Raw genomic sequence first — 65,282 nt, 5'->3', positions numbered from 1 at the left:
GGGGCTTGGGTATGTGGGAGTGGTGGCAGAGTGAGCGTGTGTGTGTGTGTGTCTGTGTGTGTGTCAGAGTGTGTGCATATCTGTGTGTGTGTGTGTGTGCGTGAGCGTGCGTGTGTGTGTCTGTGTGTGTGTCAGAGTGTGTGCGTATCTATGTGTGTGTGTGTGCGTGCGTGAGCGTGCGTGTGTGTGTCTGTGTGTGTGTCAGAGTGTGTGCGTATCTATGTGTGTGTGTGTGCGTGCGTGAGCGTGTGTGTGTCTGTGTGTGTGTCAGAGTGTGTGCGTATCTATGTGTGTGTGTGTGTGTGTGTGCGTGCGTGAGCGTGTGTGTCTGTGTGTGTGTCAGAGTGTGTGCATATCTGTGTGTGTGTGTGTGTGTGTGTGCGTGAGCGCGTGTGTGTGTGTGTCTGCATGTTTGGATGAGGGTGTGTATGTGTACGCGAGTGTATGCAAGTGTGCGTGTATGTGTATGTTTTTGTGTGTATACGCGTGTGTGCGACTGTACACGTGTGTGTGTGTGTACATAGAACATAGAACAGTACAGCACAGAACAGGCCCTTCGGCCCACGATGTTGTGCCGAGCTTTGTCTGAAACCAAGATCAAGCTATCCCACTCCCTATCATCCTGGTGTGCTCCATGTGCCTATCCAATAACCGCTTAAATGTTCCTAAAGTGTCTGACTCCACTATCACTGCAGGCAGTCCATTCCACACCCCAACCACTCTCTGAGTCAAGAACCTACCTCGGACATCCTTCCTATATCTCCCACCATGAACTCTATAGTTATGCCCCCTAGTTACCACTCCATTCACCCGAGGAAATAGTCTTTGAACGTTCACTCTATCTATCCCCCTCATCATCTTATAAACCTCTATCAAGTCTCCTCTCAACCTCCTCCGCACGTGTATATGTGTGTTTGTGTGTGTCCATGTGTGTGTGCAAGTATCTGCGTGTGTGTGTTTGTGCGTGTGTGTAATTGTCCGTAAGTGTGTGCGTGCACATGTTAAAGTTCATTTATTAGTGTCACAAATAGGTTTACGTTAACACTGCAATGAAGTTACTGTGAAAATCCCCGAGTCTCCACACTCCGGTGCCTGTTTGGGTTACACTGAGGGAGAATTTAACACGGCCAATCCACCTAACCAGCGTGTCTTTGGACACTAAGGGACAATTTAGCATGGCCAATCCACCCAACCTGCACATCTTTGGACACTAAGGGGCAATTTAGCATGGCCAATCCACCTAACCTGCACATCTTTAGACACTAAGGGACAATTTAGCATGGCTAATCCACCTAACCTGCACATCTTTGGACACTAAGGGGCAATTTAGCATGGCCAATCCACCTAACCTGCACATCTTTGAACACTAAGGGGCAATTTAGCATGGCCAATCCACCTAACCTGCACATCTTTGGACACTAAGGGACAATTTAGCATGGCCAATCCACCTCACCTGCACATCTTTGAACACTAAGGGGCAATTTAGCACGGCCAATCCACCTCACCTGCACATCTTTGGACACTAAGGGACAATTTAGCATGGCCAATCCGCCTAACCTGCACATCCATCGGACTGTGTGAGGAAACCGGAGCACCCGGAGGAAACCCACGCAGAGACGGGGAGAATGTGCAAACTCCACACAGACAGCGACCCGAGTCCGGGAATCAAACCCACGTCCCTGGCGCTGTGAAGCAGCAGTGCTAACCACTGTGCCAGCGTGACACCCCGTGTGTATTTTTGCGTGTGTGCAAGTGTGTGTGTATATCTGTGTGTGGGCTCCATGGTGTGGGGCATGGGGAGCTGGGTGGTTGGTTCAATGGGTGGTACACCGACCTTTCATCGTTCTTGAGACTTTGGGGAGGAGGCAGGAATCGTGGGGGTCACGACCCAGAGGAGCCATTGAAGTGAGTGCGCGTTTGGGCGGTGGGGGGAGGGGGAGGGGGAAGGGGGGGGGGTTTCTGGCTGGAGGTCCTGATGCGCGTTATCACACACGAGGCTTGATGCTCAGGAAATAAAGGCTTTTATTTGCTGTAACAAGGCAGCTACTAATTATATACACGATCCCAGACTGAGGGGTCCCAGACAGAGCAGTGACCTTTATACCTCTCCCAGGAGGCGGAGCCCGACTGGGATGTACCATAATAACTATAATACAAGGTGTAACAGCCCAACCCTAACCCCAACAGCAACAAGTAGAACAACCCATCCCTAACCCCAACAGCAACAAGTAGAACAACCCATCCCTAACCCCAACAGCAACAAGTAGAACAACCCATCCCTAACCCCAACAGCAACAAGTAGAACAACCCATCCCTAACCCCAACAGCAACAAGTAGAACAACCCATCCCTAACCCCAACAGCAACAAGTAGAACAACCCATCCCTAACCCCAACAGCAACAAGTAGAACAACCCATCCCTAACCCCAACAGCAACAAGTAGAACAACCCATCCCTAACCCCAACAGCAACAAGTAGAACAACCCATCCCTAACCCCAACAGCAACAAGTAGAACAACCCATCCCTAACCCCAACAGCAACATATATACATACTCGTAGTACTGGCCAGACCCTGGCTCAGTACTATCTAGTGGGAACCAACGATGGTTCACCACAGGTCCGTGACTACTGGTGTTCCACAGGGGATCCGTACTGGGATCTCTGCTGTTTGTGATACATATCAATGATTTAGGTGGACGGGTGGGCTCGTAAGTATGCAGACAACACAGAGGTGGAGTTGTGGAGAGTGTAGAAGGTTGTCAAAGGATACAGCGGGATATAGATCAGTTGCAGATATGGGCAGAGAAATGGCCGATGGAGTTTAATCCAGTCAAGTGTGAGGTGCTGCGTTTTGGGAGATCAAATGTTAAGGGTAAGTGTACAGTTAATGCCAGGACACTGAACAGCACTGACGTACAGAGGGATCTTGGGGTTCAAGTCCATAGTTCCCTGAAAGTGGTCACACCAGTAGATAGGGTGGTAAAGAAGGCCTATGGCACGCTTGCCTTTATTGGTTGGGGCATTGAGTACAAGAGTCAGGATGTCATGTTGCAGCTTTATAAAACTTTGGTTAGGCCGCACTTGTGGAGTATTGTGTTCAATTCTGGTCGCCACATTACAGTAAGGATGTGGGGGCTTTGGAGAGGGTGCGGGAGAGGTTTACCAGGATGCTGCCTGGATTAGAGGGTACGAGCTATAAGGAGCGGCTGGACAAACTGGGATTGTTTTCTCTGGAGCGCCGGAGGCTGAGGGGAGACCCGATAGAAGTCTATAAAATTATGATAGGGTTGAGAGTCAGAATCTTTTTCCCCAGAGTTGAAATGTCTAATACTGGGGGGGGCCTGCACTTAAGGTGAGAGGGGGGGAAAGTTCAAAGGAGATGTGAGGGGCAAGTTTTTTTTACACAGAGAGTGGTAGGTGTCTGGAACATGCTGCCCGGGATGGTGGTGGAGGCAGATACGGTAGGGGGGCTTAAGGGGCTTTTAGATAAGCACATGGATATACAAGGAAGAGAGGAATAGAGACTACAAGGTGGCACGGTGGTTAGCACTGCTGCCTCACAGCGCCAGGGATCCAGGTTCGATTCCCGGCTCGGGTCACTGTCTGTGTGGAGTTTGCACATTCTCCTCGTGTCTGCGTCGGTTTCTTCCGGGTGCTCCGGTTTCCTCCCACAGTCCAAAGATGTGCAGGTTAGGTGGATTGGCCATGCTAAATTGTCCCTTAGTGTCCAAAGATGTGTAGGTTAGGTGGATTGGCCGTGCTAAATTGTCCCTTAGTGTCCAAAGATGTGCAGGGTAGCACAGTGGTTAGCACTGCTGCTTCATAGCTCCAGGGACCCGGGTTCGATTCCCGGCTTGGGTCACTGTCTGTGTGGAGTTTGCACATTCTCCTCGTGTCTGCGTGGGTTTCCTCCGGGTGCTCCGGTTTCCTCCCACAGTCCAAAGATGTGCGGGTTAGGTTAATTGGCCATGCTAAATTGCCCCTTAGTGTCCCGGGATGCGTATGTTAGAGGGATTAGCGGGTAAATATGTAGGGATATGGGGATAAGGCCTGGGTGGGATTGTGGTCGGTGCAGACTCGATGGGCCGAATGGCCTCTTTCTGCACTGTGGGGATTCTATGATGATGAGGTTAGGTGAATTGGCCATGCTAAATTGTCCCTTAGTGTCCAAAGATGTGCAGGTTAGGTGGATTGGCCATGCTAAATTGTCCCTTAGTGTCCAAAGATGTGCAGGTTAGGTGCATTGGACATGCTAAATTGTCCCTTAGTGTCCAAAGATGCGCAGGTTAGGTGGATTGGCCATGCTAAATTGTCCCTTAGTGTCCAAAGATGCGCAGGTTAGGTGGATTGGCCATGCTAAATTGTCCCTTAGTGTCCAAAGATGCGCAGGTTAGGTGGATTGGCCGTGCTAAATTGTCCCTTAGTGTCCAAAGATGTGCAGGTTAGGTGGATTGGCCGTGCTAAATTGTCCCTTAGTGTCCAAAGATGTGCAGGTTAGGTGAATTGGCCATGCTAAATTGTCCCTTAGAGTCCAAAGATGTGTAGGTTAGGTGGATTAGCAGTGCTAAATTGTCCCTTAGTGTCCAAAGATGTGTAGGTTTGGTGGATTGGCCATGCTAAATTGTCTCTTAGTGTCCAAAGATGTGCGGGTTAGGTGGATTGGCCAAGCTAAATTGTCCCTTAGTGTCCAAAGATGTGCAGGTTAGGAGGATTGGCCATGCTAAATTGTCCCTTAGTGTCCAAAGATGTGTAGGTTAGGAGGATTGGCCATGCTAAATTGTCCCTTAGTGTCCAAAGATGCGCAGGTTAGGTGGATTGGCCATGCTAAATTGTCCCTTAGTGTCCAAAGATGTGCAGGTTAGGTGGATTGGCCATGCTAAATTGTCCCTTAGTGTCCAAAGATGTGTAGGTTAGGAGGATTGGCCGTGCTAAATTGTCCCTTAGTGTCAGGGGGACTAGCTGGGGTAAATGTGTGGGGTTAGGGGGATAGGATGTGGGTGGGATTGTGGTTGGTGTGGACTCGATGGGCTGTACGGCCTCCTTCTGCACCGTCGGGATTCGATGATTCCATGACCAAGGGCAGGCAGGAGTGATTGGTTCAATTTGGCGTCCTGTTCGGCACGACACAGTGGGCCGAGGGACCTCTTCCTGTGCTGTGCTGCTCTATGTTCTGTGATCCATCGTTTTCTCTCTCTCTCTCTCCTTTATCAGAAATGCACCCAGAAAGGCCCCACGGGCCTGCAATGGATCTCCTCCATCTCAGCATCCGTCAGCAACAAGCCATGGCTGAGGGTCGCACTGGCAGTCGTCACCATCCTGCTTGTGCTCATCATGGCTCTCCTCAACTTTGTGAGTTGTTGGTACCGGCAGTGGGCGGAAGAGCGAGCGAGCGAGCGAGAGTGCACATACGATACAGCCCGGCAACACAACGGGCCCCTCTTGTCCACTTGACAAATTCCCCCCCCCCACCGAGGTGGCCCGCTCATCGATCTCCAGTGTCGGTAGCCCTGAACCGTCGGGCCTTCAAGCAGGCTTCTGGGTGGCAGAGTGGTTAGCACTGCTGCCTCACAGCGCCAGAACCCCGGGTTCGATTCCCGGCTTGGGTCACTGTCTGTGTGGGAGTTTGCACATTCTCCCCGTGTCTGCGTGGGTTTCCTCCGGGTGCTCCGGTTTCCTCCCACAGTCTGAAAGACGTGCTGGTTAGGGTGCATTGGGCCGTGCTAAATTCTCCCTCAGCGTAACCCGAACAGGCGCCGGAGTGTGGCGACTAGGGGGATTTTCACAGTAACTTCACTGCAGTGTTAATGTACAACTACTTGTGACGCTAATAAATAAACTTCTTCCAATAAACCCGGCAGCGTTGTGACAGAGAGAGGGAGTATCCTTGCTATGGAGGGAACACAGCGAAGGTTTACCAGACTATTTCCTGGGATGGCAGGTCTGTCAGAGAATCCCTACAGTGCAGAATGAGGCCATTCGGCCCATTGAGTCTGCACTGACAACAATCCCACCCAGGCCCTATCCCCTTAACCCCACATATTAACCCTGCTAATCCCCCTGACACTAAGGGACAATTTAGCATGGCCAATCCGCCCAACCTGCACATCTTTGGACACTAAGGGGCAATTTAGCATGGCCAATCCACCTAACCTGCACATCTTTGGACACTAAGGAACAATTTAGCATGGCCAATCCACCTAACCCGCACATCTTTAGACACTAAGGAACAATTTAGCATGGCCAATCCACCTAACCCGCACATCTTTGGACACTAAGGGACAATTTAGCATGGCCAATCCACCTAACCTGCACATCTTTGGACACTAAGGAACAATTTAGCATGGCCAATCCACCTAACCCGCACATCTTTGGACACTAAGGAACAATTTAGCATGGCCAATCCACCGAACCTGCACATTATGGGCGGCACGGTAGCACAGTGGTTAGCACTGCTGCTTCACAGCTCCAGGGACCTGGGTTCGATTCCCAGCTCGGGTCACTGTCTGTGTGGAGTTTGCACATTCTCCTCGTGTCTGCGTGGGTTTCCTCCGGGTGCTCCGGTTTCCTCCCACAGTCCAAAGATGTGCGGGTTAGGTTGATTGGCCAGGTTAAAAATTGCCCCTTCGAGTCCTGGAATGCGTAGGTTGGAGGGATTAGCGGGTAGGTATGTGGGGGTAGGGCCTGGGTGGGATTGTGGTCGGTGCAGACTCGATGGGCCGAATGGCCTCCTTCTGCACTGTAGGGTTTCTATGATTTCTATGATCTTTGGACACTAAGGAACAATTTAGCATGGCCAATCCACCTAACCTGCACATCTTTGGACACTAAGGGACAATTTAGCATGGCCAATCCACCTAACTTACACATCTTTGGACACTAAGGAACAATTTAGCATGGCCAATCCACCTAACCTACACATCTTTGGACACTAAGGAACAATTTGCATGGCCAATCCACCTAACCTGCACATCTTTGGACACTCAGGGACAATTTAGCATGGCCAATCCACCTAACCTACACATCTTTGGACACTAAGGAACAATTTAGCATGGCCAATCCACCTAACCTACACATCTTTGGACACTAAGGAACAATTTAGCATGGCCAATCCACCTAACCTACACATCTTTGGACACTAAGGGACAATTTAGCATGGCCAATCCACCTAACCTACACATCTTCGGACACTAAGGGACAATTTAGCATGGCCAATCCACCTAACCTGCACATCTTTGGACACTAAGGAACAATTTAGCATGGCCAATCCACCCAACCTGCACATCTTTGGACACTAAGGAACAATTTAGCATGGCCAATCCACCTAACCTGCACATCTTTGGACACTAAGGGACAATTTAGCATGGTCAATCCACCTAACCTGCACATCTTTGGACACTAAGGAACAATTTAGCATGGCCAATCTACCTAACCCGCACATCTTTGGACTGTGGGAGGAAACCGGAGCACCCGGAGGAAACCCACGCAGACACGAGGAGAATGTGCAAACTCCACACAGACAGTGACCCGAGTCGGGAATCGAACCCGGTTCCCTGGCGCTGTGACGCAGCAGTGCTAACCCACTGTGCCACCGTATCGTCCTCTGAAGAGAGACTAAGTTTTACATACACGCCCGCACTCACAAACAAAGGACAGATAAGAGTATCTCTGCAGTTGGCCGATGTAGGGTGTGCAGGAGATATTATAAGATAAGGGATCAAGCTCGCAGGGTCTAGAATCTGTCAATCTGGAAGTTCCCTTGTGCAATGTCGGTCCAACCAACTGACCGTAGCTTTGCAGGCCTGAAAGCAGACCTTTTAGACTCAGACTGGGGTTCTCTGGCTACAGGTTAGCAGCCGCACAAAGTTTTAGGTCAGGTACAGACAAAGACAAGAGAGACAGAGAGAGAGAGAGATAGAGGCAGTGAGGGTAGCTTCATTCATGGGCAGCACGGTAGCACAGTGGTTAGCACTGCTGCTTCACAGCTCCAGAGACCCGGGTTCGATTCCCGGCTCGGGTCACTGTCTGTGTGGAGTCTGCACATTCTCCCCGTGTCTGCGTGGGTTTCCTCCGGGTGCTCCGGTTTCCTCCCACAGTCCAAAGATGTGCGGGTTAGGTTGATTGGCCATGCTAAAATTGCCCTTAGTGTCTTGGAATGCGTAGGTTAAAGGGATTAGTGGGTAAAATATATGGGGGTAGGGCCTGGGTGGGATTGTGGTCGGTGCAGACTCGATGGGCCGAATGGCCTCTTTCTGTGCTGTAGGGTTTCTATGATTTCTCAACCTGTATCCTTCAACAAGGCTGACTTCAGAAAAACCACAACAATTTAAGCTTCCTTTTCTCTCTCTCTCTCTCCCATTAGGTTTCCGGGAAGCTACCAACTTTTACCTTTTTAATGTTTCATTTTGCCCCGTTAAAGTGTTCGAAGTTCAAAACAAATGCCCAGATCTTGGGCGGCACGGTGGCACAGTGGGTTAGCACTGCCGCCTCACAGCGCCAGGGACCCGGGTTCGATTCCCGGCTCGGGTCACTGTCTGTGTGGAGTCTGCACGTTCTCCCCGTGTCTGCGTGGGTTTCCTCCGGGTGCTCCGGTTTCCTCCCACAGTCCAAAGGGTGAGGCGGATTGGCCATGCTAAATGTGTGGGATCGCAGGGCTAGGGTGGACTTCTGACCTTATTAAAAAAAAGAATATCCCCACTTTAGCGACCAAATGTGCGGATAGTTCCATCTTGTAGGCGAAAAATTCAGTGTTGCGGGATATGATTCCAACAGAGTATCATCTTGACAAGAACACAGAGAGACAGAATCAGAGAGAGAGACAGAATCGCAGAGAGACAGAATCGCAGAGAGACAGAGTGAGACAGAGAGAGTGACAGAGAGAGAGACAGAGAGAGTGACAGAGAGAGAGACAGAGAGAGAGACAGAGAGAGGGACAGAGAGAGAGACAGAGAGAGAGACAGAGAGAGGGACAGAGAGAGAGACAGAGAGAGAGACAGACAGAGTGAGACAGAGATAGACAGAGAGAGTGAGACAGAGAGAGTGAGAGAGAGAGACAGAGAGAGAGAGAGAGAGAGAGAGACTCAGAGAGAGACACTCAGAGAGAGAGACAGAGAGAGAGAGAGACAGAGAGAGAGAGTCAGAGAGAGAGAGAGACAGAGAGAGGGAGACAGAGAGAGAGACAGAGTGAGACACAGAGAGAGTGACAGAGAGAGAGGATTCTCTCTGCTGGCAAGTCCCAGATTTGCTGCGACACCCCCCATGGCTGAACATACAGTCGGTCGGCGGAGAGCGGTCATGTTGCAGTGGTGATAAACCGGGAAGGTCCTCAGATTGGGCGGTCCAGTCTGTAACACCGCTCTCTCGGGCGGTAGACAAGCTAGGGGGCTGTAATTCCGGTCGGTTTGACTGGCCGATCCAAATCCAACTCAGCCATCTGTTTGGTTTTTTTCTCTCTATTTCTCGTTGCCAGTTTTTCCTACCGGAACTGACAGAACCCATTCCATGCGACGACCGGAATCGCTCTCTGACGCTCAACGGGGACCAGGGGACCTTTGACGCCCAGTTTCTCTTCGTCGTTCCTGTGAGTGTTGACGCCGAGTTTGACTAGGCCCCTTGCATGACACTCTCTCACTCCCACACCGCCCCCTCTGTTTCCCGGCCGCCCCCACCGTGTGCCCACCACGTGACCACCTTGGCTATTTTTCAGATGGCGATCTGTTCAAGGTGTTCAAGGGAAATGTTTCAGGAATAGATTCCCCAATTCATTCGCCCTGGTTAACTTTCTCCTGGGATTTTCTTGGCCGAAACTCTAGCCGGCCCCAAAGACTCCTGGGAGTCAGAACAGGCCCTCGGCCTAACTCTAGCCGGCCCCAAAGGCTCCTGGGAGTCAGAACAGGCCCTCGGCCTAAACTCTAGCCGGCCCCAAAGGCTCCTGGGAGTCAGAACAGGCCCTCGGCCTAAACTCTAGCAGGCCACAAAGGCTCCTGGGAGTCAGAACAGGCCCTCGGCCTAAACTCTAGCCGGCCCCAAAGGCTCCTGGGAGTCAGAACAGGCCCTCGGCCTAAACTCTAGCAGGCCACAAAGGTTCCTGGGAGTCCAAAGAGGTCCTCGGCCTAAACACCAGTAGGCCCCTAAGGCTCCTGGGAGTCTGGATAGGCCCTTAGCCTAAACTTTAGAACATAGAACATAGAAAAGCTGCAGCACAAACAGGCCCTTCGGCCCACAAGTTGTGCCAAACATGTCCCTACCTACTAGGCTTACCTATAACCCTCTATCTTACTAACTTCCATGAACTTATCCAAAAGGCTCTTAAAAGACCCTATCGAATCCGCCTCCACCACCACTACCGGCAGCCGATTCCACACACCCACCACCCTCTGAGTGAAAAACTTACCCCTGACATCTCCTCTGTACCTACTCCCCAGCACCTTAAACCTGTGACCTCTTGTGGCAACCATTTCAGCCCTGGGAAAAAGCCTCTGAGAATCCACTCTATCAATACGTCTCAACATCTTATACACCTCTATCAGGTCACCTCTCATCCTTCGCCTCTCCAAGGAGAAAAGACCGAGCTCTCTCAACCTATCCTCATAAGGCATGCCACCCAATCCAGGCAACATCCTTGTAAATCTCCTCTGCACCCTTTCTATGGCTTCCACATCCTTTCTGTAATGAGGCGACCAGAACTGGGCACAGTACTCCAGGTGGGGTCTGACCAGGGTCCTATACAGCTGCAGCATTATCTCCCGATTTCTAAACTCAATTCCTCTATTGATGAAGGCCAGTATTCCATACGCCTTCTTAACCACAGCTTCTACCTGCGACGCTGCTTTGAGCGTCCTATGAACCCGGACCCCAAGATCCTTCTGATCTTCCACACTGCCAAGCGTCTTACCCTTAATATTATATTCTTTCATCCTATCCGACCTGCCAAAATGAACCACCACACATTTATCTGGGTTGAAGTCTATCTGCCACTTCTCCGCCCAGTCTTGCACCTTATCTATGTCTTGTTGCAACTGCTGACATCCCTCTACACTATCCACAACGCCACCAACCTTTGTGTCATCAGCAAACTTACCAACCCATCCTTCCACTTCCTCATCCAGGTCATTTATAAAAATCACAAAGAGCAAGGGTCCCAGAACAGATCCCTGGGGCACTCCACTGGTGACCGACCTCCATGCTGAAAAAGACCCATCTACAACCACTCTTTGCCTTCTCTGGGCAAGCCAGTTCTGGATCCACAAAGCAATGTCCCCTTGTATCCCATGCTCCTTCACTTTCTCAATAAGCCTTGCATGGGGCACCTTATCAAACGCCTTGCTGAAATCCATATAAACCACATCTACCGCTCTTCCCTCGTCTATGTGTCTCGTCACATCTTCAAAAAATTCAATTAGGCTCGTAAGGCATGATCTGCCTTGGACAAAGCCGTGCTGGCTATTTCTGATCATACTATTCCTCTCCAGATGTTCATAAATCCTGCCTCTCAGGATCTCCTCCATCAACTTACCAACCACTGAGGTTAGACTCACTGGTCTATAATTTCCCGGGCTATCTCTTCTCCCTTTCTTGAATAAAGGAACCACATCCGCAATCCTCCAACCCTCCAGAACCTCTCCCGTCTCCATTGATGACGCAAAGATCATCGCCAGAGGCTCAGCAATCTCTTCCCTCGCCTCCCACAGTAACCTGGGGTACATCCCATCCGGTCCCGGCGACTTATCTAACTTGATGCTTTTCAACAGCTCCAACACATCCTCTTTCCTAATGCCCACACGCTCAATCTTCTCAGTCCACTGCAAGTCTGCACTGCAACTACCAAGATCCTTCTCCACTGTGAATACTGAAGCAAAGTATTCATTGAGTGCCTCTGCTATTTCTACCGGTTCTATACAGACTTTCCCAGACTTTAGCCAGCCCCCAAGCCATGGAAGCCTGAATGGGCCTCGAATCTCAAGCCTAACAGGCCCACGAGATCTCTTGAAGCCTGACTAGGCCTTTAGCCTAAACTCCAGCGGGTCCCTAAAGCTCCTGGGAGTCCAAAGAGACCCTCGGCCTAAGTTCCAGCAGGGCCGCAAGTGTGAATAGGCCTCTGGCTTCCAGTCACTTGCGCCTCTGACAGGGCCCCTAATGTTGTGAGCTGTCGAATGTTAACGCACGATTTCTTGCTTCTTCAAATTCCCTCAGTATTACATGTACTGCTGTCTCCTGGGCCTGCTGACCTGCTCCTTGTTCTTCCGCATGAACTTTGAACTCAAGATGATCCTATTGGTCCTGGCGCTGGTGGTCTACAATGTCATCTTCCTCTACACCCACTCCAAGATGTCCGACTACTACACCTGCCACCTGTACCCCAATGCCACCCAGGAAGGGTAAGGGTTCCGCTTTTTTTTTGCTTGTTGGTCTCCTTGTAGTCTTTGTTCCCAAGTTCCCATCCAAGTTGTGGGGGGGAGGGGTGGAACAAAATGGCCCCGGGGTGGGAGACGACGAAGGAGAGCGGCAAGAGGAACCGGAGCCTCTGGGAAGGAGGAAAGAGCAAAACACTCTGTATCTAACCCCCTTGCTGTACCTGTCCTGGGAGTGTTTGATGGGGGACAGTGTAGAGGGAGCTTTACTCTGTATCTAACCCCGTGCTGTCCCTGTCCTGGGAGTGTTTGATGGGGACAGTGTAGAGGGAGCTTTACTCTGTATCTAACCCCGTGCTGTCCCTGTCCTGGGAGTGTTTGATGGGGACAGTGTAGAGGGAGCTTTACTCTGTATCTAACCCCGTGCTGTACCTGTCCTGGGAGTGTTTGATGGGGGACAGTGTAGAGGGAGCTTTACTCTGTATCTAACCCCGTGCTGTCCCTGTCCTGGGAGTGTTTGATGGGGACAGTGTAGAGGGAGCTTTACTCTGTATCTAACCCCGTGCTGTACCTGTCCTGGGAGTGTTTGATGGGGGACAGTGTAAAGGGAGCTTTACTCTGTATCTAACCCCGTGCTGTCCCTGTCCTGGGAGTGTTTGATGGGACAGTGTAGAGGGAGCTTTACTCTGTATCTAACCCCGTGCTGTACCTGTCCTGGGAGTGTTTGATGGGGGACAGTGTAGAGGGAGTTTTACTCTGTATCTAACCCCGTGCTGTACCTGTCCTAGGAGTGTTTGATGGGGACTGTGTAGAGGGAGCTTTACTCTGTATCTAATCCCATGCTGTACCTGTCCTGGGAGTGTTTGATGGGGGACAGTGTAGAGGGAGCTTTACTCTGTATCTAACCCCGTGCTGTACCTGTCCTGGGAGTGTTTGATGGGGGACAGTGTAGAGGGAGCTTTACTCTGTATCTAACCCCGTGCTGTACCTGTCCGGGGAGTGTTTGATGGGGGGACAGTGTAGAGGGAGCTTTACTCTGTATCTAACCCCGTGCTGTACCTGTCCTGGGAGTGTTTGATGGGGGACAGTGTAGAGGGAGCTTTACTCTGTATCTAACCCCGTGCTGTACCTGTCCTGGGAGTGTTTGATGTGGACAGTGTAGAGGGAGCTTTACTCTGTATCTAACCCCGTGCTGTACCTGTCCTGGGAGTGTTTGATGGGGGACTGTGTAGAGGGAACTTTACTCTGTATCTAGCCCCATGCTGTACCAGTCCTAGGAGTGTTTGATGGGGACAGTGTAGAGGGAGCTTTACTCTGTCTCTAACCCCGTGCTGTACCTGTCCGGGGAGTGTTTGATGGGGGGACAGTGTAGAGGGAGCTTTACTCTGTATCTAACCCCGTGCTGTACCTGTCCTGGGAGTGTTTGATGGGGGACAGTGTAGAGGGAGCTTTACTTTGTATCTAACCCCGTGCTGTACCTGCCCTGGGAGTGTTTGATGGGGGACAGTGTAGAGGGAGCTTTACTCTGTATCTAACCCCGTGCTGTACCTGTCCGGGGAGTGTTTGATGGGGGGACAGTGTAGAGGGAGCTTTACTCTGTATCTAACCCCGTGCTGTACCTGTCCGGGGAGTGTTTGATGGGGGGACAGTGTAGAGGGAGCTTTACTCTGTATCTAACCCCGTGCTGTACCTGTCCTGGGAGTGTTTGATGGGGGACAGTGTAGAGGGAGCTTTACTCTGTATCTAACCCCATGCCGTACCTGTCCTGGGAGTGTTTGATGGGGGGACAGTGTAGAGGGAGCATTACTCTGTATCTAACCCCGTGCTGTACCTGTCCTGGGAGTGTTTGATGGGGACAATGTAGAGGGAGCTTTACTCTGTATCTAACCCCGTGCTGTACCTGTCCTGGGAGTGTTTGATGGGGACAATGTAGAGGGAGCTTTACTCTGTAACTAACCCCGTGCTGTACCTGTCCTGGGAATGTTTGATGGGGACAGTGTAGAGGGAGCTTTACTCTGTATCTAACCCCGTGCTGTACCTGTCCTGGGAATGTTTGATGGGGACAGTGTAAAGGGAGCTTTACTCTGTATCTAACTCCGTGCTGTACCTATCCAGGGAGTGTTTGATGGGGGACAGTGTAAAGGGAGCTTTACTCTGTATCTAACCCCGTGCTGTCCCTGTCCTTGGAATGTCTGTTGAGGGACAGTCTAGCTGGTTAGAGAGACCTCCCAGATACAGGATTGTGAGAGAGAGGGAGGGGTTAGAGAGACCTCCCCAGATAGCGGAGTGTGTGAGAGAGAGGGGGTTAGAGAAATGTCTGCAGATACAGGAGTGTGTGAGAAAGGGAGGGGTTAGAGAGACCTCCCCAGATACAGGATTGTGTGAGAGAGAGGGGCTTAGAGAGACCTCCCAGATACAGGAGTGTGAGAGAGAGAGGGGGTTAGAGAGACCTCCCCAGATACAGGAGTGTGTGAGAGAGGGGGTTAGAGAGACCTCCCCAGATACAGGAGTTTGTGAGAGAGAGGGGGTTAGAGACACCTCCCAGATACAGGAGTAAGAGAGAGAGGGGGTTAGAGAGACCTCCCCAGATACAGGAGTGTGTGAGAGAGGGGGTTAGAGAGACCTCCCCAGATACAGGAGTGTGAGAGAGAGAGGGGGTTAGAGGGATCCCCCCAGATACAGGAGTGTGTGAGAGAGAGGGGGTTAGAGGGATCCCCCCAGATACAGGAGTGTGTGAGAGAGAGGGGGGTTAGAGAGACCTCCCCAGATACAGGAGTGTGTCAGAGAGAGAGGGGGTTAGAGAGACCTCCCCAGATACAGGAGTGTGAGAGAGAGAGGGGGTTAGAGTGACCTCCCCAGATACAGGAGTGTGTGAGAGAGGGGGTTAGAGAGACCTCCCCAGACACCGGAGTGTGAGAGAGAGGGGGTTAGAGGGATCCCCCCAGATACAGGAGTGTGTCAGAGAGAGGGGGTTAGAGAGACCTCCCCAGATACAGGAGTGTGAGAGAGAGAGGGGGTTAGAGAGACCTCCCCAGATACAGGAGTGTGTCAGAGAGAGAGGGGGTTCGAGAGATTCCCCAGATACAGGAGTGTGAGAGAGAGAGGGGGTTAGAGGGATCCCCCCAGATACAGGAGTGTGAGAGAGAGAGGGGGTTAGAGGGATCCCTCCAGATACAGGAGTGTGAGAGAGAGAGGGGGTTAGAGAGACCTCCCCAGATACAGGAGTGTGAGAGAGAGAGGGGGTTAGAGAGACCTCCCCAGATACAGGAGTGTGTCAGAGAGAGAGGGGGTTTGAGAGATCCCCCCAGATACAGCAACAGAATGAGATCCGAGCATAGGGATCTTTTTAGGTGAGTAAATGGAACTTTGATGGGGAGAGGTTTCAGGGATTGAGAACGGCACTCTGAGAAGTCATAGAGTTATCGAGGTTTACAGCATGGAAACAGGCCCTTCGGCCCAACTTGTCCATGCTGCCCTTTTTTTTAAACCCCTAAACTAATCCCAATTGCCTGCATTTGGCCCATATCCCTCTATACCCATCGTACCCATGTAACTATCTAAATGCTTTTTAAAAGACAAAATCGTACCCGCCTCTACTACTACCTCTGGCAGCTTGTTCCAGACACTCACCACCCTCTGTGTGAAAAAATTGCCCCTCTGGACCCTTTTGTATCTCTCCCCTCTCACCTTAAACCTATGCCCTCTAGTTTTAGGCTCCCCGACCTTTGGGAAAAGATGTTGACTATCTAGCTGATCTGTGCCCCTCATTATTTTATAGACCTCTATAAGATCACCCCTCAGCCTCCTACGCGCCAGAGAAAAAAGTCCCAGTCTACCCAGCCTCTCCTTATAACTCAATCCATCAAATCCCGGTAGCATCCTAGTAAATCTTTCCTGCACTCTTTCTAGTTTAATAATATCCTTTCTATAATAGGGTGACCAGAATTGCACACAGTATTCCAAGGTTCATGTATTCATGTTGCTGAGAGGGTTTGTACGTCTTGCCTTCCATTCCGCTCTCAATCATGTGCTGTCGAAGCTTCCCCCCTTGCACTCAACAGGACAACGAAACAGGAATGCTAAATCACCGACTCTAACAACAATTTACACCGCGGGCAAAAAGAAAAGACGTGGATGGGTTGTCGAGCTGTCTGTGATTGGTGAGGGGCCTTACTATGGATGGGCAGAACTCCAAGCTCCCCTGTCCGGTTCAAAAGTGGCGGAAAGCCTCGGTGTTACCAAGGGCGGGGGGGGGGGGGGGGTTTAATCTCCTCTCTGAGAACCAACAGTCAACCACTCACAGAGGAATACCTCGCTTCATAATCTGTTAAAGTGTGTGTGAGAAGGGGGATTATCTGCACTTCAACAACTTTTAGTGGTTAAATCAAAATAACATGGGCGGCACGGTGGCACAGTGGGTTGGCACTGCTGCCTCACAGCGCCAGGGACCCGGGTTCGATTCCCGGCTCGGGGTCACTGTCTGTGCGGAGTTTGCACATTCTCCTCGTGTCTGCGTGGGTTTCCTCCGGGTGCTCCGGTTTCCTACCACAGTCCGAAAGACGTGCGGGTTAGGGTGCATTGGGCCGTGCTAAATTAGGATCAGGGGGACTAGCTAGGGTGGCATTATGGGGATAGGGAATGGGTGGGATTGTGGTCGGTACAGACTCGATGGGCCGAATGGCCTCCTTCTGCACTGTCGGGATTTTACAAATTTCTATGCACCCCCTGATACTCTGTGTAAAATCAACAAGTAACACTATTTATTTAACTAACAGTGAACAGGTGAACTAAACTATTAACAAAATGAATCAAACACTATTCTAATGGAATGCTGTTTCGATAAATACTATTCCCACTTATTAACAAAAAATATATAATCTTTTTAGTCACTCTCAAAATACAACCAGGTTTTGTCTTCTGGAATCTTCTTTGCTGATTTCTTCTGTCTTGATAGAATCATAGAATCCAACAATGCAGAAGGAGGCCATTCGGCCCATTGAGTTTGCACTGACCACAATCCCACCCAGGCCCTATCCCCATAACTCCATGCATTTACCCGTAGCTAGTCCCCCTGACACTAAGGGGCAATTTAGCACGGCCAATCCACCCCCACCTGCACATCTTCCGGACTGTGGGAGGAAACCGGAGCACCCGGAGGAAACCCACGCAGACACGGGGAGAAGGTGCAGACTCCACACAGACAGTGACCCGAGGCTGGGAATCGAACCCGGGTCCCTGGCGCTGTGAGGCACCCAGTGCCGACCGCTGTGACGCCGTGCTGCCTTTTAAGGCATAAATGCAACTATGAGTCGTGGCGGAGGCCATTATTGTCTGGCTTTCCGGAGCCGGGAGCTGTCTCTTATCCCACTTTGTACACCTCAAAATCCCCACAATAGGATTGGTTGTTAGGTTACCAAAACATAAAATTCAAATCTGATCGGCTGCTGCTATTCAAATGTCTATTTTGAATTGATTGGTTAAAAAATATGTTCTGATTCAAATGGATAAAGCCTGTTACCAAAGCAATCATGTTGTTTAGCCCTTCAACACAATGTATCAGTCTGTGTACTTCATCCACCTTTTCAGTAAAAAACCTTTTTTTGAACAGAACCATGAAATAGTTTCTGCTCTTAGCATTTTTACAGTTTTCTTCTAACTTTACAAACACCAACTTCACTCGGGCATGTGGATTTTGAGGGTGGGGGGCGGGGGGGGGGGGGGGTTGTCCCCCTGTGTGATTGTGCGTCAAGTATAAATGGGCCACTTTCTGAGTGTGGTTGATCTTGAATCGACCGTCAGGGCAGCTAGAGTATAAAAGTTGGGGTCTGATGTTGCGGTTGTATAGAACGCTGGTTAGGCCACATTTGGAGTACTGCGTCCAGTTCTGGTCGCCGCACTACCAGAAGGACGTGGAGGCATTGGAGAGAGTACAGAGGAGGTTTACCAGGATGTTGCCTGGTATGGAGGGTCTTAGCTATGAGGAGAGATTGGGTAGACTGGGGTTGTTCTCCTTGGAAAGACGGAGAATGAGGGGAGATCTAATAGAGGTGTACAAGATTATGAAGGGGATAGATAGGGTGAACGGTGGGAAGCTTTTTCCCAGGTCGGAGGTGACGATCACGAGGGGTCACGGGCTCAAGCTGAGAGGGGCGAGGTATAACTCAGACATCATAAGAACATAAGAAATAGGAGCAGGAGTGGGCCATCTAGCCCCTCGAGCCTGCCCCGCCATTCAATAAGATCATGGCTGATCTGACGTGGATCAGTACCACTTACCCGCCTGATCCCCATAACCCCTAATTCCCTTACCGATCAGGAATCCATCCATCCGCGCTTTAAACATATTCAGCGAGGTAGCCTCCACCACCTCAGTGGGCAGAGAATTCCAGAGATTCACCACCCTCTGGGAGAAGAAGTTCCTCCTCAACTCTGTCTTAAACCGACCCCCCTTTATTTTGAGGCTGTGTCCTCTAGTTTTAACTTCCTTACTAAGTGGAAAGAATCTCTCCGCCTCCACCCTATCCAGCCCCCGCATTATCTTATAAGTCTCCATAAGATCCCCCCTCATCCTTCTAAACTCCAACGAGTACAAACCCAATCTCCTCAGCCTCTCCTCATAATCCAAACCATAAGACCATAAGACATAGGAGCGGAAGTAAGGCCATTCGGCCCATCGAATCCACTCCACCATTCAATCATGGTTGATTTCAACTCCATTTACCCGCTCTCTCTCCCCATAGCCCTTAATTCCTCGAGAAATAAGACCATAAGACAAACCCCTCATCTCCGGTACTCATCTCTACCCATAATGATTCCACGTTTTGTTCCTCAGAGCCTATGTCATCAGAGGGACGTTTTTTACACAGAGGGTGGTGGGGGCCTGGAATGCGCTGCCAAGTAGGGTGGTGGAGGCAGGCACGCCGACATCGTTTAAGGACTTACCTGGATAGTCACATGAGCAGCCTGGGAATGGAGGGATACAAACGATTGGTCCAGTTGGATCAAGGAGCGGCACAGGCTTGGAGGGCCGAAGGGCCTGTTTCCTGTGCTGTACTGTTCTTTGTTCCATCGGCGCACTCGGGATTGTCCAGCGGGTGCTACCCAGCGGTGGAGTCGCATCGAACACGGTCGGGCGGAATTTTCTCGTCGCTGGCTCGCCACGGGAATCACATCGGGCGGACCAACCTAAAGCTCCGTTGATCTCGGGTGGTGGGAATCCTCCGGCCTAGGATGGTTCTTTGGAAGGAACTCTTCAAACGCAGACAATAAAAATAGAACAAAACTTACTCCAACTTATCAATCAAGGGAAAGGGTTGAATAAAGAAGCTTCATTACTCCAACACTTGGGGCCTCGCCCTGGGCCACTCCCAGCTCCCCCACAATTCCCAACAGGTGCTTATTTACCGTGAGGTCAGCTGACCATCACAACGTTCTATAATTGGTTCCGTGGCTTACTGGGTCAGCTGACCCTTACAGCTTGTTATCATTGGTCACATTACACCCAATACAAAGTGTCACCGGTTACATTCTAACATGGGGGACGAGCGCGAGCGGGAAAATCCCACATCCGTTTGCTTTGCGCACTCTGCCAGTGCAGGGTGGTCATGGAATGATAACTAGCTTGAACATAGAACATAGAAAGCCACAGCACAAACAGGCCCTTCGGCCCACAAGTTGCGCCGATCATATCCCTACCTCTAGGCCTATCTATAACCCTCAATCCCATTAAATCCCATGTACTCATCCAGAAGTCTCTTAAAAGACCCCAACGAGTTTGCCTCCACCACCACCAACGTCAGCCGATTCCACTCACCCACCACCCTCTGAGTGAAAAACTTACCCCTGACATCTCCTCTGTACCTACCCCCCAGCACCTTAAACCTGTGTCCTCTCGTAGCAACCATTTCAGCCCTTGGAAATAGCCTCTGCGAGTCTACCCTATCCAGACCTCTCAACATCTTGTAAACCTCTATCAGGTCACCTCTCATCCTTCGTCTCTCCAGGGAGAAGAGACCAAGCTCCCTCAACCTGTCCTCATAAGGCATGCCCCCTAATCCAGGCAACATCCTTGTAAATCTCCTCTGCACCCTTTCAATGGCTTCAACATCTTTCCTGTAATGAGGTGACCAGAACTGCGCGCAGTACTCCAAGTGGGGTCTAACCAGGGTCCTATAAAGCTGCAGCATTATCTCCCGACTCCTAAACTCAATCCCTCGATTAATGAAGGCTAGGCTTGGCGTTGACTCCGCTGCTCTCCCGCGGTATGAATTGTTGTTTGAGATTCCGAATCGGCATTCTTGGCGTTTGTCCCGACGAGCGGCGGAGGACAAAGCTTCGGGCGACCAGTGTCTCATTTGCAGCCACGTTCAATTTGTGTAACAATGCCCCCCCCCCATCTCCCACCACCCCTCTCACGTTTCTTTCTTTCTGTCTTCCCAGGGGTCTGCAACCCGGGGTGTTCAAGGATCCCAAGTTGATGGGGACCATCTCCATCTTCATCTTCTTCTTCACACTCCTCGTCCTGGCGAGGCAGGTACGGAAGGGCAATGCGATGTTGGGGGGGGGGTGGGGGGGTGGGGAATGGGGCTGATGGCAGTGGAGACGATGTCGAGGGGTGGTAGTGGTGGGGGAGGTGCCGTTTCGGGATTCAAACATTCCCCGAGAGCACTGCTGGGGCACGCGCGGTTGAGGGAGAGCGAGATCCTGGGGTGGGGTGGGGGATTGCGGGGAGAGGGGGGAGGTGGAAGGGACTGAAATCTTCACTCTCTTTTCCCCCATCACCCAAACCAACCTCCCATCCATTGACTCCGTCTACACTTCCCGCTGCCTCGGAAAAGCAGCCAACATAATTAAGGACCCCACGCACCCCGGACATTCTCTCTTCCACCTTCTTCCGTCGGGAAAAAGATACAAAAGTCTGAGGTCACGTCCCAACCGACTCAACCAACCAACTCAACCAACCAACGGAGAATATAAAAGCAGGGATGTCTTGCTGCATCTGTACAGGGCATTGGTGAGGCCGCAGCTGGAATACTGTGTGCAGTATTGGTCCCCTTATTTGCGGAAGGATATATTGGCCTTGGAGGGAGTGCAGAGAAGGTTCACCAGGTTGATACCAGAGATGAGGGGTGTTGATTATGAGGAGAGACTGAGCAGATTGGGTTTGTACTCGTTGGAATTTAGAAGGCTGAGGGGGGATCTTATAGAGACCTATAAGATAATGAAGGGGCTGGATAGGGTAGAGGTGGAGAGATTCTTTCCACTTAGAAAGGAAACTAGAACTAGAGGGCACAGCCTCAAAATAAAGGGGGGTCAGTTTAGGACAGAGTTGAGGAGGAACTTCTTCTCTCAGAGGGTGGTGAATCTCTGGAATTCTCTGCCCACTGAAGTGGTGGAGGCTACCTCGTTGAATATGTTTAAATCACGGATAGATGGATTCCTGATCGGTAAGGGAATTAGGGGTTATAGGGATCAGGCGGGTAAGTGGAACTGATCCACTTCAGATCAGCCATGATCTTATTGAATGGCGGGGCAGGCTTGAGGGGCTAGATGGCCTACTCCTGCTCCTATTTCTTATGTTCTAACTCAAGAACAGCTTCTTCCCTGCTGCTGCCAGACTTTTGAATGCACCGACCATATGGAATGAATCATAGAAAACCTACTGTGCAGAAGGAGACCATTCGGCCCATCGAGTCTGCACCGACCACAATCCCACCCAGACCCTATCCCCATAACCCCACATATTTACCCTGTTAGGCCCCCTGATACTAAGGGGCAATTTAGCATGGCCAATCCACCTAACCTGCACATCTTTGGACTGTGGGAGGAAACTGGAGCACCCGGAGGAAACCCACGCAGACACGAGGAGAACAAAACAAAGAACAATACAGCACAGGAACAGGCCCTTCGGCCCTCCAAGCCCGCGCCGCTCCCTGGTCCAAACTAGACCATTCTTTTGTATCCCTCCATTCCCACTCCGTTCATGTGGCTTTCTAGATAAGTCTTAAACGTTCCCAGTGTGTCCGCCTCCACCACCTTGCCCGGCAGCGCATTCCAGGCCCCCACCACCCTCTGTGTAAAATACGCCCTTCTGATATCCGTGTTAAACCTCCCCCCCCCCCGTCACCTTGAACCTATGACCCCTCGTGAACGTCACCACCGACCTGGGGAAAAAGCTTCCCACCGTTCACCCTATCTATGCCTTTCATAATTTTATACACCTCTATTAAGTCTCCCCTCATCCTCCGTCTTTCCAGTGAGAACAACCCCAGTTTACCCAATCTCTCCTCATAGCTAAGACCCTCCATACCAGGCAACATCCTGGTAAACCTCCTCTGTACTCTCTCTAAAGCCTCCACGTCCTTCTGGTAGTGTGGCGACCAGAACTGGGCGCAGTATTCCAAATGCGGCCGAACCAACGTTCTATACATCTGCAACCATCAGACCCCAACTTTTATACTCTATGTCCCGTCCTATAAAGTAAGAAGTCTCACAACACCAGGTTAAAGTCCAACAGGTTAACCTGGTGTTGTGAGACTTCTTACTGTGTTCACCCCAGTCCAACGCCGGCATCTCCACATCCATCCTATAAAGGCAAGCATGCCATATGCCTTCTTCACCACCTTCTCCACCTGTGACGTCACCTTCAAGGATCTGTGGGCTTGCACACCCAGGTCCCTCTGCATGCAGACTCCACACAGACAGTGACCCGAGCCGGGAATCGAACCCGGGCCCCTGGCGCTGTGAGGCAGCAGTGCTAACCACTGTGCCACCGTGCCGCCCCACTTTTGAATGGACCTACCTCACATTATGTTGATCTTTCTCCACACCCGAGCTATGACCGTAACACTACATTCTGTACCCTCTCCTTTCCTTCTCCCCTGTGTACTGTACGTATGAAGAAGGAGCAGCGCTCCGAAAGCTCATGACTCCAAATAAACCTGTTGGACTTAAACCTGGTGTTGTGAGACTTCTTACTCTATGAACGGTATGCTTTGCCTGCACAGCGCGCAAGAAACAATACTTTTCACTGTATCCCAATACATGTGACAATAATAAATCAAATAAAACCCAGTGAGCTGAGACCGATCGTCCAATACCCAAGCCCCCTACCTTCCCCACTCCAGTACAAGAAAGGAGGAAGAACGGCAATGTCAGAGGTGCCATCTTTTAAATGGGCGGCACGGTGGCACAGTGAGGTTAGCACTGCTGCATCACGGCGCCAGGGACCCAGGTTCGATTCCCGGCTTGGGTCACTGTCTGTGTGGGAGTTTGCACATTCTCCCCGTGTCTGCGTGGGTTTCCTCCGGGTGCTCCGGTTTCCTCCCACAGTCTGAAAGACGTGCTGGTTAGGGTGTCATTGGCCGTGCGAAATTCTCCCTCAGAGTAACCCGAACAGGCGCCGGAGTGTGGCGACGAGGGGATTTTCACAGTAACTTCATTGCCGTGTTAATGTAGGGCGACTTGTGACACTGATAAATAAACTTTAAACCCTGCTTTGAACCAAGGCTGGAGTGACGTCCATGGCCGATGGCGCTCCCTGCCTGGGTTGGAGCAACAGCTGGTTCACAACAGTTCCACCCTCCATCTCCTCCCCGCTTCATTCTTATTTATTAGTGTCACAAATCGGCTTACATTAACACTGCAATGAAGTTACTGTGAAAATCCCCTAGTCGCCACACACCGGCGCCTTTTTGGGTCAACGCACCTAACCTGCACATCTTTGGACACTAAGGGACATTTTAGCCTGGCCAATCCACCTAACCTGCACATCTTTGGACACTAAGGGACATTTTAGCATGGCCAATCCACCTAACCTGCACATCTTTGGACACTAAGGGGCAATTTAGCATGGCCAATCCACCTAACCTGCACATCTTTGGACACTAAGAGGACAATTTAGCATGGCCAATCCACCTAACCTGCACATCTTTGGACACTAAGGGACATTTTAGCATGGCCAATCCACCTAACCTGCACATCTTTGGACACTAAGGGGCAATTTAGCATGGCCAATCCACCTAACCTGCACATCTTTGGACACTAAGAGGACAATTTAGCACGGCCAATCCACCTAACCTGCACATCTTTGGACACTAAGGGACAATTTAGCATGGCCAATCCACCTAACCTGTACATCTTTGGACACTAAGGGACAATTTAGCACGGCCAATCCTCCTAACCTGCACATCTTTGGACACTAAGGGGCAATTTAGCATGGCCAATCCACCTAACCTGCACATCTTTGGACACTAAGGGACAATTTAGCATGGCCAATCCACCTAACCTGCACATCTTTGGATACTAAGGGACAATTTAGCATGGCCAATCCACCCAACCGGCACATCTTTGGACACAAAGGGACGATTTAGCATGGCCAATCCACCCAACCTGCACATCTTTGGACATTAAGGGACAATTTAGCACGGCCAATCCGCCTAACCTGCACATCTTTGGACACTAAGGGGCAATTTAACATGGCCAATCCACCTAACCTGCACATCTTTGGACACTAAGGAACAATTTAGCATGGCCAATCCACCTAACCGGCACATCTTTGGACATTAAGGGACAATTTAGCATGGCCAATCCACCCAACCTGCACATCTTTGGACATTAAGGGACAATTTAGCACGGCCAATCCGCCTAACCTGCACATCTTTGGACACTAAGGGGCAATTTAACATGGCCAATCCACCTAACCTGCACATCTTTGGACACTAAGGAACAATTTAGCATGGCCAATCCACCTAACCGGCACATCTTTGGACATTAAGGGACAATTTAGCATGGCCAATCCACCTAACCTGCACATCTTTGGACACTAAGGGACAATTTAGCATGGCCAATCCACCTAACCTGCACATCTTTGGACACTAAGGGACAATTTAGCATGGCCAATCCACCTAACCTACATATCTTTGGACACTAAGGGACAATTTAGCATGGCCAATCCGCCCAACCTGCACATCTTTGGACACTAAGGGACAATTTAGCATGGCCAATCCACCTAACCTGCACATCTTTGGACACTAAGGGACAATTTAGCATGGCCAATCCACCTAACCGGCACATCTTTGGACATTAAGGGACAATTTACCATGGCCAATCCCCCTAACCTGCACATCTTTGGACACTAAGGGACAATTTAGCATGGCCAATCCACCTAACCTGCACATCTTTGGACACTAAGGGACAATTTAGCATGGCCAATCCACCTAACCTGCACATCTTTGGACACTAAGGGACAATTTAGCACGGCCAATCCTCCTAACCTGCACATCTTTGGACACTAAGGGGCAATTTAGCATGGCCAATCCACCTAACCTGCACATCTTTGGACACTAAGGGACAATTTAGCATGGCCAATTCACCTAACCTGCACATCTTTGGATACTAAGGGACAATTTAGCATGGCCAATCCACCCAACCTGCACATCTTTGGACACAAAGGGACGATTTAGCATGGCCAATCCACCCAACCTGCACATCTTTGGACATTAAGGGACAATTTAGCACGGCCAATCCGCCTAACCTGCACATCTTTGGACACTAAGGGGCAATTTAACATGGCCAATCCACCTAACCTGCACATCTTTGGACACTAAGGAACAATTTAGCATGGCCAATCCACCTAACTTGCACATATTTGGACACTAAGGGACAATTTAGCATGGCCAATCCACCTAACCTGCACATCTTTGGACACTAAGGGACAATTTAGCATGGCCAATCCACCTAACCTGCACATCTTTGGACACTAAGGGACAATTTAGCATGGCCAATCCACCTAACCTACATATCTTTGGACACTAAGGGACAATTTAGCACGGCCAATCCGCCCAACCTGCACATCTTTGGACACTAAGGGACAATTTAGCATGGCCAATCCACCTAACCTGCACATCTTTGGACACTAAGGGACAATTTAGCATGGCCAATCCACCTAACCGGCACATCTTTGGACATTAAGGGACAATTTACCATGGCCAATCCCCCTAACCTGCACATCCTTGGACACTAAGGGACAATTTAGCATGGCCAATCCACCTAACCTGCACATCTTTGGACACTAAGGGGCAATTTAGCATGGCCAATCCACCTAACCTGCACATCTTTGGATACTAAGGGACAATTTAGCATGGCCAATCCACCCAACCTGCACATCTTTGGACACAAAGGGACGATTTAGCATGGCCAATCCACCCAACCTGCACATCTTTGGACACTAAGGGGCAATTTAGCATGGCCAATCCACCTAACCTGCACATCTTTGGACACTAAGGGACAATTTAGCATGGCCAATCCACCTAACCTGCACATCTTTGGACACTAAGGGACAATTTAGCATGGCCAATGCACCTAACCTACATATCTTTGGACACTAAGGGACAATTTAGCACGGCCAATCCGCCCAACCTGCACATCTTTGGACACTAAGGGACAATTTAGCATGGCCAATCCACCTAACCGGCACATCTTTGGACATTAAGGGACAATTTACCATGGCCAATCCCCCTAACCTGCACATCTTTGGACACTAAGGGACAATTTAGCATGGCCAATCCACCTAACCTGCACATCTTTGGACACTAAGGGACAATTTAGCATGGCCAATCCACCTAACCGGCACATCTTTGGACACTAAGGGACAATTTACCATGGCCAATCCCCCTAACCTGCACATCTTTGGACACTAAGGGACAATTTAGCATGGCCAATCCACCTAACCTGCACATCTTTGGACACTAAGGGACAATTTAGCATGGCCAATCCACCTAACCGGCACATCTTTGGACATTAAGGGACAATTTAGCATGGCCAATCCATCTAACCTGCACATCTTTGGACTCTAAGGGGCAATTTAGCATGGCCAATCCACCTAACTACACATCTTTCGGACTGTGGGAGGAAACCCGAGCACCCGGAGGGAAACCCACGCAGACACGGGGAGAACGTGCAGACGCCACACGGACAGTGACCCGAGGCCAGGAATCGAACCCGGGTACCCTGGCGCTGTGAGGCAGCAGTGCTAACCCACTGTGCCACCGAGTTCGATACACCAGCTCTAACCTCCTCCTTAATGCCTTCCCACCGACCCCCCCCCCCCCAGAACGAGTACAGCTGCCGCCTTGACTTCCTGTGGAAGAAAAAGTTCCGGCAAGAGAGGGAGAAGATCGAGACGATGGAGAACCTGAACCGGGTGCTGCTGGAGAATGTCCTGCCCGCCCACGTGGCAACACAGTTCATCGGGCAGCAGCGTAAGAATGAGGTGGGTGCCAGCCATGAGTGACGGAAGGCGGGGGGTGGGGGGGGGGGGGAGATAGGCTGAGGTGGGTACGCGGGAGCCCACCGTGGGTGACGGAGGGTGGGGGGTTGGGGAGAGGCTGGGGGAGGAAGGGGGTACGCAAGGGAGGGGTGGGGCTGTGAGGGGTGCTGATGGAGGGCTGGGCGTGAGGGAGGCGGTGCAAGGAGGGAGGAGGGAGTGAGCTAGAATATAAGGAGTGGGAGCAGGAGTAGGCCATCTAACACCTTGAGCCTGCCCCGCCATTCACTAAGATCATGGCTGCTCTCAGGTCAAGGGGGCAGTCTGATTAAAGGCCCGGGATGGTGGGGATGGGGGGAGGAGGGGGCGGGGGGGGGGGGGGGGGGGGGGATGGGGGAGGTGGGGGGGGTGGGGTGGTGGTGGGGGGGGGGGCGGTTGGCTGGAGGAAGATCCTGGCGATTGATGAGATGGGGGTGCAGTCGGAGGATACATAGAACGCACATATAGAATCCCGGCAGTGCAAAAGGAGGCCATTTGGCCCATCGAATCTGCACCGACCACAATCCCACCCAGGTCCTATCGCCATGCATTGACCCCATTCCTTTTCCCTCGCCATTCCCCCTCACACTAAGGGACAATTTAGCACGGCCAATCCACCCAACCTGCACATCTTTGGACACTAAGGGACAATTTAGCATGGCCAATCCACCTAACCTGCACATCTTTGGACACTAAGGGGTAAGTTAGCATGGCCAATCCACCTAACCTGCACATCTTTGGACACTAAGGGACAACTTAGCATGGCCAATCCACCCAACCTGCACATCTTTGGACACTAAGGGGCAATTTAGCACGGCCAATCCACCTAACCCGCACATCTTTGGACATTAAGGGACAATTTAGCACGGCCAATCCACCTAACCTGCACACCTTTGGACACTAAGGGGCAATTTAGCATGGCAAATCCACCTAACCCGCACATCTTTGGACACTAAGGGGTAAGTTAGCATGGCCAATCCACCTAACCTGCACATCTTTGGACACTAAGGGACAACTTAGCATGGCCAATCCACCCAACCTGCACATCTTTGGACACTAAGGGGCAATTTAGCACGGCCAATCCACCTAACCCGCACATCTTTGGACATTAAGGGACAATTTAGCACGGCCAATCCACCCAACCTGCACATCTTTGGACACTAAGGGGTAAGTTACCATGGCCAATCTACCTAACCTGCACATCTTTGGACACTAAGGGACAATTTAGCATGGCCAATCCACCCAACCTGCACATCTTTGGACACGAAGAGACAATTGAGCATGGCCAATCCACCTAACCCGCACATCTTTGGACACTAAGGGACAATTTAGCATGGCCAATCCACCTAACCCGCACACCTTTGGACACTAAGGGGCAATTTAGCATGGCCAATCCACCGAACCTGCACATCTTTGGACACTAAGGGGCAATTTAGCACGGCCAATCCACCTAACCCGCACATCTTTGGACATTAAGGGACAATTTAGCACGGCCAATCCACCCAACCTGCACATCTTTGGACACTAAGGGACAATTTAGCATGGCCAATCCACCCAACCTGCACATCTTTGGACACTAAGGGACAATTTAGCATGGCCAATCCACCTAACCCGCACACCTTTGGACACTAAGGGGCAATTTAGCACGGCCAATCCACCTAACCTGCACACCTTTGGACACTAAGGGGCAATTTAGCATGGCAAATCCACCTAACCCGCACATCTTTGGACACTAAGGGGTAAGTTAGCATGGCCAATCCACCTAACCTGCACATCTTTGGACACTAAGGGACAACTTAGCATGGCCAATCCACCCAACCTGCACATCTTTGGACACTAAGGGGCAATTTAGCATGGCCAATCCACCTAACCCGCACATCTTTGGACATTAAGGGACAATTTAGCACGGCCAATCCACCCAACCTGCACATCTTTGGACACTAAGGGGTAAGTTACCATGGCCAATCCACCTAACCTGCACATCTTTGGACACTAAGGGACAATTTAGCATGGCCAGTCCACCCAACCTGCACATCTTTGGACACGAAGAGACAATTTAGCTTGGCCAATCCACCTAACCCGCACATCTTTGGACACTAAGGGACAATTTAGCATGGCCAATCCACCTAACCCGCACACCTTTGGACACTAAGGGGCAATTTAGCATGGCCAATCCACCTAACCTGCACATCTTTGGACACTAAGGGGTAAGTTAGCATGGCCAATCCACCTAACCTGCACATCTTTGGACACTAAGGGGCAATTTAGCACGGCCAATCCACCTAACCCGCGCATCTTTGGACACTCAAGGGACAATTTAGCATGGCCAATCCACCTAACCTACACATCTTTGGACACTAAGGGACAATTTAGCACGGCCAATCCACCTAACCCGCGCATCTTTGGACACTAAGGGGCAATTTAGCATGGCCAATCCACCTAACCTACACATCTTTGGACACTAAGGGGCAATTTAGCATGGCCAATCCACCTAACCTACACATCTTTGGACACTAAGGGGCAATTTAGCATGGCCAATCCACCTAACCTGCACATCTTTGGACACTAAGGGGCAATTTAGCATGGCCAATCCACCTTACCCGTACATCTTTGGACACTAAGGGACAATTTAGCATGGCCAATCCACCTAACCCGTACATCTTTGGACACTAAGGGGCAATTTAGCATGGCCAATCCACCTAACCTGCACATCTTTGGACACTAAGGGGCAATTTAGCATGGCCAATCCACCCAACCTGCACATCTTTGGACACTAAGGGGCAATTTAGCACGGCCAATCCACCTAACCCGCACATCTTTGGACATTAAGGGACAATTTAGCACGGCCAATCCACCCAACCTGCACATCTTTGGACACTAAGGGACAATTTAGCATGGCCAATCCACCCAACCTGCGCATCTTTGGACACTAAGGGACAATTTAGCATGGCCAATCCACCCAACCTGCACATCTTTGGACACTAAGGGGCAATTTAGCATGGCTAATCCACCCAACCTGCACATCTTTGGACACTAAGGGGCAATTTAGCATAGCCAATCCACCTAACCTACACATCTTTGGACACTAAGGGCCAATTTAGCATGGCCATTCCACCTGACCTGCACATCTTTGGACACTAAGGGGCAATTTAGCACGGCCAATCCACCTTACCCGTATATCTTTGGACACTAAGGGGCAATTTAGCATGGCCAATCCACCTTACCCGTACATCCTTGGACACTAAGGGGCAATTTAGAACGGCCAATCCACCTAACCCGCGCATCTTTGGGAAACTAAGGGGCAATTTAGCATGGCCAATCCACCTAACCTGCACATCTTTGGACACTAAGGGACAATTTAGCATGGCCAATCCACCTAACCTGCACATCTTTGGGAAACTAAGGGGCCCGGGAGGAGGTGGAGAGGGTCAGATCAGGGGAGGAGATGGGAAGGGAGTCAGACTTGGAGGGGGTGTCAAAGTGCAGATCGGGATGGAGTTCATAGAAATCATAGAATCTCTGCAGTGCAGAAGGAGGCCATTCAGCCCATCGAGCCTGAACCGACCATAATCCACCCAGGCCCTATCCCCATAACCCCACACATTTACCCTAGCTAGTCTAGATGGGCCTTGAGAGAAATCTTTGTATCCTCACTGGCTACAGGTGCGGTCCCAGAGTCTTGGAGAAAAGCCAATGTTGTTCCTTTGTTTAAGAAGGGTAGCAAGAATAATCCAGATAATTACAGGCCGGTGAGCCTTACATCAGTGGTCGGGAAATTATTGGAGAGGATTCTTCAAGACAGGATTTATTCCCACTTGGAAATAAGTGGACGTATTAGTGAGAGGCAACATGGTTTTGTGAAGGGGAGGTCGTGTCTCACTAACTTGATCGAGTTTTTCGAGGAAGTGACGAAGATGATTGATGAGAGTAGGGCAGTGGATGTTGTCTACATGGACTTCAGTAAGGCCTTTGACAAGGTCCCTCGTGGCAGACTGGTGCAGAAGGTGAAGTCGCATGGGATCAGAAGTAAGCTGGCAAGATGGATACAAAAGAAGACAGAGGGTTGCAGTGGAAGGGAGCGTTTCTGAATGGAGGGCTGTGATAAGTGGTGTTCCTCAGGGATCAGTGCTGGGACCTTTGCTGTTTGTAATATATATAAATGATTTGGAGGAAAATGTAGCTGGTTTGATTAGTAAGTTTGCGGATGACACAAAAGTTGGTGGATTTGCGGATAGCGATGAGGACCATCAGAGGATACAGCAGGATATAGATCGGTTGGAGACTTGGGCGGAGAGATGGCAGATGGAGTTTAATCTGGAGAAATGTGAGGTAATGCATTTTGGAAGGTCTAATACAGATAGGAAATATACAGTAAATGGCAGAACCCTTCAGAGTATTGATAGGCAAAGGGATCTGGGTGAATAAGGACACAGGTCACTGAAAGTGGCAACTCAGGTGGAGAAGGTAGTCAAGAAGGCATACGGCATGCTTGCCTTCATCGGCCGGGGTATTGAGTTTAAAAATTGGCAAGTCATGTTGCCGCTTTATAGAACCTTAGTTCGGCTCCACTTGGAATATAGTGTTCAATTCTGGTCGCCATAGTACCAGAAGGATGTGGAGGCTTTGGAGAGGGTACGGAAAAGATTTACCAGGATGTTGCCTGGTATGGAGGGCATCAGCTATGAGGAGAGGTTGGAGAAACTTGGTTTGTTCTCACTGGAGCGACGGAGGTTGAGGGGAGACCTGATAGAAGTCTACAAGATTATGAGAGGCATGGACAGAGTGGATAGTCAGAAGCTTTTTCCCAGGATGGAAGAGTCAATTACTCGGGGGCACAGGTTTAAGATGCGAGGGGCAAGGTTTAAAGGAGATGTACGAGGCAGATTTTTTACACAGAGAGTAGTGGGTGCCTGGAACTCGTTGCCTGGGGAGGTAGTGGAAGCGGATACGGTAGTGACTTTTAAGGGGCGTCTTGACAAATACAGGAATAGGATGGGAATAGAGGGATATGGTCCCCGGAAGGGTAGGGGGTTTTAGTTCAGTCGGGCAGCATGGTCGGTGCAGGTTTGGAGGGGCCGAAGGGCCTGTTCCTGTGCTGTAATTTTCTTTGTTCTTTGTTCTTAGTCCCCCTGACACTAAGGGGCAATTTAGCACGGCCAATCCACCTAACCTACACACCTTTGGGTTGTGGGAGGAAACCTATGCAGACACGGGGAGAACGTGCAGACTTCACACGGACAGTGATCCGAGGCTGGAATTGAACCTGGGTCCCTGGTGCCGAGAGGCAGCAGCGCTAACCACTGTGCCACTATATCGCTGAGTTTGGAGATGGGAGGGAGTTGGAGTGGGGATTGGAGAGGGGGTTTGATTTTGTATTCATTTGTGGGACACAGGCGTCGCTGGCTGGGCCCAGCATTTATTGCCCATCCCTAGTTGCCCCTTGGAGGGCAGTAGAGAGTCAACCACATTGCTGTGTGGCTCTGGAGTCACATGTAGGCCAGACCGGGTAAGGACGGCAGATTTCCTTCCCTAAAGGGACATTAGTGAACCAGATGGGTTTTTCCGACAATGGTTTCATCAGTAGATTCTTAATTCCAGATATCTTTTTATTGAATTCAAATTCCACCATCTGCCGTTGGCGGGATTCGAACCCGGGTCCCCCAGAACATTGGCTGAGTTTCTGGATTAATCGTCTGGCGGGAATACCACTGGGCCATCGCCTCCCTGAGTCAGCTGGTCAGCTGATCATTGGTTACATGGTTTACCGGGTCAGCTGACCCTCACAGCATGGTCTCATAGATCACATGACAACAGAACCCATGTAATCGCCGGTTACATTCAAACGGAGGGTGGGAAGTGGGAGCCGATAACTGTTGGATGGAGCGAGCTGGTGTTGGGGGTGGGGCGATAGGGGAGGAGGGGTGGGGGGCCCGGGGAGGGGAGGGTGATAGGGGTGGAGGGGTGGGGCGATTGGGAGGCTAAATTACAACATGCTACTGTGCAGAGGGACCTGGGGGTCCTTGTGCATGAGACGCAAAAAACCCAGTCTGCAGGTGCAACAGGTGATCCAAGAAGGCGAATGGGATGTTGGCCTATATCGCAAGGGGGATAGAATATAAAAGCAGAGATGTCTTGCTGCATCTGTACAGGGCATTGGTGAGGCCGCAGCTGGAATACTGTGTGCAGTATTGGTCCCCTTATTTGCGGAAGGATATATTGGCCTTGGAGGGAGTGCAGAGAAGGTTCACCAGGTTGATACCAGAGATGAGGGGTGTAGCTTATGAGAGACTGAGCAGATTGGGTTTGTACTCGTTGGAATTTAGAAGGCTGAGGGGGGATCTTATAGAGACCTATAAGGGCGGCACGGTAGCACAGTGGTTAGCACTGCTGCTTCACAGCTCCAGGGTCCTGGGTTCGATTCCCGGCTCGGGTCACTGTCTGTGCGGAGTTTGCACATTCTCCTCGTGTCTGCGTGGGTTTCCTCCGGGTGCTCCGGTTCCCTCCCACAGTCCAAAGATGTGCGGGTTAGGTTGATTGGCCAGGTTAAAAGAGTCCTGAGGTGCGTAGGTTAGAGGGATTAGTGGGTAAATATGTGGGGGTAGGGCCTGGGTGGGATTGTGGTCGGTGCAGACTCAATGGGCCGAATGGCCTCCTTCTGCACTGTAGGGTTTCTATGATTTCTATGATTTCTATAAGATAATGAAGGGGCTGGATAGGGTTGAGGTGGAGAGATTCTTTCCACTTAGAAAGGAAACCAGAACTAGAGGGCACAGCCTCAAAATAAAGGGGGGTCAGTTTAGGACAGAGTTGAGGAGGAACTTCTTCTCTCAGAGGGTGGTGAATCTCTGGAATTCTCTGCCCACTGAAGTGGTGGAGGCTTCCTGGTTGAATATGTTTAAATCACGGATGGATGGATTCCTGATCGGGAAGGGAATTAGGGGTTATAGGGATGAGGCGGGTAAGTGGAACTGATCCACTTCAGATCAGCCATGATCTTGTTGAATGGCGGGGCAGGCTCGAGGGGCTAGATGGCCTACTCCTGCTCCTATTTCTTATATTCTTATAGGGGAGGAGGAGGTCGATTGAGAAGGGGGGTAGGTCGATGGGGGAGGAGGGGGTCGATTGGGGAGGAGGGGTAGGGGGATAGGGGAGGGAGAGTGGGGTTTCCCTTCATTCTCCCCCTCCCCGCGCCCGCTCCCTCAGTCCACCTGCCTCACACGCCCCCCCCCCTCCCTTCTCGCCCTCAGGACCTGTACCACCAGTCGTACGATTGCGTGTGCATCATGTTCGCTTCCATCCCAGACTTCAAGGAGTTCTACTCAGAATCGGACGTCAATCGGGAGGGGCTGGAGTGCCTGCGGTTACTCAACGAGATCATCGCTGATTTTGACGAGGTACGGGCGGGCGGGCGCCTGAGATCTCTGTTGGGGGCGGGGGGGGGGGGGGGGGGGGTGGGGGGCACGGGGAGGGCGGGGGGATGGGACGTGCCCCCAGTGGGAAGCGTGCCGCGATAATGCTTCTCCTTTTAGACTTTTTAAAATTCATTCGTGGGACATGCGTCAATTATCTCAGCTCTGGGACGTCTCTGCAGGATTCCCTCAGGGTAGTGTCCTAGGCCCAACCGTCTTCTGCTGCTTCATCAATGACTTCCCCTCCGTCATAAGGTCAGAAGTGGTGATGTTCGCCGATGATTGCACAATGTTCAGCGCCATGCGTGACTCCTCAGATACTGAAGCAGTCCATGTTCAAATGCAACAAGATCTGGACAATATCCAGGCTTGGAGCTAACAAATGGCAAGTAACATTCATGCCACACAAATGCAAAGCAAAGAACAAAGAACAACACAGCACAGGAACAGGCCCTTCGGCCCTCCAAGCCCTCGCCGCTCCCTGGTCCAAACTAGACCATTCTTTTGTATCCCTCCATTCCCACTCCGTTCATGTGGCTATCTAGATAAGTCTTAAACGTTCCCAGTGTGTCCGCCTCCACCACCTTGCCCGGCAGCGCATTCCAGGCCCCCACCACCCTCTGTGTAAAATATGTCCTTCTGATATCCGTGTTAAACCTCCCCCCCCTCACCTTGAACCTATGACCCCTCGTGAACGTCACCCCCGACCTGGGAAAAAGCTTCCCACCGTCCACCCTATCTATGCCTTTCATAATTTTATACACCTCTATTAGGTCACCCCTCATCCTCCGTCTTTCCAGTGAGAACAACCCCAGTTTACTCAATCTCTCCTCATAACTAAGCCCCTCCATACCAGGCAACATCCTGGTAAACCTCCTCTGCACTCTCTCTAAAGCCTCCACGTCCTTCTGGTAGTGTGGCGACCAGAACTGGGCGCAGTATTCCAAATGCGGCCGAACCAACGTTCTATACAACTGCAACATCAGACCCCAACTTTTATACTCTATGCCCCGTCCTATAAAGGCAAGCATGCCATATGCCTTCTTCACTACCTTCTCCACCTGTGACGTCACCTTCAAGGATCTGTGGACTTGCACACCCAGGTCCCTCTGCGTATCTACACCCTTTATGGTTCTGCCATTTATCGTATAGCTCCCCCCTACGTTAGTTCTACCAAAATGCATCACTTCGCATTGATCTGGATTGAACTCCATCTGCCATTTCTTTGCCCAAATTTCCAGCCTATCTATATCCTTCTGTAGCCTCTGACAATGTTCCTCACTATCTGCAAGTCCTGCCATTTTCGTGTCGTCCGCAAACTTACTGATCACCCCAAGTTTAAAGTTTGTTTATCAGTGTCACAAGTAGGCTTACATTAACACTGCAATGAAGTTACTGTGTCTGTGTGGAGTCTGCACGTTCTCCCCGTGTCTGCGTGGGTTTCCTCCGGGTGCTCTGGTTTCCTCCCACAGTCTGAAAGATGTGCGGGTTAGGGTGCATTGGGCCGTGCTAAATTAGAAATCATAGAAATCATAGAAACCCCACAGTTCAGAAGGAGGCCATTCGGCCCATCGAGTCTGCACCGACCACAATCCCACCCAGGCCCTACCCCCACACATATTTACCCGCTAATCCCTCTAACCTACGCATCCCAGGACTCTAAGGGGCAATTTTTTTTAACCTAGCCAATCAACCTAACCCGCACATCTTTGGACTGTGGGAGGAAACCGGAGCACCCGGAGGAAACCCACGCAGACACGAGGAGAATGTGCAAACTCCACACAGACAGTGACCCCTCAATTCTCCCTCAGTGTAACCCGAACAGGCGCCGGAGTGTGGCGACTAGGGGATTTTCACAGTAACTTCATTGCAGTGTTAATGTAAGCCTACTTGTGACACTATTAAATAAAGTTGAACTTAAGGTGCAGTCTCTGTGATTGGGCAGGCAATTACGGCCTCAATCAGGGAGCTCATCTTCCATGAGATCAACCTTGTAAAAGTCATTGCAGAGACGGGGGTCCAGAGCCACCAATGTTGCCGTCAAGTGCAACAGGACAGACCCAAGAGTGCTAAATCTTTGAGCATCACGACAATTTCCACCGGAAGGTGGGGCAGGGGAGTGGTGGGCTAATTTGTTTGGCATGTAGACTCCGGCCAAGGGAGATGGTAAAGGGGTAACCATTGGCTCCCTGGGCTCCTGAGTGATTTGAGAATGGAAGAAGGGCGCAAAAAAACGCGAACTCGTTACTTTTGTTGGCACAGCTAGCTCGGAGTTGACTTCTATCAGGTCTCCCCTCAACCTCCGTCGCTCCAGTGAGAACAAACCAAGTTTCTCCAACCTCTCCTCATAGCTGATGCCCTCCATACCAGGCAACATCCTGGTAAATCTTTTCCGTCCCCTCTCCAAAGCCTCCACATCCTTCTGGTAGTGTGGTGACCAGAATTGAACACAATATTCCAAGTGTAGCCTAACTAAGGTTCTATAACGCTGCAACATGACTTGCCAATTTTTAAACTCAGTGCCCCGGCCGATGAAGGCAAGCATGCCGTATGCCTCTTGACTACCTTCTCCACCTGCGTTGCCACTTTCAGTGACCTGTGTACCTGTAGAACATGGGGTTTTCTTTGAAGGTGGTATTTGGTGTGTGGTGGGGGGGGGGGGGGGTGGAGGGTGGTTGGGCAGGTGGGGCGGGGAAGATAAGAGACACCATTTCCTTTTGATAACGTCTGTCGCCCTCTGTCCGCAGCTCCTCTCGAAACCGAAATTCAGCGGGGTGGAGAAGATCAAAACGATCGGGAGCACCTACATGGCAGCTTCAGGGTTAAATGCCGCCCTTGGGCAGGAAGGTCCTCAGGTAAGGGGGCGGGGCAGGGGGTGGGTGGGGTAGAGTCGATCTCGTGCAAGACCTCACCTGGAGTATTGTGGATTGTATTGGTGAGGGCGCATCTGGAGTATTGTGGACAGTATTAGCGACACCACATCTGGAGTATCTTGGACAGTATTGGTGAGACCACATCTGGAGTATTGAGGACAGTATTGGTGAGGCCACATCTGGAGTATTGAGGACAGTATTGGTGAGGCCACATCTGGAGTATTGAGGATAGTATTGGTGAGGCCACATCTGGAATATTGAGGACAGTATTGGTGAGGCCACCTCTGGAGTATTGTGGACAGTATTGGTGAGACCACATCTGGAGTATTGTGGACAGGATTGGTGAGACCACATCTGGAGTATTGAGGACAGTATTGGTGAGACCACATCTGGAGCGTTGAGGACAGTATTGGTGAGACCACATCTGGAGTATTGAGGACAGTATTGGTGAGACCACATCTGGAGTATTGAGGACAGTATTGGTGAGACCACATCTGGAGTATTGTGGACAGTATTGTTTGATTTGATTAATTATTGTCACATGTATTGGGCTACAGTGAAAAGTATTGTTTCTTGCACGCTATGCAGATAAAGAACAAAACAACAAAGGGTCGTGAATGTAGCCCAGTCCATCACGCAAACCAGCCTCCCATCCATTGACTCTGTCTACACTTCTCGCTGCCTCGGCAAAGTAGCCGGCATAATCAAGGACCCCCCACGCACCCCAAACATTCTCTCTTCCACCTTCTTCCATCGGGAAAAAGATACGAAACTCTGCGATCACGTACCAACCGACTCAAGAACAGCTTCTTCCCTGCTGCTGTCAGACTTTTGAATGGACCTACCTCGCATTAAGTTGTATCTTTCTCTACACCTTAGCTCTGACTGTAACACTACATTCTGCACCCTCTCCTTTCCTTCTCTATGAACGGTATGCTTTGTCTGTATAGCGCGCAAGAAACAATACTTTTCACTGTATCCCAATACATGTGACAATAAATCAAAACATACTGTACATAGCAGAGAAAGAAAGGAGAGTGCAGAATATAGGGTGGCACGGTAGCACAGTGGCTAGCACTGCTGCTTCACAGCTCCAGGGACCTGGGTTCGAATCCCGGCTTGGGTCACTGTCTGTGTGGAGTTTGCACATTCTCCTCGTGTCTGCGTGGGTTTCCTCCGGGTGCTCCGGTTTCCTCCCACAGTCCCACAAAGATGTGCGGGTTAGGTTGATTGGCCGTGCTAAAAATTGCCCCTTAGTGTCCTGAGATGCGTAGGTTAGAGGGATTAGTGGGTAAAATATGTAGGGATATGGGGGTAGGGCCTGGGTGGGATTGTGGTCGGTGCAGACTCGATGGGCCGAATGGCCTCTTTCTGTACTGTAGGGTTTCTATGATTTCTATGATAGTGTTATGGTTATAGCTAGGGTGTAGAGAAAGATCAACTTAATGCGAGGTAGGGTCCATTCAAAAGTCTGACGGCAGCAGGGAAGAAGCTGTTCTTGAGTCGGTTGGTATGTGACCTCAGACTTTTGTATCTTTTTCCCGACGGAAGAAGGTGGAAGAGAGAATGTCCGGGGTGTGGGGGTTCCTTGATTATGCTGGCTGCTTTGCTGAGGCAGCGGGAAGTGTAGACAGAGTCAATGGATGGGAGGCTGGTTTGTGTGATGGATTGGGCTACATTCACGACCCTTTGAAGTTTCTTGTGGTCTTGGGCAGAGCAGGAGCCCAGACCGAGCTGTGATACAGCCAGAAAGGATGCTTCCTATGGTGCATCTGTAAAAGTTGGTGAGAGTCTTGGCTGACATGCCAAATTTCCTTAGTCTTCTGAGAAAGTAGAGGTGTTGATCTGAGTATTGGGGACAACACTGGAAACTCTGGGAAGTGTCTGACTGGCTTTCTGCTGTCTCTATGCCGCCACCCCCCACCCCACCCTTCCTTAGGACTCCGAGCGGAACTGCATACACATCGGGGTAATGGTGGAGTTCGCAGTGGCCCTGATGAGCAAGTTGGACTTCATCAACAAACACTCCTTCAATAACTTCAAGCTCCGAATCGGTGAGTGGCATCCGACGGAAGCGCGTTGACCGCACCCTCCGAGCCCTGGATCCTTGTACCCCGCTGCTCTCCCTTCATCTGACATTCATGAATGTCCACACGAGCAACAGAACCTTTCCCGTACAAATTGTAAATAGTTGAGGCCCCAGCACTGATCCCTGCGGCACAGCACTCAACACATCTGACATTTGATAGAATTGGAGAATGCCGACAGTCCAGAACAGGCCATTCGGCTCATCAGGTCTGCACGGACTCTCTGACAGAGCTCCTTCCCCCTCCCCACCCCCCCTCCCTCCCTCCCTCCCCCACACCTATTCCTGTAACTCCACACATTACCCTGGCCAATCCACCTCACCTGCACATCTTTGGACACTAAGGGACAATTTAGCATGGCCAATCCACCCAACCTGCACATCTTTGGACACTAAGGGGCAATTTAGCATGGCCAATCCACCTAGCCTGCACATCTTTGGACACTAAGGGGCAATTTAGCATGGCCAATCCACCTAACCTACACATCTTTGAACACTAAGGGGCAATTTAACACGGCCAATCCACCTAACCTGCACATCTTTGGACACGAAGGGGCAATTTAGCATGGCCAATCCACCTAACCTACACATCTTTGAACACTAAGGGACAATTTAGCACGGCCAATCCACCTAACCCGCACAACTTTGGACACTAAGGGACAATTTAGCACGGCCAATCCACCTAACCTACACATCTTTGAACACTAAGGGACAATTTAGCACGGCCAATCCACCTAACCTGCACATCTTTGGACACGAAGGGGCAATTTAGCACGGCTAATCCACCTAGCCCGCACATCTTTGGACACTAAGGGACAATTTAGCATGGCCAATCCACCTAACCTGCACATCTTTGGACACTAAGGGGCAATTTAACATGGCCAATCCACCTAACCCACACATCTTTCGACACTAAGGGGCAATTTAACATGGCCAATCCACCTAACCTGCACATCTTTGGACACTAAGGGGCAATTTAGCATGGCCAATCCATCTAACCCACACATCTTTGGACACTAAGGGGCAATTTAGCATGGCCAATCCACCTAACCTATACATCTTTGAACTGTGGGAGGAAACCGGAGCACCCGGAGGAAACCCACGCAGACACGAGGAGACTGTGCAAACTCCACACCGACAGTGACCCGAGCCGGGAATCGAACCCAGGTCCCTGGCGCTGTGAAGCAGCAGTGCTAACCACTGTGCTACCGTGCCGCCCATCTCTCAACTCAGCCAATCCAGAAACTGAACCGGGCCCAGCCATATAAATACTGTGGCTACCAGAGCAGGTCCGAGGCTGGGAATCCTGCGGAGAGTAACTCACCTCCTGACTCCCCCCAAAGCCTGTCCACCATCTCCAAGGCACAAGTCAGGAGTGAGATTGGAACACTCCCCACTTGCCTGGATGAGTGCAGCTCCGACAACACTCGGGAAGCTCGACACTGTCCAGGACAAAGCAGCCCCGCTTTGATGGGCGCCCCATCCACAAACACTCGCTCCCTCCACCACCCACGCACAGTGGCAGCAGTGTGTGTGTGTACCGTCTACAAGATGCACCGCAGCCGAGGCTCCTTCGACAGCACCTTCCAAACCCGTCACCTCTACCCTCTAGAAGGACGAGGGGGGCAGCAGACACATGGGGAACACCACCACCTGCAAGTTCCCCCTCCGAGCCCCACTCACCATCCCGACTTGGGAATATACCGGCCGTTCCTTCACTGGGACTGGAGTCCAAATCCTGGAACTCCCTCCCTAACGGCACTGTGGGTGTTACCCACACCACACGGGGACTGCAGCGGGTTCGAGAAGGGGCGGCTCACCCACCACCTTCTCGAGGGGCAATTTTGCCAGAGGGTGCAAATGTTTCGACCATAGCCTTGTGAAGGCATTTGGGTTATTGACGTACAAGTTTGCGAAAGGCAAGTTGTTCATTTGCTGACTGCTTCTCCCGACTTTAATGGCCAAACTAATGTTTAATTTACCGCCAGGAATTAACCATGGACCTGTGGTTGCCGGGGTGATAGGTGCACAGAAACCACAGTATGATATTTGGGGCAACAGTGTGAATGTGGCCAGCCGCATGGACAGTACCGGAGTCCTGGGCAAGATACAGGTAAGGACGGAGACCGCAGTCAGATACCGGTCATCAGCACTAGATCAAATTCCTTTCCCATTCACTCCCACTGTACACAATCCCAATGGGCCCAAACCCCTTCCCATTCACTCCCACTGTACACAATCCCAATGGACCCAAACCCCTTCCCATTCACTCCCACTGTACACAATCCCAATGGACCCAAACCCCTTCCCATTCACTCCCACTGTACACAGTCCCAATGGACCCAAACCCCTTCCCATTCACTCCCACTGTACACAATCCCAATGGGCCCAAACCCCTTCCCATTCACTCCCATTGTACACAATCCCAATGGACCCAAACCCCTTCCCATTCACTCCCACTGTACACAATCCCAATGGACCCAAACCCCTTCCCATTCACTCCCACTGTACACAATCCCAATGGACCCAAACCCCTTCCCATTCACTCCCACTGTACACAATCCCAATGGACCCAAACCCCTTCCCACTCACTCCCATTGTACACAATCCCAATGGACACAAACCCCTTCCCATTCACTCCCACTGTACACAATCCCAATGGACCCAAACCCCTTCCCACTCACTCCCATTGTACACAATCCCAATGGACACAAACCCCTTCCCATTCACTCCCATTGTACACAATCCCAATGGACCCAAACCCCTTCCCATTCACTCCCACTGTACACAATCCCAATGGATCCAAACCCCTTCCCATTCACTCCCACTGTACACAATCCCAATGGACCCAAAATCCTTCACATTCACTCCCACTGTACGCAATCCCAATGGACCCAAACCCCTTCCCATTCACTCCCACTGTACACAATCCCAATGGACCCAAACCCCTTCCCACTCACTCCCACTGTACACAATCCCAATGGACCCAAACCCCTTCCCATTCACTCCCACTGTACACAATCCCAATGGACCCAAACCCCTTCCCATTCACTCCCACTGTGCACAATCCCAATGGACCCAAACCCCTTCCCATTCACTCCCACTGCACACAATCCCAATGGACCCAAACCCCTTCCCATTCACTCCCACTGTACGCAATCCCAATGGACCCAAACCCCTTCCCATTCACTCCCACTGTACACAATCCCAATGGGCCCAAACCCCTTCCCATTCACTCCCACTGTACACAATCCCAATGGACCCAAACCCCTTCCCATTCACTCCCACTGTACACAATCCCAATGGACCCAAACCCCTTCCCATTCACTCCCACTGTACACAATCCCAATGGACACAAACCCCTTCCCATTCACTCCCACTGTACACAATCCCAATGGACCCAAACCCCTTCCCATTCACTCCCACTGTACACAATCCCAATGGACCCAATCCCCTTCCCATTGACTTCTCCAATACACAATCCCAATGGACCCAAACCTCTTCCCATTCACTCCCACTGTACGCAATCCCAATGGACCCAAACCCCTTCCCATTCACTCCCACTGTACACAATCCCAATGGACCCAAACCTCTTCCCATTCACTCCCACTGTACACAATCCCAATGGACCCAAACCCCTTCCCATTCACTCCCACTGTACACAATCCCAATGGACCCAAACCTCTTCCCATTCACTCCCACTGTACACAATCCCAATGGACCCCAAACCCCTTCCCATTCACTCCCACTGTACACAATCCCAATGGACCCAAACGCCTTCCCATTCACTCCCACTGCACACAATCCCAATGGACCCAAATCCCTTCCCATTCACTCCCACTGTACACAATCCCAATGGACCCAAACCCCTTCCCATTCACTCCCACTGTACACAATCCCAATGGACCCAAACCCCTTCCCATTCACTCCCACTGTACACAATCCCAATGGACCCAATCCCCTTCCCATTCACTCCCACTGTACACAATCCCAATGGACCCAAACCCCTTCCCATTCACTCCCACTGGACACAATCCCAATGGACCCAAACCCCTTCCCATTCACTCCCACTGTACACAATCCCAATGGACCCAAACCCCTTCCCATTCACTCCCACTGTACACAATCCCAATGGACCCAAACCCCTTCCCATTCACTCCCACTGTACACAATCCCAATGGACCCAAACCCCTTCCCATTCACTCCCACTGTACACAATCCCAATGGACCCCAAACCCCTTCCCATTAACCCCCACTGTACACAATCCCAATGGACCCCAACCCCTTCCCATTGACTCCTCCAATACACAATCCCAATGGACCCAAACCTCTTCCCATTCACTCCCACTGTACACAATCCCAATGGACCCAAACCCCTTCCCATTCACTCCCACTGGACACAATCCCAATGGACCCAAACCCCTTCCCATTCACTCCCACTGTACACAATCCCAATGGACCCCAACCCCTTCCCATTCACTCCCACTGTACACAATCCCAATGGACCCAAACCCCTTCCCATTCACTCCCACTGTACACAATCCCAATGGACCCAAACCCCTTCCCATTCACTCCCACTGTACACAATCCCAATGGACACAAACCCCTTCCCATTCACTCCCACTGTACACAATCCCAATGGACCCAAACCCCTTCCCATTCACTCCCACTATACACAATCCCAATGGACCCAAACCCCTTCCCATTCACTCCCACTGTACACAATCCCAATGGACCCAAACCCCTTCCCACTCACTCCCACTGTACACAATCCCAATGGACCCAAACCCCTTCCCATTCACTCCCACTGTACACAATCCCAATGGACCCAAACCCCTTCCCATTCACTCCCACTGTGCACAATCCCAATGGACCCAAACCCCTTCCCATTCACTCCCACTGTACACAATCCCAATGGACCCAAACCCCTTCCCATTCACTCCCACTGTACGCAATCCCAATGGACCCAAACCCCTTCCCATTCACTCCCACTGTACACAATCCCAATGGGCCCAAACCCCTTCCCATTCACTCCCACTGTACACAATCCCAATGGACCCAAACCCCTTCCCATTCACTCCCACTGTACACAATCCCAATGGACCCAAACCCCTTCCCATTCACTCCCACTGTACACAATCCCAATGGACACAAACCCCTTCCCATTCACTCCCACTGTACACAATCCCAATGGACCCAAACCCCTTCCCATTCACTCCCACTGTACACAATCCCAATGGACCCAATCCCCTTCCCATTGACTTCTCCAATACACAATCCCAATGGACCCAAACCTCTTCCCATTCACTCCCACTGTACACAATCCCAATGGACCCAAACCCCTTCCCATTCACTCCCACTGTACACAATCCCAATGGACCCAAACCTCTTCCCATTCACTCCCACTGTACACAATCCCAATGGACCCAAACCGCTTCCCATTCACTCCCACTGTACACAATCCCAATGGACCCAAACCTCTTCCCATTCACTCCCACTGTACACAATCCCAATGGACCCAAACCCCTTCCCATTCACTCCCACTGTACACAATCCCAATGGACCCAAACGCCTTCCCATTCACTCCCACTGTACACAATCCCAATGGACCCAAATCCCTTCCCATTCACTCCCACTGTACACAATCCCAATGGACCCAAACCCCTTCCCATTCACTCCCACTGGACACAATCCCAATGGACCCAAACCCCTTCCCATTCACTCCCACTGTACACAATCCCAATGGATCCAATCCCCTTCCCATTCACTCCCACTGTACACAATCCCAATGGACCCAAACCCCTTCCCATTCACTCCCACTGGACACAATCCCAATGGACCCAAACCCCTTCCCATTCACTCCCACTGTACACAATCCCAATGGACCCAAACCCCTTCCCATTCACTCCCACTGTACACAATCCCAATGGACCCAAACCCCTTCCCATTCACTCCCACTGTACACAATCCCAATGGACCCAAACCCCTTCCCATTCACTCCCACTGTACACAATCCCAATGGACCCCAAACCCCTTCCCATTCACTCCCACTGTACACAATCCCAATGGACCTAAACCCCTTCCCATTCACTCCCACTGTACACAATCCCAATGGACCCAAACCCCTTCCCATTCACTCCCACTGTACACAATCCCAATGGACCCAATCCCCTTCCCATTCACTCCCACTGGACACAATCCCAATGGACCCAAACCCCTTCCCATTCACTCCCACTGTACACAATCGCAATGGACGCAAACCCCTTCCCATTCACTCCCACTGTACACAATCGCAATGGACGCAAACCCCTTCCCATTCACTCCCACTGTACACAATCCCAATGGACCCAAACCCCTTCCCATTCACTCCCACTGTACACAATCGCAATGGACGCAAACCCCTTCCCATTCACTCCCACTGTACACAATCCCAATGGTCCCAAACCCCTTCCCATTCACTCCCACTGTGCACAATCCCAATGGACCCAAACCCCTTCCCATTCACTCCCACTGTACACAATCCCAATGGACCCAAACCCCTTCCCATTCACTCCCACTGTACACAATGCCAGTGGAGTTAAAAGGATAGAATTGAAAATAGATTGTTGCTGTAACTCGAAGTGATGATGCTGGAAAATCTCAGCAGTTCTGGCAGCATCTGCCAGGAGAGAAAAGAGCTGACGTTTCGAGTTCCGGTGGCCCTTTGCCGAAACCAGGGGAAGGCTGCTCATGGCAGTCCATAGAGAGATTAGAAGGTGTGAGTGGCCATTCGGCACAGAAACTGGAGTCAGGGGGTAAACCGTGACAGATGAAGATGTGGGGAGAGCAGGAGGTGGGAGAGAGGTAAAATGGAGAAAAAGGGGGAGAAAATGTAAGAAGAGGTGGGATGAAGTAGGGGGAAAGAGTCGGGGGGGGGGGGAAGAAAAATGAAGAAAGACAACAAAGAAATAAAAGATAGAGAACAGTAAAACATTAAATAAGAACATAAGAAATAGGAGCAGGAGTAGGCCATCTAGCCCCTCGAGCCTGCCCCGCCATTCAACAAGATCATGGCTGATCTGAAGTGGATCAGTTCCACTTACCCGCCTGATCCCTATAACCCCTAATTCTCTTACCGATCAGGAATCCATCTATCCGTGATTTAAACATATTCAGCGAGGTAGCCTCCACCACTTCAGTGGGCAGAGAATTCCAGAGATTCACCACCCTCTGAGAGAAGAAGTTCCTCCTCAACTCTGTCCTAAACTGACCCCTCTTTATTTTGAGGCTGTGCCCTCTAGTTCTAGTTTCCTTTCTAAGTGGAAAGAATCTCTCCATCTCTACCCTATCCAGCCCCTTCATTATCTTATAGGTCTCTATAAGATCACCCCTCAGCCTTCTAAATTCCAACGAGTACAAACCCAATCTGCTCAGTCTCTCCTCATAATCAACACCCCTCATCTCTGGTATCAATCTGGTGAACCTTCTCTGCACTCCCTCCAAGGCCAATATATCCTTCCTCAAATAAGGGGACCAAAACTGCACACAGTATTCCAGCTGCGGCCTCACCAATGCCCTGTACAGATGCAGCAAGACATCTCTGCTTTTATATTCTATCCCCCTTGCGATATAGGCCAACATCCCATTTGCCTTCTTGATCACCTGTTGCACCTGCAGACTGGGTTTTTGCGTCTCATGCACAAGGACCCCCAGGTCCCTCTGCACAGCAGCATGTTGTAATTTTTTTCCATTTAGATAATAATCTAAATTTGCTATTATTTCCTCCAAAGTGAATAACCTCGCATTTGTCAACGTTATACTCCATTTGCCATATCCTCGCCCACTCACTCAGCCTGTCCAAATCTCTCTGCAGACCTTCTCCGTCCTCCACACGATTCACTTTTCCACTTATCTTTGTGTCGTCTGCAAACTTTGTTACCCGACACTCAGTCCCCTCCTCCAGATCATCTATATAAATGGTAAACAGTTGAGGCCCCAGTACCGATCCCTGCGGCACGCCACTAGTTACCATCCGCCAACCAGAAAAGCACCCATTTATTCCGACTCTCTGCTTCCTGTCGGATAGCCAATCCCCAATCCACGCTAACACCCTACCCCCAACTCCGTGTGACCCAATCTTCTTCAGCAACCTTTTGTGAGGCACCTTATCGAACGCCTTTTGGAAAGGCGTTTGCTAAAATGAAAACAAAGGTGTTTGAGAGCAAATAATCTGAATCATTAGCAGCCTTTCCCCTGGTTTTGTGACTCATCTTTCATTCCCTCACCCCGACAGTATAAATATCTCCCACTTTCTATACCTTTTAGCTTTGACAAAGGGTCATCTGAACTCGAAACATCAGCTCTTTTCTCTCCTTACAGATGCTGCCAGACCTGCTGAGATTTTCCAGCATTTTAGAAACATAGAAACATAGAAAAAACTACAGCACAAAACAGGCCCTTCCGCCCCACAAGTTGTGCCGAACATATCCCTACCTTCTAGGCCTACCTATAACCCTCCATCCTATTAAGCTCCATGAACTCATCCAGGAGTCTCTGAAAAGACCCTATTGAGTTTGCCTCCACCACCACTGACGGCAGCCGATTCCACTCGCCCACCACCTCTCTGTGTGAAAAACTTCCCCCTGACATTTCCCCTGTACCTACCCCCCAGCACCTTAAACCTGTGTCCTCTCGTAGCAGACATTTCCACCCTGGGAAAAAGCCTCTGAGAGTCCACCCGATCGATGCCTCTCAACATCTTATACACCTCTATTAGGTCTCCTCTCATCCTACGTCTCTCCAAGGAGAAAAGACCGAGCTCCCTCAGCCTATCCTCATAAGGCATGCCACTCAATCCAGGCAACATCCTTATAAATCTCCTCTGCACCCTTTCAATCTTTTCCACATCCTTCCTGTAATGAGGCGACCAGAACTGAGCACAGTACTCCAAGGCGGCACGGTAGCACAGTGGTTAGCACTACTGCTTCACAGCTCCAGGGTCCCGGGTTCGATTCCCGGCTCGGGTCACTGTCTGTGTGGAGTTTGCACATTCTCCTCGTGTCTGCGTGGGTTTCCTCCGGGTGCTCCGGTTTCCTCCCACAGGCCAAAGATGTGCAGGTTAGGTTGATTGGCCAGGTTAAAAATTGCCCCTTAGAGTCCTGGGATGTGTGGATTAGAGGGATTAGCAGGTAAATATGTGGGGGTAGGGCCTGGGTGGGATTGTGGTCGGTGCAGACTCGATGGGCCGAATGGCCTCCTTCTGCACTGTAGGGTTTCTATGATTTCTATGATTCTAAGTGGGGTCTGACGAGGGTCTTATATAGCTGCATCATTATCCCCGGACTCCTAAACTCAATCCCTCGATTGATAAAGGCCAGCACACCATACGCCTTCTTAACCACCTCCTCCACCTGCGGGGCCGATTTCAGAGTCCTATGGACCCGGACCCCAAGGTCCTTCTGATCCTCTACAGTACTAAGAGTCTTTCCCTTTATATTGTACTCCTTCATGCCATTTGACCTGCCAAAATGGACCACGACGCATTCATCTGGGTTGAAGTCCACCTGCCACTTCTCATAGAAATCATAGAAACCCTACAGTACAGAAAGAGGCCATTCGGCCCATCGAGTCTGCACCGACCACAATCCCACCCAGGCCCTACGCCCATATCCCTACATATTTTACCCGCTAATCCCTCTAACCTAACATCCCAGGACACTAAGGGGCAATTTTAGCATGGCCAATCAACCTAACCCGCACATCTTTGGACTGTGGGAGGAAACCGGAGCACCCGGAGGAAACCCATGCAGACACGAGGAGAATGTGCAAACTCCACACAGACACTGACCCGAGCCGGGAATCGAACCCAGGTCCCTGGAGCTGTGAAGCAGCAGTGCTAACCACTGTGCTACCATGCCGCCCAGTCTTGCATTATTCCTGTACGTTGTTGATGTTTGATGACTCTGTAACTCCGAGTCCATTCACTCACCCGGCTCTCCTCTCCCGATCTTGTTTCCCCTTCCCCTTTCCCCGCACCCCTCCCCTTCCGCGACAGGTGACGGAGGAGACCAGCGACGTGCTTTCCCGCCTGGGTTACACCTGCCACCCCCGCGGGGTCATCAAGGTCAAAGGTAAGGGCGAGCTGAGCACCTATTTCGTCTCCACCGACCTGGCTCGCTCTACCTCCCAGGGGAACATGCTGAACTGAGGGTGGAGGGGGAGGGGTGGTGGGGGGGTGGGGGGGGGGGGTGCGGGGGGGCAGGGGATTAGTGGAGGTGGGGGGGGAGTGGAGGTGGCTTGGCACAGCCTGTCACCAGGTCCCCCCCGGGTCAAAGGTCGAAGCCTACTCTGCAGGCCGGGGAAGGAAGCAGATCTGGGAGGGATGTATGGCGTGGAGGGGGGAAGTGTGGGCCAGGTTTGGATCTCATCTGGTCTGGTTCTACCCGCGGGACGTGACACTCAACGCAACGTCAACGTCCTCTCGGAGAAAGGCGGAGAGAGCGACATCTCAACGGGACGTCAGGAAGGACACTGGCCGGAGTTCCAAATCTCCTCCTCCGCAGAACTGAGAGCAACAGACACCTCACCGTGTGGATCCGAATTTAACCACTCGCTCAGAGGAACGAATCTGCTGTGTGAAATGTGTGGGATACAATGGTGTCTCTTCCCCCAATAAATCACTGACATCCATCAGAACAAAGAGGAGGGAGCGTTACTCTGTATCTAACCCCGTGCTGTACCTGTCCTGGGAGTGTTTGATGGGGGGACAGGGCGGAGGGAGCTTTACTCTGTATCTAACCCCGTGCTGTACCTGTCCTGGGAGTGTTTGATGGGGACAGTGTAGAGGGAGCGTTACTCTGTATCTAACCCCGTGCTGTACCTGTCCTGGGAGTGTTTGATGGGGGACAGTGTAGAGGGAGCTTTACTCTGTATCTAACCCCGTGCTGTACCTGTCCTGGGAGTGTTTGATGGGGGACAGTGCGGAGGGAGCTTTACTCTGTATCTAACCCCGTGCTGTACCTGCCCTGGGAGTGTTTGATGGGGGGACAGTGTAGAGGGAGCTTTACTCTGTATCTAACCCCGTGCTGTACCTGTCCTGGGAGTGTTTGATGGGGACAGTGTAGAGGGAGCTTTACTCTGTATCTAACCCCGTGCTGTACCTGTCCTGGGAGTGTTTGATGGGGACAGTGTAGAGGGAGCTTTACTCTGTATCTAACCCCGTGCTGTACCTGTCCTGGGAGTGTTTGATGGGGGACAGTGTAGAGGGAGCTTTACTCTGTATCTAACCCCGTGCTGTACCTGTCCTGGGAGTGTTTGATGGGGACAGTGTAGAGGGAGCTTTACTCTGTATCTCACCCCGTGCTGTACCTGTCTTGGGAGTGTTTGATGGGGGACAGTGCAGAGGGAGCTTTACTCTGTATCTAACCCCGTGCTGTACCTGTCCTGGGAGTGTTTGATGGGGGACAGTGTAGAGGGAGCTTTACTCTGTATCTAACCCCGTGCTGTACCTGTCCTGGGAGTGTTTGATGGGGACAGTGCAGAGGGAGCTTTACTCTGTATCTAACCCCGTGCTGTACCTGTCCTGGGAGTGTTTGATGGGGACAGTGTAGAGGGAGCTTTACTCTGTATCTAACCCCGTGCTGTACCTGTCCTGGGAGTGTTTGATGGGGACAGTGTAGAGGGAGCTTTACTCTGTATCTAACCCCATGCTGTACCTGTCCTGGGAGTGTTTGACGGGGGACAGTGTAGAGGGAGCTTTACTCTGTATCTAACCCCGTGCTGTACCTGTCCTGGGAGTGTTTGATGGGGGACAGTGTAGAGGGAGCTTTACTCTGTATCTAACCCCATGCTGTACCTGGCCTGGGAGTGTTTGATGGGGACAGTGTAGAGGGAGCTTTACTCTGTATCTAACCCCGTGCTGTACCTGTCATGGGAGTGTTTGATGTGGGACAGTGTAGAGGGAGCTTTACTCTGTATCTAACCCCGTGCTGTACCTGTCCTGGGAGTGTTTGATGGGGGACGGTGTAGAGGGAGCTTTACTCTGTATCTAACCCCGTGCTGTACCTGTCCTGGGAGTGTTTGATGGGGGACGGTGTAGAGGGAGCTTTACTCTGTATCTAACCCTGTGCTGTACCTGTCCTGGGAGTGTTTGATGGGGGACAGTGTAGAGGGAGCTTTACTCTGTATCTAACCCCGCGCTGTACCTGTCCTGGGAGTATTTGATGGGGACAGTGTAGAGGGAGCTTTACTCTGTATCTAACCCCGTGCTGTACCTGTCCTGGGAGTGTTTGATGGGGGACAGTGTAGAGGGAGCTTTACTCTGTATCTAACCCCGTGCTGTACCTGTCCTGGGAGTGTTTGATGGGGACAGTGGAGAGTGAGCTTTACTCTGTATCTAACCCCGTGCTGTACCTGTCCTGGGAGTGTTTGATGGGGACAGTGTAGAGGGAGCTTTACCCTGTATCTAACCCCGTGCTGTACCTGTCCTGGGAGTGTTTGATGTGGGACAGTGTAGAGGGAGCTTTACTCTGTATCTAACCCCGTGCTGTACCTGTCCTGGGAGTGTTTGATGGGGGACGGTGCAGAGGGAGCTTTACTCTGTATCTAACCCCGTGCTGTACCTGTCCTGGGAGTGTTTGATGGGGGACGGTGTAGAGGGAGCTTTACTCTGTATCTAACCCCGTGCTGTATCTGTCCTGGGAGTGTTTGATGGGGGACAGTGTAGAGGGAGCTTTACTCTGTATCTAACCCCGCGCTGTACCTGTCCTGGGAGTGTTTGATGGGGGACAGTGTAGAGGGAGCTTTACTCTGTATCTAACCCCGCGCTGTACCTGTCCTGGGAGTGTTTGATGGGGAGCATTTTAAAAATGAAGAATTTATGTATGAATTCTGACTTACACTGTGATCGTGTGAACTCTATGAGTATGTCGCAGAAGCCTGAACCATGTATTCCTGCTAAGTCCAGTGTTTTGAGGAGTTTACAGACAGTCTTGAAACCTGTAACCATGACTACGAGAGTTTTAGACTGCCAATATGTATTACATGCAATAAAAGTTTTCCGTTTTGTTGACAATGATTGTCTGCGTAATTTATTTGCAACACAACAAAATGTTCTAAATGTATCTGTTATTCCCGAACCCCTCGATTAGATTCCAGTCTGTAACTCACGCCCGGGTATCCGTTATTCTATATATAAACCACCCTGAACTCCTCAATTAGATTCCAGTCTGTAACTCACTCCCGGGTATCTGTTATTCTATATATAAACCACCCGAACCCCTCGATTAGATTCCAGTCTGTAAATCACTCCCGGGTATCGGTTATTCTATATATAAACCACCCGAACCCCTCGATTAGATTCCAGTCTGTAACTCACTCCCGGGTATCTGTTATTCTATATATAAACCACCCGAATCCCTCGATTAGATTCCAGTCTGTAACTCACTCCCGGGTATCTGTTATTCTATATATAAACCACCCAAACCCCTCGATTAGATTCCAGTCTGTAACTCACTCCCGGGTATCTGTTATTCTATATATAAACCACCCGAACCCCTCCATTAGATTCCAGTCTGAAACTCACTCCCGGGTATCTGTTATTCGATATAGAAACCACCTGAACCCCTCCATTAGATTCCAGTCTGTAACTCACTCCCGGGTATCTGTTATTCTATATATAAACCACCCCAAACCCCTCGATTAGATTCCAGTCTGAAACTCACTCCCGGGTATCTGTTATTCTATATATAAACCACCCGAACCCCTCAATTAGATTCCAGTCTGTAACTCACTCCGGAGTATCTGTTATTCTAGATATAATCCACCCTGAACCCCTCGATTAGATTCCAGTCTGTAACTCACTCCCGGGTATCTGTTATTCTATATTCATCCACCCTGAACCTCTCGATTAGATTCCAGTCTGTAACTCACTCCCGGGTATCTGTTATTCTATATATAAACCACCCGAACCCCTCGATTAGATTCCAGTCTGTAACTCACTCCCGGGTATCTGGTATTCTATATATAAACCACCCGAACCCCTCGATTAGATACCAGTCTGTAACTCACTCCCGGGAATCTGTTATTCTATATAAAACACCCAAACCCCTTGATTAGATTCCAGTCTGTAACTCACTCCCGGGTATCTGTTATTCGATATATAAACCACCCGAACCCCTCGATTAGATTCCAGTCTGTAACTCACTCCCGAGTATCTGTTATTCGATATATAAACCACCCGAACCCCTCCGATTAGATTCCAGTCTGTAACTCACTCCCGGGTATCTGTTATTCTATATATAAACCACCTTCAACCCCTCGATTAGGTTCCAGTCTGTAACTCACTCATGGATATCTGTTATTCTATATATAAACCTGAACCCCTCGATTAGATTCCAGTCTGTAACTCACTCCCGGGTATCTGTTATTCTATATATAAACCATCCAAACCCCTCGATTAGATTCCAGTCTGTAACTCACTCCCGGGTATCTGTTATTTTATATATAAACCACCCAAACCCCTCGATTAGATTCCAGTCTGTAACTCACTCCCGGGTATCTGTTATTCTGTATATAAACCACCCAAACCCCTCGATTAGATTCCAGTCTGTAACTCACTCCCGGGTATCTGTTATTCTCTACATAAACCACCTGAACCCCTCGATTAGATTCCAGTCTGTAATTCACTCCCGGGTATCTGTTATTCTCTATATAAACCACCCTGAACCCCTCGATTAGATTCCAGTCTGTAACTCACTCCCGGGTATCTGTAATTCTATATATAAACCACCTGAACCCCTCGATTAGATTCCAGTCTGTAACTCACTCCCGGGTATCTGTTATTTTATATATAAACCACCCAAACCCCTCGATTAGATTCCAGTCTGTAACTCACTCCCGGGTATCTGTTATTCTGTATATAAACCACCCAAACCCCTCCATTAGATTCCAGTCTGTAACTCACTCCCGGGTATCTGTTATTTTATATATAAACCACCCAAACCCCTCGATTAGATTCCAGTCTGTAACTCACTCCCGTGTATCTGTTCTTCTATATATAAACCACCCCGAACCCCTCGATTAGATTCCAGTCTGTAACTCACTCACCGGTATCTGTTATTCTATATATAAACTACCCGAACCCCTCGATTAGATTCCAGTCTGTAACTCACTCCCGGGTATCTGTAATTCTATATATAAACCACCTGAACCCCTCGATTAGATTCCAGTCTGTAACTCACTCCCGGGTATCTGTAATTCTATATATAAACCACCTGAACCCCTCGATTAGATTCCAGTCTGTAACTCACTCCCGGGTATCTGTTATTCTATATATAAACCACCAGAACCCCTCCATTAGATTCCAGTCTGTAACTCACTCCTGGGTATCTGTTATTCTATATATAAACGACCCGAACCCCTCGATTAGATTCCAGTCTGTAACTCACTCCCGCGTATCTGTTATTCGAGATATAAACCACCCTGAACCCCTCGATAAGATTCCAGTCTGTAACTCACTCCCGGGTATCTGTTATTCTATATATAAACCACCCGAAACCCTCGATTAGTTTCCAGTCTGAAACTCACTCCCGGGTATCTGTTATTCTATATATAAACCACCCGAACCCCTCGATTAGATTCCAGTCTGGAACTCACTCCCGGGTATCTGTTATTCTATATATAAACCACCCGAACCCCTCGATTAGATTCCAGTCTGTAACTCACTCCCGGGTATCTGTTATTCTATATATAAACCACCCTGAACCCCTCGATTAGATTCCAGTCTGTAACTCACTCCCGGGTATCTGTTATTCTATATATAAACCACCCAAACCCCTCGATTAGATTCCAGTCTGTAACTCACTCCCGGGTATCTGTTATTCTATATATAAACCACCCGAACCCCTCGATTAGATTCCAGTCTGTAACTCACTCCCGGGTATCTGTTATTCTATATATAAACCACCCTGAACCCCTCGATTAGATTCCAGTCTGTAACTCACTCCCGGGTATCTGTTATTCTATATATAAACCACCCTGAACCCCTCGATTAGATTCCAGTCTGTAACTCACTCCCGGGTATCTGTTATTCTATATATAAACCACCCCGAACCCCTCGATTAGATTCCCAGTCTGTAACTCACTCCCGGGTATCTGTTATTCTATATACAAACCACCCAAACCCCTCGATTAGATTCCAGTCTGTAACTCACTCCCGGGTGTCTGTTATTCTATATATAAACCACCCAAACCCCTCGATTAGATTCCAGTCTGTAACTCACTCCCGGGTATCTGTTATTCTATATATAAACCACCCAAACCCCTCGATTAGATTCCCCTCTGTAACTCACTCCTGGGTATCTGTTATTCTGTATATGAACCACCCGAACCCCTCGATTAGATTCCAGTCTGTAACTCACTCCCGGGTATCTGTTATTCTATATATAAATCACCCGAACCCCTCGATTAGATTCCAGTCTTTAACTCAGTCCCGGGTACCTGTTATTCGATATATAAACCACCCGAACCCCTCCGATTAGATTCCAGTCTGTAACTCACTCCGGGTATCTGTTATTCTATATATAAACCACCCGAACCTCTCGATTAGATTCCAGTCTGTAACTCACTCCCGGGTATCTGTTATTCTATATATACCACCCGAACCCCTCGATTAGATTCCAGTCTGTAACTCACTCCCGGGTATCTGTTATTCTATATATAAACCACCTGAACCCCTCGATTACATTCCAGTCTGTAACTCACTCCCGGGTATCTGTTATTCTATATATAAACCACCCTGAACCCCTCGATTAGATTCCAGTCAGGAACTCACTCCCGGGTATCTGATATTCTGTATATGAACCACCCAAACCCCTCGATTAGATTCCAGTCTGTACCTCACTCCCGGGTATCTGTTATTCTATATATAAACCACCCGAACCCCTCGATTAGATTCCAGTCTGTAACTCACTCCCGGGTATCTGTTATTCTATATATTAACCACCCGAACCCCTCGATTAGATTCCAGTCTGAAACTCACTCCCGGGTATCTGTTATTCTCCATATAAACCACCCGAACCCCTCGATTAGATTCCAGTCCGTAACTCACTCCCGGGTATCTGTTATTCTCTATATAAACCACCCGAACCCCTCGATTAGATTCCAGTCTGTAACTCACTCCCGGGTATCTGTTATTCTATATATAAACCAGCTGAACCCCTCGATTAGATCCCAGTCTGTAACTCACTCCCGGGTATCTGTAATTCTATATATAAACCACCCAAACCGCTCGATTAGATTCCAGTCTGTAACTCACTCCCGGGTTTCTGTTTTTCTATATATAAACCACCCCGAACCCCTCGATTAGATTCCAGTCTGTAACTCACTCCCGGGTTTCTGTTATTCTATATATAAACCACCCAAACCGCTCGATTAGATTCCAGTCTGTAACTCACTCCCGGGTATCTGTTATTCGATATAAAACAGCTGAAGCCCTCGATTTGATTCCAGTCTGTTACTCACTCCCGGGTATCTGTTATTCTATATATAAACCACCCAAACCCCTCGATTAGATTCCAGTCTGTAACTCACTCCTGGGTATCTGTTATTCTATATATAAACCACCTGAACCCCTCCATTAGATTCCAGTCTGTAACTCATTCCCGGGTATCTGTTATTCGATATATAAACCACCCAAACCCCTCGATTAGATTCCAGTCTGTAACTCATTCCCGGGTATCTGTTATTCTATATATAAACCACCCCGAACCCCTCGATTAGATTCCAGTCTGGAACTCACTCCCGGGTATCTGTTATTCTATATATAAATCATCCAAACCCCTCGATTAGATTCCAGTCTGTAACTCACTCCCAGGTATCTGTTATTCTATATATAAACCACCCTGAACCCCTCGATTAGATTCCAGTCTGTAACTCACCCCCTGGGTATCTGTTATTCTGTATATAAACCACCCGAACGCCTCGATTAGATTCCAGTCTGTAACTCACACCCGGGTATCTGTTTTTCTATATATAAACAACCCTGAACCCATCGATTAGATTCCAGTCTGTAACTCACTCCCGGGTATCTGTTATTCTATATATAAACCACCCGAACCCCTCGATTAGATTCCAGTCTGTAACTCACTCCTGGGTATCTGTTATTCTGTATATAAACCACCCGAACCCCTCGATTAGATTCCAGTCTGTAACTCACTCCCGGGTATCTGTTATTCTATATATAAACCACCCCAAACCCCTCGATTAGACTCCAGTCTGTAACTCACTCCCGGGTATCTGTTATTCTATATATAAACAACCCCGAACCCCTCGATTAGATTCTAGTCTGTAACTCACTCCCGCGTATCTGTTATTCGAGATATAAACCACCCTGAACCCCTCGATAAGATTCCAGTCTGTAACTCACTCCCGGGTATCTGTTATTCTATATATAAACCACCCGAAACCCTCGATTAGATTCCAGTCTGAAACTCACTCCCGGGTATCTGTTATTCTATATATAAACCACCCGAACCCCTCGATTAGATTCCAGTCTGTAACTCACTCCCGGGTATCTGTTATTCTATATATAAACCACCCTGAACCCCTCGATTAGATTCCAGTCTGTAACTCACTCCCGGGTATCTGTTATTCTATATATAAACCACCCAAACCCCTCGATTCGATTCCAGTCTGTAACTCACTCCCGGGTGTCTGTTATTCTATATATAAACCACCCAAACCCCTCGATTAGATTCCCCTCTGTAACTCACTCCTGGGTATCTGTTATTCTCGATATAAACCTGAACCCCTCGATTAGATTCCAGTCTGTAACTCACTCCCGGGTATCTGTTATTCTATATATAAACCACCCTGAACCCCTCGATTAGATTCCAGTCTGTAACTCACTCCCGGGTATCTGTTATTCTATATATAAACCACCCCGAACCCCTCGATTAGATTCCCAGTCTGTAACTCACTCCCGGGTATCTGTTATTCTATATACAAACCACCCAAACCCCTCGATTAGATTCCAGTCTGTAACTCACTCCCGGGTGTCTGTTATTCTATATATAAACCACCCAAACCCCTCGATTAGATTCCAGTCTGTAACTCACTCCCGGGTATCTGTTATTCTATATATAAACCACCCAAACCCCTCGATTAGATTCCCCTCTGTAACTCACTCCTGGGTATCTGTTATTCTGTATATGAACCACCCGAACCCCTCGATTAGATTCCAGTCTGTAACTCACTCCCGGGTATCTGTTATTCTATATATAAATCACCCGAACCCCTCGATTAGATTCCAGTCTTTAACTCAGTCCCGGGTACCTGTTATTCGATATATAAACCACCCGAACCCCTCCGATTAGATTCCAGTCTGTAACTCACTCCGGGTATCTGTTATTCTATATATAAACCACCCGAACCTCTCGATTAGATTCCAGTCTGTAACTCACTCCCGGGTATCTGTTATTCTATATATACCACCCGAACCCCTCGATTAGATTCCAGTCTGTAACTCACTCCCGGGTATCTGTTATTCTATATATAAACCACCTGAACCCCTCGATTACATTCCAGTCTGTAACTCACTCCCGGGTATCTGTTATTCTATATATAAACCACCCTGAACCCCTCGATTAGATTCCAGTCAGGAACTCACTCCCGGGTATCTGATATTCTGTATATGAACCACCCAAACCCCTCGATTAGATTCCAGTCTGTACCTCACTCCCGGGTATCTGTTATTCTATATATAAACCACCCGAACCCCTCGATTAGATTCCAGTCTGTAACTCACTCCCGGGTATCTGTTATTCTATATATTAACCACCCGAACCCCTCGATTAGATTCCAGTCTGAAACTCACTCCCGGGTATCTGTTATTCTCCATATAAACCACCCGAACCCCTCGATTAGATTCCAGTCCGTAACTCACTCCCGGGTATCTGTTATTCTCTATATAAACCACCCGAACCCCTCGATTAGATTCCAGTCTGTAACTCACTCCCGGGTATCTGTTATTCTATATATAAACCAGCTGAACCCCTCGATTAGATCCCAGTCTGTAACTCACTCCCGGGTATCTGTAATTCTATATATAAACCACCCAAACCGCTCGATTAGATTCCAGTCTGTAACTCACTCCCGGGTTTCTGTTTTTCTATATATAAACCACCCCGAACCCCTCGATTAGATTCCAGTCTGTAACTCACTCCCGGGTTTCTGTTATTCTATATATAAACCACCCAAACCGCTCGATTAGATTCCAGTCTGTAACTCACTCCCGGGTATCTGTTATTCGATATAAAACAGCTGAAGCCCTCGATTTGATTCCAGTCTGTTACTCACTCCCGGGTATCTGTTATTCTATATATAAACCACCCAAACCCCTCGATTAGATTCCAGTCTGTAACTCACTCCTGGGTATCTGTTATTCTATATATAAACCACCTGAACCCCTCCATTAGATTCCAGTCTGTAACTCATTCCCGGGTATCTGTTATTCGATATATAAACCACCCAAACCCCTCGATTAGATTCCAGTCTGTAACTCATTCCCGGGTATCTGTTATTCTATATATAAACCACCCCGAACCCCTCGATTAGATTCCAGTCTGGAACTCACTCCCGGGTATCTGTTATTCTATATATAAATCATCCAAACCCCTCGATTAGATTCCAGTCTGTAACTCACTCCCAGGTATCTGTTATTCTATATATAAACCACCCTGAACCCCTCGATTAGATTCCAGTCTGTAACTCACCCCCTGGGTATCTGTTATTCTGTATATAAACCACCCGAACGCCTCGATTAGATTCCAGTCTGTAACTCACACCCGGGTATCTGTTTTTCTATATATAAACAACCCTGAACCCATCGATTAGATTCCAGTCTGTAACTCACTCCCGGGTATCTGTTATTCTATATATAAACCACCCGAACCCCTCGATTAGATTCCAGTCTGTAACTCACTCCTGGGTATCTGTTATTCTGTATATAAACCACCCGAACCCCTCGATTAGATTCCAGTCTGTAACTCACTCCCGGGTATCTGTTATTCTATATATAAACCACCCCAAACCCCTCGATTAGACTCCAGTCTGTAACTCACTCCCGGGTATCTGTTATTCTATATATAAACAACCCCGAACCCCTCGATTAGATTCTAGTCTGTAACTCACTCCCGCGTATCTGTTATTCGAGATATAAACCACCCTGAACCCCTCGATAAGATTCCAGTCTGTAACTCACTCCCGGGTATCTGTTATTCTATATATAAACCACCCGAAACCCTCGATTAGATTCCAGTCTGAAACTCACTCCCGGGTATCTGTTATTCTATATATAAACCACCCGAACCCCTCGATTAGATTCCAGTCTGTAACTCACTCCCGGGTATCTGTTATTCTATATATAAACCACCCTGAACCCCTCGATTAGATTCCAGTCTGTAACTCACTCCCGGGTATCTGTTATTCTATATATAAACCACCCAAACCCCTCGATTCGATTCCAGTCTGTAACTCACTCCCGGGTGTCTGTTATTCTATATATAAACCACCCAAACCCCTCGATTAGATTCCCCTCTGTAACTCACTCCTGGGTATCTGTTATTCTCGATATAAACCTGAACCCCTCGATTAGATTCCAGTCTGTAACTCACTCCCGGGTATCTGTTATTCTGTATATGAACCACCCAAACCCCTCGATTAGATTCCAGTCTGTAACTCACTCCCGGGTATCTGTTATTCTATACATAAACCACCTGAACCCCTCGATTAGATTCCAGTCTGTAACTCACCCCCGGGTATCTGTTATTCTATATATAAATCACCCGAACCCCTCGATTAGATTCCAGTCTGTAACTCACTCCCGGGTATCTGGTATTCTATATATAAACCACCCGAACCCCTCGATTAGATACCAGTCTGTAACTCACTCCCGGGAATCTGTTATTCTATATAAAACACCCAAACCCCTTGATTAGATTCCAGTCTGTAACTCACTCCCGGGTATCTGTTATTCGATATATAAACCACCCGAACCCCTCGATTAGATTCCAGTCTGTAACTCACTCCCGAGTATCTGTTATTCGATATATAAACCACCCGAACCCCTCCGATTAGATTCCAGTCTGTAACTCACTCCCGGGTATCTGTTATTCTATATATAAACCACCTTCAACCCCTCGATTAGGTTCCAGTCTGTAACTCACTCATGGATATCTGTTATTCTATATATAAACCTGAACCCCTCGATTAGATTCCAGTCTGTAACTCACTCCCGGGTATCTGTTATTCTGTATATAAACCATCCAAACCCCTCGATTAGATTCCAGTCTGTAACTCACTCCCGGGTATCTGTTATTTTATATATAAACCACCCAAACCCCTCGATTAGATTCCAGTCTGTAACTCACTCCCGGGTATCTGTTATTCTGTATATAAACCACCCAAACCCCTCGATTAGATTCCAGTCTGTAACTCTCTCCCGGGTATCTGTTATTCTATATATAAACCACCCGAACCCCTCGATTAGATTCCAGTCTGTAACTCACTCCCGGGTATCTGTTTTTCTCTATATAAACCACCTGAACCCCTCGATTAGATTCCAGTCTGTAACTCACTCCCGGGTATCTGTTATTCTATATATAAACCACCAGAACCCCTCCATTAGATTCCAGTCTGTAACTCACTCCCGGGTATCTGTTATTCTATATATAAACTACCCGAACCCCTCGATTAGATTCCAGTCTGTAACTCACTCCCGGGTATCTGTAATTCTATATATAAACCACCTGAACCCCTCGATTAGATTCCAGTCTGTAACTCACTCCCGGGTATCTGTAATTCTATATATAAACCACCTGAACCCCTCGATTAGATTCCAGTCTGTAACTCACTCCCGGGTATCTGTTATTCTACATATAAACCACCAGAACCCCTCCATTAGATTCCAGTCTGTAACTCACTCCTGGGTATCTGTTATTCTATATATAAACGACCCGAACCCCTCGATTAGATTCCAGTCTGTAACTCACTCCCGCGTATCTGTTATTCGAGATATAAACCACCCTGAACCCCTCGATAAGATTCCAGTCTGTAACTCACTCCCGGGTATCTGTTATTCTATTTATAAACCACCCGAAACCCTCGATTAGATTCCAGTCTGAAACTCACTCCCGGGTATCTGTTATTCTATATATAAACCACCCGAAACCCTCGATTAGTTTCCAGTCTGAAACTCACTCCCGGGTATCTGTTATTCTATATATAAACCACCCGAACCCCTCGATTAGATTCCAGTCTGTAACTCACTCCCGGGTATCTGTTATTCTATATATAAACCACCCTGAACCCCTCGATTAGATTCCAGTCTGTAACTCACTCCCGGGTATCTGTTATTCTATATATAAACCACCCAAACCCCTCGATTAGATTCCAGTCTGTAACTCACTCCCGGGTATCTGTTATTCTATATATAAACCACCCGAACCCCTCGATTAGATTCCAGTCTGTAACTCACTCCCGGGTATCTGTTATTCTATATATAAACCACCCTGAACCCCTCGATTAGATTCCAGTCTGTAACTCACTCCCGGGTATCTGTTATTCTATATATAAACCACCCTGAACCCCTCGATTAGATTCCAGTCTGTAACTCACTCCCGGGTATCTGTTATTCTATATATAAACCACCCCGAACCCCTCGATTAGATTCCCAGTCTGTAACTCACTCCCGGGTATCTGTTATTCTATATACAAACCACCCAAACCCCTCGATTAGATTCCAGTCTGTAACTCACTCCCGGGTGTCTGTTATTCTATATATAAACCACCCAAACCCCTCGATTAGATTCCAGTCTGTAACTCACTCCCGGGTATCTGTTATTCTATATATAAACCACCCAAATCCCTCGATTAGATTCCCCTCTGTAACTCACTCCTGGGTATCTGTTATTCTCGATATAAACCTGAACCCCTCGATTAGATTCCAGTCAGGAACTCACTCCCGGGTATCTGTTATTCTATATATAAACCACCCTGAACCCCTCGATTAGATTCCAGTCTGTAACTCACCCCCGGGTATCTGTTATTCTATATATAAATCACCCGAACCCCTCGATTAGATTCCAGTCTTTAACTCAGTCCCGGGTACCTGTTATTCGATATATAAACCACCCGAACCCCTCCGATTAGATTCCAGTCTGTAACTCACTCCGGGTATCTGTTATTCTATATATAAACCACCCGAACCTCTCGATTAGATTCCAGTCTGTAACTCACTCCCGGGTATCTGTTATTCTATATATAAACCACCCTGAACCCCTCGATTAGATTCCAGTCTGTAACTCACTCCCGGGTATCTGTTATTCTATATATAAACCACCCTGAACCCCTCGATTAGATTCCAGTCAGGAACTCACTCCCGGGTATCTGATATTCTGTATATGAACCACCCAAACCCCTCGATTAGATTCCAGTCTGTACCTCACTCCCGGGTATCTGTTATTCTATATATAAACCACCCAAACCCCTCGATTAGATTCCAGTCTGTACCTCACTCCCGGGTATCTGTTATTCTATATATAAACCACCCTGAACCCCTCGATTAGATTCCAGTCTGTAACTCACTCCCGGGTATCTGTTATTCTATATATTAACCACCCGAACCCCTCGATTAGATTCCAGTCTGTAACTCACTCCCGGGTATCTGTTATTCTCTATATAAACCACCCGAACCCCTCGATTAGATTCCAGTCCGTAACTCACTCCCGGGTATCTGTTATTCTCTATATAAACCACCCGAACCCCTCGATTAGATTCCAGTCTGTAACTCACTCCCGGGTATCTGTTATTCTATATATAAACCAGCTGAACCCCTCGATTAGATCCCAGTCTGTAACTCACTCCCGGGTATCTGTAATTCTATATATAAACCACCCAAACCGCTCGATTAGATTCCAGTCTGTAACTCACTCCCGGGTTTCTGTTTTTCTATATATAAACCACCCCGAACCCCTCGATTAGATTCCAGTCTGTAACTCACTCCCGGGTTTCTGTTATTCTATATATAAACCACCCAAACCGCTCGATTAGATTCCAGTCTGTAACTCACTCCCGGGTATCTGTTATTCGATATAAAACAGCTGAAGCCCTCGATTTGATTCCAGTCTGTTACTCACTCCCGGGTATCTGTTATTCGATATATAAACCACCCAAACCCCTCGATTAGATTCCAGTCTGGAACTCATTCCCGGGTATCTGTTATTCTAT

The 65,282-nt window shown here is 49.5% G+C and overlaps 1 protein-coding gene across 1 annotated transcript; it reads left to right on the top strand.

Moving 5' to 3' along the window:
- Window positions 1–5,211: 5,211 nt before the first annotated feature.
- LOC144487576 (adenylate cyclase type 4-like) lies at window positions 5,212–50,205 on the top strand (the record flags this gene model as incomplete). Its single annotated transcript, XM_078205660.1, has 10 exons — window positions 5,212–5,349; window positions 9,467–9,577; window positions 12,190–12,374; window positions 20,787–20,880; window positions 27,460–27,618; window positions 34,899–35,045; window positions 37,808–37,915; window positions 39,873–39,987; window positions 42,008–42,132; window positions 50,053–50,205. Coding segments are annotated over 10 exons (1,335 nt in total), but the record flags the coding sequence as incomplete, so codon positions are not given.
- Window positions 50,206–65,282: the final 15,077 nt, after the last annotated feature.

The sequence above is a fragment of the Mustelus asterias genome, unplaced genomic scaffold, assembly GCF_964213995.1.
Source record: "Mustelus asterias unplaced genomic scaffold, sMusAst1.hap1.1 HAP1_SCAFFOLD_887, whole genome shotgun sequence".
Lineage (NCBI taxonomy): Eukaryota > Metazoa > Chordata > Chondrichthyes > Carcharhiniformes > Triakidae > Mustelus > Mustelus asterias.
Note: the sequence above shows the minus strand (reverse complement) of the source record. Positions and strands in the feature narration are given on the sequence as shown.